The sequence below is a fragment of the Callospermophilus lateralis genome, chromosome 7, assembly GCF_048772815.1.
Source record: "Callospermophilus lateralis isolate mCalLat2 chromosome 7, mCalLat2.hap1, whole genome shotgun sequence".
NCBI classification, from domain to species: Eukaryota; Metazoa; Chordata; class Mammalia; order Rodentia; family Sciuridae; genus Callospermophilus; species Callospermophilus lateralis.
The window spans coordinates 56,325,062-56,386,009 of record NC_135311.1 but is presented as its reverse complement, the minus strand read 5'-3'; the positions used below and the strand labels follow the sequence as shown (position 1 = coordinate 56,386,009).

General features: G+C 39.9%; 2 pseudogenes; one reads left to right on the top strand and one right to left on the bottom strand.

Moving 5' to 3' along the window:
• Window positions 1–15,328: 15,328 nt before the first annotated feature.
• On the bottom strand, window positions 15,329–16,396 carry LOC143404299 (NADH-ubiquinone oxidoreductase chain 2 pseudogene; annotated as a pseudogene).
• Window positions 16,397–29,913: 13,517 nt separating this feature from the next.
• Window positions 29,914–35,390, top strand: LOC143404298 (protein arginine N-methyltransferase 6-like; annotated as a pseudogene).
• The last annotated feature ends 25,558 nt before the right edge of the window (window positions 35,391–60,948 follow it).

Below are 60,948 nucleotides of genomic sequence, written 5' to 3'. Positions count from 1 at the left end.
CCTGTGATAACTACTCCTACAATTTTTCCCTGCATTTAGCCTCTCCCTATCTCAAGGCAAAAAGATTGATTTCTGTCAAATCAATCCTTTAATGAACAACTATGATTTTTCATTCCCTTCTCAAATGTCTTACAAACTACAAAACAAAATCTAGATGCTCCTCTCTAGCATTTAAAACCAGAATATAACCATGATTTACCCTCAACCAGTGATCCACATCCCCAGCCCTATTTTGTATATTTTTTATTTAAAGACAGAAGTTTCATGGAGTTGATTAACATCTTTCTGTTGCTGAGGCTCACTTTGATCCTCCTGTCTCTTCCTCCCAAGCTGCTGGGATTACAGGTGTGTACCACCAAGCACAGCTGGTTTTTTTGTTTTGTTTTTAGTTGTAGATGGACATAATACATTAATTAATTTATTTATTTTTATGTGGAGCTGAGGATGAAACCCAAGGCCTCCCAAGTGTGAGGTGAGCACTCTACCACTGAATTACAAACCCAACACTGTGCCTGGCTTTTGTGCATAGTTTTTTTAAAAACATTTTTAGTTGTAGCTGTACAGAATACTTTCTCTATTTATTTAATTTTTTGTGGTGCTGAGGATTGAACCCAGTGCCTCACATGTGCAAGGCTAGCCCAGCCCATGTGCATAATTTTTAATGGACATTTCACAGAAAAGCAGGGAGCTAAAACTCCAATCCTCTGTTCCTGCATTCTGATGAAAGAAAATTTAAAGTCAGGCAACGAAAGCCATGCAAGAGAACTTGATTATAAGTAAATGTAAAGAGAAAGTGAGGTGAAAGTAAAGTAAAATCCAAATGAGGCTTAAGCAAAGAGCCCTGTCAAGAGAGACAATGAGCTGTCTCCCAGCAGAGAATGACAAAGGAGACAATGCTGTCTCCAGGTTCATTACTGTGTGCTGTTTACCAGGAGAACTGGGACTGCCTTCTGCATTCTTTGCCAATCAGGTGTTCAACTCCTTCTTCACCTCAGGAAGTGAAGTTTTGACCTTTACTGTCCTCTCTGGAGCTGTCATGGTGGCCATCCTTTTGGGCGGTGAGGGGCGTTCATCTAATAGTCAATCCCATGTTAATGTGGGTACTGGAGTCAATAGCCAGTTAGAAGTTACCTTAGTGCACCTGAGCTACTAAAAAAGCCTTCTTTCCCACACTGATGGAAACCCCTGTAGCCATAATTCCTAGACTCACACCAGTCTTAATGGACCCTGTCAAGAGTTAATCCTTTTCTCTTGATGTGTGTTCTCATTAGTGCCTTTGCTTCTATTTATTTTCTATAAATGAACTACCATACTTTGCTTTCTCATCTACTTTGGAAGTAGTTTAAAGAACACTTGTGACATTGCCATGCATTTCACTACTCATTGCTAGCTACTGCCTAACAGACAGATATGCAGAACTATTCTACTTTCTTTATTATTAGCATGAAGCAACACTCCTAATTTAGCCCTACCTTGTTGAAATAACACTTGAAACACCATCAATTCTAAATATGTCCCAAGTGAACATAGCACCTGGTAGTAACCATTTCCTGAAAAATAAAGTCTTTGTTTCACTATGAACTTTTTAGATCACCCTTAAGACATTATCAGATTTATTCTTATTTTGTTTTGTTTGTTTTTTCCTGTGTGTGCCTAGCAAAGTCTTGGTATTAAAACAAAACAAAACAATACTTCACTAAATATTGAAAGAATGAATGAATTAATTAATTAATTAGTCATCCACATAATCAATCAATGAAATGAGTGTGCACTTAGTACTTGTTTCCTACTATCTCCATATTAAGAAATAGAGCCAATAAAGAGCTTGGTTCCTACTATCTCTGTATTATAAAATAAAGCCAATAAAGAGCACCACAGATAATGGTAAATACTTGCTAAGTTTAATTCATGCAATTTTAGAGCCAAAGAGGACCTTAGAAATGAGTTATTTATAATTATAATTAATTATAATTCCAGTTATTTCTCTCCCTTCTATGAGTACATAGTGCTTTCGAATCTGTATTAGCAAAAACATTTAGTTTTTCTCCCTCCTTGAGGGCAAAGACATTATAATGACCAGTGTCCTTGCCTTCACCTCACCTGTTCACCTGTTGCTTGGGGGATTGTAGGCACTCATGAGCTTTCTGAGTGATGGTGTGAGAGTGCATGTAGCCCTCTGTTGTCCAATAAGCAGCCATTAGCTACATGAGGCTAATTAATTAATTAGAATTAAATAAAATTTAAAATATATCCTTTGACACACCAGCCTCATTTCAAGTGTTCTGTCATCATATGTGGCTAGCGACTACCACATAAGCAGAGAACAATCCCTTCATTGTAGAAAGTTCTATTGGCCAATGCTGGTCTAGACTATTTCCCTCAATTTGCAGAACTGAATGAGCTCAGGGAAGTTGTCACTTGCACAAAACCAAGCTATTAGGAGCAGAACTTGGAGTAAAACTAGAAACTCCTAAATCAAATCCATTGTTGTTAAGTTATAGATGATTCATTGCAGAATTCCAATTATGTGTAACCTTATCTTAGAGTTCCAGTGATATTATATGAAACATGGTCTTTGTCTTATGATTGCTATAGAAGTTATTTGTATTTTAATTATCAATTTGCATGTTTTATAAAAAATATACAGCAGGTACAAAATGTATCTAGGAGTTCTGTACTTCTGGTGTATGAGAAAAAAAATGATGCTAACTTTCAAAATGCTTTCAATGTGTTTAGCAAAACAAAATATTAAAATATTATGGGTTTGTGCCAATTTAGTTAGAAAAATTGATTCATAGAATAGGCTCTGGTTTTAAAGGGTGCTTTTATTTTGGTTTCTTTTAATGCAGTTCTAGATTTACTGATTTGTAAAAATTGACTGGATCTTAAACAACAAATGAATACAGTTTGTTATGACTTAAAATTCAAAGTTGGTTTTAATTTGAAAAGATTTTTTTTCTGCTTTTATAGGGAGCATTACTGTTTTTTTCATTTCTTTTAGAGAAAAGGTCTCATTTTCTACAACTTCCATGATGTGTTTTTTTAAGAAATTAGTGTTTAGTGTTCTCTAGAAAAAGAGAAATCCAGTTCAGCCTGATAGGACTGGAATAATTATAAAGAGGTGACAAAGCCACTGTTCCTGATCATTCCTCTGGCTTCCCTAACAGTACACTATCAAGAAGTCTAGGAAAGGAAGGATCAAGTAAGAATTTGGAGATCCCCTTCAGGCTATCCCCTAGAGAGGACTTAGAGCTCTCACTGTTGCTCAGCTGAAGATCACTCTTGATCCACTCAAGTTATGTCCTAACTAAAAAAAAGTTATTGAAAAAGCATTCTCATTTATTTTTCTCTTTTCATTTTTTCATTTGAGCTTTCTACTTATACACAGCCATTGAGTTCACCCCAACAAATTCATGGTATTTTGTTTTGGTTTTAATTCTAGGAATTGAACCCAGAGGCACTTGACCATGGAGCTACATCCCCAACCCTTTTTTATTTTTTATTTTGATCTCCTAAGTTGCTTAGGGCCTTACTAAGTTTTCCAGGCTGGCCTCTAACTTGTGATCCTCCTGCCTCAGTCTTCTAAGTTGCTGGGATTACAGGTGTGCACCCTCACATCTGGCTAAACATTATAGTTTCTGATAGAAAATTCTACAATCTAATATTTGTTATTAAAAACTACAAAGGAAATTTTTCATCTTTCCATAGAAATGTGAACATGGGTCAAACAAAAAGAACTAGTGATGAAAGATATCAAGTTTAGCATTAAAAGATAATTCAGAAATATTCTATATTTGAAAGCCTTTATTCTTCAATCAGGTCAACTAGTATTAAAGATGATTATGTATCAGTTCTTAGGGATCAATAATATCTATTCAACCACAATTCCAAAGAAAAATGTGTGTTTACCACCACATTTCTTTGGAAGTGAACTTTTTAAAAACTTTTTTTAGATGTTGATAGACCTTTATTTTATTCATTTATTTATATATGGTGCTAAGAATTGAACCCAGTGCCTCACACATGCTAGGCAAGCACTCTATCACTGAGCCACAACTCCAACCCAGGAAGTGAATTAAAAAAAACTTTTTCTTGGCTAGGAATGTAATTTTTTGAGGTCCTATGTGTTTTTTAAATCTCTCTCTCTCTCTCTCTCTCTCTCTCTCTCTCTCTCTCTCTCCTCTCCCACACACAAATTTTATAGACTTCCAATAGGGAACAAGGCTGATAGAGCCTTTTCCATCTACAACACCTGGCTTCAAAGGTCATTCTTGACACTAATATCCAGCCATCAGATGGAAAGAAGAATGACAGGATCACACCCAGGAGTTCTTCATGAACCAGGCTTGAAAGTTGCACATATTTTGTTGACTGACATTTTCTTGCAACTACATATAATTACTAGGAATAGTTTAAGTAAAAAATATCAGCTTTGGGAGTTGAAGGTGTTTGCTAAGAAGTTTATAACTTCGTTTTTTGTTTACAAGACCAAGGTAATATTTACACTATTAGGGCTCTTCATTTGAGGAGTTTGTTTTGAATTAAGCTGGCAGTTGGTAGAATAAGGAGGATGGTGGTGAAGTATAAGACTGATGCTAGTTGACCAATAATAATGAATGGGTTACTGTAAATAGGTCAGCTACCAGGATTCAGAATATACACTGTCTCAATGGTAGAAACATCATGCTACTTTGTTTAGATATATGGAGTATAGAAAAGAATATAAGAATTAGGATAGAAAAAACTAAAGCCAATATGCCTCCTAGTTTATTAGAAATAGATTGGAGGATGGCATAGGTAAATAGAAAGTATCATTCTGGTTTTATGTGAGGGGTTGTTTAAAGGGTTAGCAGATGTGTAATAATCTGGGTCTCCTGGAAGGTCTGGTGAGAATAAGACAAGGATTATTAGGTCTAGGATAAGGAGAAGGATCCCAAGGATGTCTTTGATAATACAGTATGGGTGAAAAGGGATTTTATCTGAGTCAGAGATAAGGCCAGAAGGATTGTTTGACCCTGTCTCATGGAGGAAAAGAAGGTGATTATTACTAGTGCTGTGATAATAAATGGTAGTACAAAGTGAAATGCAAAGAATCGTGTTAAAGTAGCTATGTCAACTGAGAACCCTCCTCAAATTCATTCGACGAGGGTGGTTACAATTTAGGGGATAGCAGATAGAAGATTTGTAATTATGGTTGCCTCTCAGAATGATATTTGGCCTCAGGGAAGAACATAGCCTATTAATGCTGTGGCTATTACAGCTAAGAGAAGAATAACTCATGTTTCATGTTTCAAAGTAGGTGTAGGAAACATAGTACAACCCTCAGTCTATGTAAAGAAAGAGACAGATAAGGAATATTGAGGCGCCATTAGCATGTATATAATAAATGAGCCAACCATAATTAATGTCTCCACAAATGTGAGTGACAGATGAGAAGGCTGTTACGGTGTCTGATGTGTAGTGTATTGCTAGAAATAGCCCCGTAAGTATTTGGATAGCTAGGCAGAGCCTAATAGGGAACCAAAGTTTCATCATGTGGAAATATTAGAGGGTGCAGGTAAGTCGATAAAGGAGTGGTTGACGATTTTAATTAAGGGATGAGTTTTGCGGAGGTTTATCATTAATGTTTTTATAGTTGAAAAACAATGATGATTTTTCATGTCATTGTTCATGGTTACATTCCATGTAAAAATAATGACATACATTACATATTTATTAAGTATACTTTTTGTTTTAGGTTTTGTAGGATTTTCCTCAAAGCCGTCTCCTATTTATGGTAGATTAGTGTTAATTGTTAGTGGAGGAATTGGGTGTGAGGTTGTATTATATTTTGGAGGGTCTTTTATAGTTTTGATAGTATTTTTAATTTATTTAGGAGATATATTAGTGGTATTTGGTTATACTACAGCTATAGGAATGGAAGAATATCCTGAGACATGGGGGTCAAGTGTAGTAATTTGGGGTGTACTGTTGTTATGATTTTTAATGGAGTTTTTGATTGTTATGTTAATGGTATTGTATAATGAGGTAGAGATTGTAATTGAATTTAAGAATTCTGAGAATTGAATGATGTTTTAGGGGGAATGAGTTAGGGTTGATTTCTGAGGATTTAATGGGGGTGGCAGTTATGTATAGTTATGGGAGTTGATTGATGGTTGTAGCAGGTTGATCATTATTTGTTAGTATTTTTATTGTAATTGAAATTATGCATGGAAATAGAGTACAGTGATAATCGCTAGTAGTGTTGAGATTAGGAAAGATAGGAAATGCAATTTGATGAGACCCTTTTGATTTGAGGTTTTAACAGAGGCCGTTGTGTGAAGGTTGGCAATGAGTTTGAGGATGGCTTTTTCTCATCAGACTAGGTCTAGCAAGGTTGATGAGAGTTTTTGACTCATAACAAGGTTAAGGTAGGGAACTGAGCGGTGAATAATAGTAGGGAAATAGCCTAATAGTTTGTAAAACTTTGATGTGCTTGAGTACATTTTAGTTTTAAGATAGAGGGTTATTAATTTAGTTCCATAGCAATTATAAATCCTAGAATGGTGATTAGTAGTGCTGAGATTTTTAGATACATAGGAATGGTTAGTACTGGAACATTTATAGGTGGGATGTTGTAGGAAAGGATAAATCCTGCAAAGATACTGCTGATTAGAAAGCATTTAATTGAATTAAGTAGCTGGGGGTTGTTTTTATTGATAGAGATTAGTGTTGAAAATCGAGGCTGTCCTTTAAGATCATAGAAGATAATTCATGTACTATAGACAATAGTTACAGAAGTGGCGTGTGATAGTAAGGGCTCAGGCATTGGTGGTATATGATGTGTTTGCAGACTCTATAATTAGGTCTTTGAAATAAAAGCCAGTTAGATAAGGGATCCCTGTTAGTGCTAGGCTTCCAATAATGAGTGAGGATGGGGTGAATGGAAGGGCTTTGAATAGGCCTCCTGTTTTTCAAATATCTTGTTCATCATTTAGGTTATGAATTGATTGACCCAGAACATATAAATAGTATGGCTTTGAAGAATGCATGGGTGCAGATGTGGAGAAATGCTAAGTGGGGTTGGTTAATTCTAATAGTGACTATTATTAATCCTAGTTGGCTTGAGGTAGAAAATGCAATAATTTTCTTAATATCATTTTGGGTGAGGGCACAGATGGCAGTGAATAAAGTGGTAATGTCTCCCAGGCAGAGAGTAAGTGTTTGGATAGTCTTACTATGTTCTATTAGGGGATAAAAACAAATAAGGAGAAATACTCCTGCTACTACTCTAGTGCTGGACTGGATTAGAGCTGATTAGGGAGTAGGGCCTTCCATAGCAGAGGGCAATCAGGGGGTGTAGGCCAAATTGGGTGGATTTTCCTGTTGCTGCTAAGAGTAAGCCTAGGAGGGGAAGTAGAGATACATCTATTATGAAGAGTTGTTTAGTTCTCATGAGTTTGAGTTGAGTAGAAATCATGCTATGGCTGAAACAAATCCAATGTCACCAATTCGGTTGTATAGAATAGCTTGGAGAGCTGCTGTATTAGCATCTGTACAATCATATCATCAACCAATATGTAAGAATGATATAATGCCTACTCCCTCTCAGCCAATGAAAAGTTGGAATAGGTTGTTAGATTGACTAAGATTATCATGGTAATGTGGAATATTAGTAGATATTTGAAGAAGCGGTTTTAAAGAAGTCTGAAAAAAAAAAATATATATATATATATATATATATATATATATATATATATATATATCATATTGAGAATTCTATGATTGATCATTTAACAAATAGTGCTATGGGCATGAATAGCATAGAGAAGTAATCTAATTTGAAGCTTATGGAGAGAGTAAAAGTTTGAATTGTCATTCAGTGTCAGTTTGAAATAACAAGTTCATCATTTGAATTGGTAAATATTGGTGTTGGAATTATACAAAATGAATATGCACAGATAATAGATGTTTTTACATAGGTTGGGTAGTTGCTGTGTTTATAGGAGTTGGTTATGGTAAGGAGAGTGGAGAAAGTTAGTGTAACAAGTGACATAAGATTGAGTGAAGAAAATATATTAATTACTTTTATTTGGAGCAATTTTTTGCTCCTAAGACCAACGGATTACTTCTATCCTATAAAAGTTAAGAATAAGTCATGGGTGAAATCACGGAGAGCATGAATTAGCAGTTCTTGCATACTTTCTTGGTAAATAAGGGATTATGATTCTCTATTGTTAGACTCACAAGCTAAAGTTTTATTTAAACTATATTTATAGTATAAATGTCCCAGGATGATAGTAGGATTTGCTGATAGAATGATAAGTGGGAAGAGGTGAAGTAACATGAGTGTGTTTTCTCACAAGAAAGAAGGATTAATGTTAGATGTGTGGTATGTAAATTTTCCCCATTGTGTTATGATTAATATATATAGTGAGTAAAAGGCAGTGAATAATATATTAAGGCCAGTTAAAGTAATCATAATATTTGAACAGGTGAATGATGATGTGATAATGAATAGTTTTCCAATCAAGTTAATTGTGTGGGGAAGAGCTAGATTAGTTAGACTAGCCAGAACTCATCATGTTGCCATAAGGGGAAAAATGGATTGTAAGCCTTGGGCTAGCGTTATAGTGCAGATATGAATTCACTCATAATTAGTGCTTGCGAGACAAAATAGTATGGAGGATGTTAATTCATGGTCAATTATTAGTGCTGTGGTTCCTATAAAGATTCAGGGTGTTTGAATTACAATTGCTACAATAACTAATGCTATATGACTTACTGATGAGTAGGCAATGAGGATTTTAGGTCTTTTTGTTGTAAGCAGATTGAGCTTGTTATACTTATATCCCATAGCGATAACTTAATAAAGGGATATGCCATATTACTTATAATAGGGTGGAGTAGAGCTAAAATTTCTATTATTCCTATCTACCAAGTTTGAGTAGAATAGCTGCCAGGATCATGGAGCCAGAAACAGAGGTTTCAATATGGGCTTTGAGGAGTCAAAGGTGTATTTTTACTATAAAGTCTATGACACATGCTAGTCACAAGATATCACTAGTTCAGGAAGAAGAGAGTACAGATGACTGGTTTATACAGATAATAAAGTTTATGGATCCAGTGGATTTTTGAACAGACTAATGCTACTAGAAGGGGAAGAAAGCCTACCAGAGCATAAAATAGGAAGTACAGTACTGCATTTAGACACTCACTTTGCTTTCCTCATCAAGTAATAATAATTAGTGTGGGGATTAGGGTGGCTTTGAATAGAATATACAATATGATTTGTTTGGTGGCTGAAAAAGTTATAATTAAAAATGATTGGGCTGGGTATGTGGCTCAAGCGGTAGCACGCTCACCTGGCATGCTCGCACCATGTACAAATATAGATGTTGTGTCTGCCAAACACTAAAAAATAAATATTTAAAAATCTCTCTCTCTTTCTCTCTCTCTCTCTCTCTCTCTCTCTCTAAAAAAAAATGATTGAAAGGAAATTAGTATAAGAATATAAAGGTTTTTTAGGATCAGTGGCTCTTGGGCTAAGTGGGGTTTTTTTTAATTATTATTTTTTTTAAGAGAGAGAGAATTTTAATATTTATGTATTTTTTATTTAGTTTTTGGCAGACACAACATCTTTGTTTGTATGTGGTTCTGAGGATAGAACCCGTACCGCAGGCATTCCAGGCCAGCTGGCTAAAACTTGAGCCACATCCCCAGCCCCAGGGCTAAGTGGTTTTTGCTTGCTATAATTATAAGGGGAAGGAGTCATGGTGTTAAATCAGTACAGGGGAGAATAGGGGATCTGAGAAGAAAGTTAGTAAGAAAATTAGGTCTGTGTTTGTGTTTGATTTAATGTAAGGAGCACAATTAAGCTGATTATCAGACTATGGATCGAGGGGTTGATTCAAATTATTGAGGGTTTTGAGAATCATATAAGTGGGGAGAGTAGAATTGTAGGTATGATATTTTTTTTAAAGAGAGAGAGAGAGGTAGAGAGAGAGAGAGAATTTTAATATTTATTTTTCAGGTATCTGCAGGCACAATATCTTTTTTTGTATGTGGTGCTGAGAATGGAACCCGGACCTAACGCATGCCAGGCAAGCCCGCTACCGCTTGAGCCACATCCCCAGCCCGGTATAATAATTTTTAACATTGAAGAATACTTAGGTTCTGAACATAGTCTAGTCCATATGTGTTAGACACTATTACAAGGAGAGCTATCCCTAAGGATGCTTCACACGCTGCAAATAGTAGTAAGACAATAGGGATTATAAATGATAAGGATAAGTGAAAGTTTAGAATTAGGAGGGAGCATAATACACATATAGATAATATTATGCCTTCTAGGCATAGGAATGATGATATTAAATGAGACAAGTAAAGATGTAGTATAAGCTAGGAGGATGTTAAGTATGATAATAGGCATTTTGATAATTATGGTAACCCATAGTCTAGTGAGTCGAAATCACTTGTTTTATCTTAATCTAATTATCATATTCAATTCATTCTAAGCCTTTTTGAACTCAGTCATAGGCTAACCAAAGGATGAGAATTAGAACTAGAAAAAAGTTATAGTTAGTATAAGATTTAGACTGTTTGAGAGGCTCAGGGAAGGGGGAGAAGTAGAGAAATTTCTAAGTCAAATAAAAGGAAAATGTAATTGCAACAAGGAAAAATTTTATTGAGAATGGTAGGTGGGTAGATCTTATGGGATCAAAACAAATTCATAGGGACTTGTTTTTTCAGTGTATACATTTAGCTGGGGTAATCAAAATGCCACTGAGATTAGTAATAGTGCAATAGAAGAATTGATAAGTAGGGAGATTATAAGGTTTATTACTCTCTCCTGGGTTTGACCAAAGCTTATTGATTGGAAGTCAACTATACTGATTAATACAAAGGGAGTATGAGCCTCATCAATAAATATATACACAAAGAAATAGTCATACATCATCTACAAAATGTCAGTATCATGAGACTGCTTCAAATCCAAAATGGTGATTAGATGTAAAGTGGAAATTTAGTTAATTTAGATAAGGCATACTAAGAGCAAGGTTGACCCAATAATAAGGTGGAGACCATGAAAGCCTATAGCCATGGAAAATGTTGAGCCATATACACCATCTGAGATTGTGAAAAATGTTTCTAAGTATTCTGAGGCTTGAAGTAAGGTTAAATATAATCCCAGTGCAATCATGATAAAAAATGCTTGAACTATGTGTTTTCGGTCACCTTCAGTTAGACTGTGGTGGGCCCAGGTAGTTGAGACCCCTGAAGCTAAAAGCATGGAGATGTTGAATAGTGGAACTTCTAGAGGATTAAGTGGGTTAATTCGCATTGGAGGTCGTCAGCTGCCTAATTCTGGAGTGGGAGCTAGGCTGGAGTGATAAAATGCTCAGAAAAATCCAGCGAAGAAAAATACTTCTGAAATGATGAATAGGACTATCCCATATCATAAACCTTTGTGAACAATTTTTGTATGGTGCCCTTGGAATGTACCTTCATGTACAATATCTCATCATCATTAGTATATTGTAAAGATGATGTCTCTTAGGCCTAACATGAGGAGAAAAGAGAAATTAAATTAAAATAGAATCATCTTACTAGGCCGGATGTTAAGAGTAGGGGAGAAAGGATTTCTGTTAAAGGTCAGGGGCTAGGATTAACTATATGATCAGCATGGGTTTGGTGGGTCATTAAGTATTATTATGTAAATATAAACTTACTAAGAGGGTAAAGACATTGGCTTGAATTACTGCTACAGCAATTTCGAGTATTGTTAATATACTAGAATAATAAAAGTTAGGATAGCTGTGGGAGGGCTAATGTATGTTAATACTAGGGTGGCTCCTCCGATTAAGTCTATAATAAAGTGGCCAGCTGTAATATTAGCTGTTAGTCATTTGGCTAGCGCTATGGGTTGAATAAAAAGGCTAATTGTTTTGATAATAATTAATATTGGGATAAGGGGGATAGGGGTTCCTTGTGAAAGAAGATGGGCAAGGGATGCTTTAGTCTTGTAGTGGAAACCAGTAATTACTGCACCTGCTCATAAGAGAAGAGCCATTCCTAAGTTCATTGACAGCTGGGTTGTTGGTATAAAGGAGTGAGGGAGTAGACCTAGTAGATTTGTAGAGACGATGAATATAATCAGTGAAATCAGTATTACGGATCAGGTTGATCATTTTGGGTTATGTATGACCATTATTTGTTTTAGTACAAGTTGAATTAATCACTGTTGGAATGATACTAGGTGGTTGTTGATAAGTTGATTGGGTGAGAGAAAGAAGATGTTGGGGAACATAATAATAAAGATAACAATAGGAAGTCCTATTATTGTAGGGATAATGAAAGAGGCAAGTAAATTTTCATTCATCTTTCTTCTCATACGGTTTTGTGTTCAATTAATCTAATGTCTTTGGGAAAGGGTTAGACAGGTACAGATGGTTTGAAATTTTAAGTTGAAATATGAAAAAAAGGGCTAGGATAATTGATAAAATTGTAACAAATCATGTTGATGTGTCTAATTGGGGCATCTCATTATGAGGAGATTTTGGCTCCTAATCTTCAACTTAAAAGGTTGATGCTGCTGTAGCTTCATAATGAATTTATAACATTGGTGAGGATCAATTTTCAAAGTGTTTTAATGGGACCAGATCAAGGACGATTGGCATAAAGCTACAGATTTCAGAACATTGCCCATAGTAAAGCCCCGGCCATATTGATGTTAAGGTAGCCTGAATAAGTTAACCTGGAATTGCACCCTTTTTTAAGCCAAGGGATGGGACCACTCAGGAGTGGAGCATGTCTTCAGGTGAAATTAGTATTCGCACAGGTAACTCCATTGGAAGTACTACTCAGTTATCTACTTCCAGAAATCGAGGATCTCCTGGGGCCAGATCTGAGGTTGGAATCATACAGGAGTCAAAACTAAGATCTTCGTAGTCTGTATAATCATTACCTCAATATCACTGAAGGCCTATAGTTTTTACCATTAGAGATGGGTCATTAATTTTGTCTATTATGTATAGAATATGTAGTGAGGGAAGGGAAATTAAGATGAGAATAATAGCAGGAAGAATAGTTCAGATAGTTTCTACTTCTAACTTGTATGGGTTAGTTTTGTAGTTAATATCAATGAGATAATATAGAGGACAAGAGAGCTAATTAAAAACACAATTATAAGAGTGTGGTCATGGAAGTGTAGGAGCTCTTCTATAATAGATGATGTGGCATCTTGAAATCCTAATTCAAGGGAGTATGCCATAGAGATATAAAGGAGTTTAACCTATAAGTTATCTTTTACAAAGTTATGTAATTATTTTACTAATATCTCATGAAGAAACTCATAATGGTTATGTTGCTGGCTTGAAACCAGTTTTAGGAAGTTCAATTCTTCCCTTTCTTGGTCTAGGCTTTAATAAAAGCCGGTTCTTCAAATGTGTGAAAAGGTGGAGGGCACCCGGGTAGTCATTCTAAGTTATTGGGTGTTAACTCTACGGTAAGAACTTCTCATTTCGATGCGAATGCCTCTCAAATTATAAAAATAATAATTATGATAGCCGTGAGGGAAATAAATGAGCCCATCAAAGATACAGTGTTTCATGCCGTGTATGTGTCTGTGTAGTGGGAGTATCAACATGGTATTCCTGATAATCCCAAGAAGTGTGAGGGAAGAAAGTTAAATTTACCCCTACAAACATTACAGTAAATTGGATTTTAGCACATACATTATTTAGTGTATAGCCAGAAAAAAGGGGAAATCAGTGAATGAACCCTCCTATGATGGCAAATACGGCTCATATAGATATGACTAGTGAAAGTGGGCTACAACATAATATGTATTATGTAAGACAATATCTAATGAAGAGTTAGCCAGAATGATTCCTGTTAGCAGGAATCTGCTAACCTCCATTGGTGAATAAGAAAATGAAGCTGAGGGCTCATTGTATTGCTGGTGACCATTTAATATTATCTCCGTGTAAGGTTGCTTAGTCAATTGATAACTTAACTCCTCTTGGAATAGCATTAATTATAGTTGCAGATTTGAAGTAAGCTTGGGTATCATCGACATCTATCCCAACAGTGAACATGTGGTGCACACATACAATGAATCTGAGAAAACCAATAGATATTATAGCTCATACTATTCCTCTATAACTGCATGGTTCCTTTTACCTGAGTATATGTTACAATATGGGAGATAATAGCAAACCCTGGTAGAATAAGAATATAGATCTCAGGGTGCCCAAAGAATCAGAATAATTGTTGATAGAGAATAGGATCTCCACCTCCCATGGGGTCAAAGAATATAGTATTTAGATTTCAATCTGTTAGAAGTATTGTAATCCCTGCTGCAAAGACTAAAAGAGATAAAAGAAGTAATTCTGCTGTGATTAGTATGGATCATATGATATTGATATTGGAATATAGCAGTGGGTTTTATGTTAATAATTGTAGTAATAAAATTAAGTAATAGTAATAAAATTAATCACTCCTAGAATTGATGATACTCCTGCTAAGTGAAGGGAGAAGATGGTTAATTTTACTGAGGCTCCTGCATGGGCAAGATTTCCAGCTAGTGGGGGGTATACTGTTCAACCTGTTCCTGCACCTGCTTCAACTATAGAAGAAGCAAGCAAGAGGAGGAAGGAGGTGGGAAGGAGGCAGAAGCTCATGTTATTTATATGGGGAAATGCTATATCAGGGGCTCCGATTATAAGGGGTACTAATCAGCTCCCAAATCCATTAATCATAATTGCTATGATTATAAATAAAATTGTGTGTAGTTACGATAACATTATAGATCTGATCATTGCCTAACAGGGCTCCGGGTTGGCCTAATTCAGCCCAAATCAGTAGACTAAGTACTGTACCTTCTATTCCAGCTCAAGCGCCAAATAGGAGGTAAAGTGTTCCAATATCTTTGTGATTAGTTGAGAAGAATCAACGGTTGATGAACATAGGTAGATGGTAAAATGGCGGAGTAAGTATTAGACTATAAATCTAAAGACAGAGGTTGAGCCCTCTTTTTGCCAAGCCCAGAGGTGAATAAGCAAATTGAATTGCAAATTCAAAGGAGCAGCTTCAACTCTTCCAGGGCTTCTCCGCCCTTTTTACTTACCACAGAAGTAGATTGAAGCCAGTTGAATTAGGCATTTAGCCTTTAACTGAAGTTTTATGGGTTTAAATCCCATTAGTCTAGATGGAAAGGGCTTATCTTAATTAATTGATTTGCATTCAGTTGATGTAGGGTAGAGTCTTGCAGTCCTTAACTCAGTAATTAAGTGTTGGACACTTATTTAGGGCTTCGAAGGCCCTTGGTCTGGGTTAACCTAAATTCCTAGCTCAGAGATGATAGGAGAGGTGTGAGTGGTAGGGAGAGGGTAGAGATAATAATAAAATTTGGTAGAAGGGGAGTTAGTTTTGTATTTTTAAATTGTCACTTTATTTTTGTGTTGTTTAATGATGGAAATAGGGTTAGGGATGTAGAATAAATAAGTCATGTGTAGAAATATAAATTTAGGAGGGCTAGTATTGCTATTAGTATAGACAAGATAATATTGTTGTTTGAAATTAGTTCCTTAATAATAATTCATTTGGGGGCAAATCTGGTTAGAGGAAGTAATCCTCCTAGTGGTAATAGTATGATTAGAATTGATGGAGTTAGTGGAGGAATATATTTCATAAATTTAATAAGAAGAGGGTAGAAGTTTTTTGTTTTATTGGAGAAGTATAAATATATTATTGGTAAGTGTAATATAAATGATTAAGTTAAATATTGTCAAAGTTGGATTATATGTAATAATTGCTATTATTTATCCTATATGTGTGATTGATAAATATGCAAAGATTTTTTGTAGTTGAGTTTGGTTGAGTCCTCCTCAGCCTCCTAACATAATAGACAGGATTCCCATAAGTAATATAAGGTTGTAGTTTATGGAAGATGCAATTTGATATGCATGGAGATTGGGGCAATTTTTTTTTCATGTTAGTAGGATTAGTCCTGATTTAAGTGCAATTCCTTGAGTGACCTCTGGTATTCAAAGGTGAAATGGGGCAAGTCTCATTTTTATTGAGAGTACTAGAGTGAATATAAATGATGAGATTTGATTGCATGAATTGGATAGGGTCCATTGGCCTAAGTTTGTAAAATTAATAATTGTGCCTATTATTAAGATTATTGATGCGGTGGCTTGAATTAGGAAATATTTGCATGCAGCTTCTGTGGATTGGGGATACCTTTTATCCATTAGGATGGGAATAATGCCAGCATACTTATTTCTAAGCCTACTCAAATAAGTAGTCAATGGGAGCTGAATATTGTAATTATTGTTCCAGAAAATAAGGTGAGGTAGATTGTGGAGGAGGTTAGGGAATTAATTAGTACAGGAAGGATATAAACCAACATTTTCAGGTTATGGGCCTGAAAGCTTATTTAGCTGACCTTACTTTTTAGGACACAGTGTAAAGGTAGCATGAAGAATTTTGAATTTTTAGGATTAGGTTCAAGTCCTATGGTTCTAAAAATAAGAGGATTTAAACCTCTATTATTTACTCAAAGTAACTATTTTATCAGACGTATTTATTAGATTAGGGGTGGTACACATGAAGTGATAATGGGAAGGGAGATATGTCATATGCATAGGACCAGAGTGAGGGGTAGGAAGCTTTTTCATAAAAGATGCATAAGTTGATCATAATGAAATCATAAATAGGATGCTCAAATTCATAGAAGTTAAAATGAGGGTTTTTAGGGTGAAACTGAATGTAAAAGTTTTGGAAAGGGAAGGGTTGAGTAATGCCCCTATAAAGAAGGTTCCTGTTAGGGCATTTATTATAATAATATTTGTGTATTCAGATATAAAAAATAGGGTGAAAGGGCATATTCAACGTTGAAGCCTGATACAAGTTCTGATTCTCCTTTTGTTATGTCAAATGGAGTTCAGTTGGTCTCTGCTAGTGTTGAGATGAATCACATTATTGCTAGGGGTTATGTTGGTAGTAGTAATCATGTGAACTGTTGAGTAGTAATAAGGGTAGATAGAGTAAAAGAGCCATTTATTAGTAATACAGAGAGGAGAATAATGGCTAGTGTTACTTCATATGAAATTGTTGGTGCTATGACTCATAATGCTCTGATTAGAGTGTATTTAGAGTTGGAGGCTCAGCCTGACCACAGGATTGCATATACAGCTAGGCTTGAGGTAGCGAGATTGAATAGTATGCCTATATTTATGTTGATCAGGGGTTGGGGTACGGGTAGGGGGATTCACATGGTAAATGCCAGGGTTAGGGCTAGGGTATGAGAAACAATAAATAGTATAATTGATTATGTCAAAGGTTTTATAGGCTCTTAAATGAATAGTTTTATTGCATCGGCAAATGGTTGGAGTAAGCTGGTGGGCCCGACGACATTGGGGCCTTTACAGAGTTGTATGTAGCCTAGTATTTTTTGTTCAATAAGGGTTAGGAAAGCTATGGCTACTAGGATTGAGATAATTAGGAGGAGGAGGTTTACTAGAAACATTAATGTTAAGAAGAGGAATTGAACCTCTGGTATAAAGTTTTAAGTCTTACGCAATGACCGGGCTCTGTCATCTTAACAAGCCCTATTCTGGGGCAGGGTATTTATAATAGTTTACTAGATTTAGATTATTTCATCTATTTATCTAAGGCATAAGTGTTTAATTGGCCTCATTTCTCTTGTCCTTTTATACTGGGAAAAATATAGTAATAGATTGAAACCAACCTGGATTTCTCGGGTCTGAACTCAGATCACATAGCATTTCAATCATTGAAAAAAGGAACCATTAATAGTGGTTACACCATTTGGATGTCCTGATCCAACATCAAGGTTGTAAACCCTAAACTGTCGATATGAACTCTTGAATAGGATTGTGCTGTTATCCCTAGGGTAACTTGTTCCATTGATCAATAGTTTGGATCAACTGATGAGCATAATTTGGACATGTTATGTCTAGATTATTATAATTTGGAGGCTTATTAGTACTCCGAGGTCACCCCAACCAAAATTTTTAGTCTGTTAACAATAATTTTGACCGCATAGGTGAAGATAAGGCTGTTAGACTATTAAATTTAAGCTCTATAGGGTCTTCTCATCTTATTAGAATATTCCTGCTTCTTCACGGGAAGGTCAATTTCACTGATTAAAAGTAAGACACAGTTAAACCCTCGTCAAGCCATTCATATTTGTCCCTATTTAAAGAAAAAGTGATTATGCTACCTTTGTATGGGTTAAACATGTGTCACTGGGCAGGCAGTGCCTCTAATACTGATTATGCTAGAGGTGATGTTTTTGGTAAACAGGTGGGGTTAATGTTTGCCGAGTTCCTTTTACTTTTTTAAATCTTTCCCTTAAGTGTATACCAGTGTTGGTTTAACAATGTTATTAATAATGGTTTTATGATTTATTTAATATTATGAATTTGTTAATTACATCAGTGAATTATTTGGTCCGATATAAACTTATGCAGGGAGAACTATCTTCTTGTTACTCATTTTAACATAATTTCTTCTATAATAAAAATAGATTAGTCCAGTGTTGATTTAGAAGGTTATTGAGAGTTAGGTATTAAGTTTTGATGCTTAGGTTAAGATTTAATGCTTTTTCAATTGAAGACTGCTTTTAGGCAAACTATGGAAATTAGCAGATTTACTCTCTAATTAAGGTTTTTTCTTGACTCTAAAGAGCTGTCCCTTTTTAGATTAACATTTAAAATTACATTTGGCTTGCTTGTGCTTCAGGTAAATTTAAAGTAGATCTAAAATTCTAATCTGGACAAACAACTATCTCCAGGCTGCCTAGGATTTCACCTCTACTTATTAGTCATTCCCCTGTTTTGCAACATAGACAGATGAGCTCTTATTAGCTGCTCATAAGTAGCTCATCTGGTTTTGGGGTGCTTGCCTGAAATTCTTCTTGTCAAGGGTTTTCTGGTTAAATCATTATGCAAAAGGTAGAAGTTTTAGTCTTTGCTTTTTTACACTATAAATTTTTTTTTCATCTTTCCCTTACAGTGCTTTCTCTATAGCTCCTGGTAATAATTTATATCTCCTCTACTTTTATTTAAGATAAATGTTTTACTTATTAAAATGAATCATATTTAATGGTAAGGGGTTGTGGGCTAGCGTTAGTTCAAAATGTTTATAGTGGGTGAAATCTCCCGGGTGTAGGCCGGGTGCTTTAGTGAATAAGCTACATTTTGTTTATTCCAAACACACTGTTATCCCTAGGGTAACTTGTTCCATTGATCAATAGTTTGGGTCAACTGATGAGTCATAATTTGGACATGTTATGTCTAGAAAACAGGTTTGGTGATAACCTTGAATTCTATGCTATAGTCCATCCATTTGGTCACCAAATCACCATTTCATCCTTTATTTTTTTGCAAACAAATAATATGCTCATTCCCTCACCAAGAAAGATAACCTAAAATCTCACCCAGCCACTGCATTAAATTCAAAATACAGGATTCACAGTTAATGCACAAGATTCTCCATCTGGTCGTGATATCTCTCCATATTATCCTGTGGCCCAATAATTCTCAACCAGAGGTGGTTTTTGTGGAATGTCTGGAAACGTTTTGACTGACACAATTGGGCAAGTGAGGTGGATACTATTGGCAACTAGTGTGCAGAGGCCAGGAAGGCTGCTGAATATTATAAAATACACAGGACAGCCCCTCAAAAAAAAACTTTTCAGTCCAACATATCAGTAGTGCTGAGGGTGAGAAACTCTACTGCAACCCATGAACTGATATCTTTTCCACCCTGCACCCAGTATGTAACAATGCAGCAAATTTACTGCAGTCAACATGTCCAGTTGAAAAGCAGGGAAAAGAAGACACTGGCCTATGCAAAGATGAGATTCTGCTAGGAGGCACTGTGATGGACCTGAAAGGAAAGTTCCTCCACTAGATCCTGGTACCACTCTCAGTGGGGAAGCCCCTTGTCCTTGGTCCTCTGTGGTCACTGGCTCTGTGTTCTGGAAGTTCTTTCTCTAAGCCTGCATTTGAAATGGATATTGAGAAGCATGACTTCTGTAGAGAGAGAATAGGTTTTCAAATAAGCTCTTAAGTGATTTTCTTAGCAGTACAATTTCTGAAACACTGAGAAGACTTCTGATCCATTTGCTTCCCTGTCAGTTCCATAAGCCAGTAAACATGAAAGTTTCCTAGAGATAATTCTTGATCCTATTTCTTTGCTTCTTCATTCCTATGCCTCTTTTCCTCTGAATTTGAGGGAACTACTTGGAGACCTCCAATGTGAGGCCACGCCCTAAATCTAATTTTGGCTGCATGACTGAAATTTTATCGACTTTTGTTGTTCAAACACCTTTTCAGTTTTATTTCCTATTTTTTGAAGTATACAACAGTCAGTTTTTCAACCCCTCAAGGCTCCCTTTTACATCATGTTTGGGAAACCTTTTAATTATTCTAGGACCTCATCTTATTTTTCCAATATCTTGTTAAATACAGCCAGTGAATATAGCCTACCAGCATTTCATTTTCCAACCTCTTCTAGAGCTATGGGATTTAGAGGCATCTTATTGTCCTTTCAATTTACTGCAGGCAATTCTTACCAAATGTCTTCTACATTCAAAATTTGTACTGAAACTGAATCCATATGGGACAGTAAGAGAAAGAACCTTTAGGAGGTGTTTAGAGCTCTTCCCCCATGAATGGATTACCTCATTTATGTGATTGATAGATTAACACATTAATAGGATAATGGATTGAGAGTGGGTTTGCTAAAAAAGGCATTTCTCATGGTCCCTGTCTCCTGCCTTGTGATACCTTGCACCACTTTGGGACTCTGCCAGCAAGAAGGCCATCACCAGATGTAGCCCTTTGACCTGGAAGCAGAACTATAAGCCAAAGTAAACCACTCTTCTTTGTAACCTATGCAAATTGTGGTGTTATGTTTTTAATAGGAGAAAAGATACCAAGACATTTTGCCATGGATTTCCATTTTCCAGTCTCTGGTGAGTTTTCTTGCTGTCTACTGCCTGACGAGTTTGAGATTTCTAAAATAGCATCCTGCTTCTGTAACAATTTTTGTATAAAGACAATGCTAGTTGTTGTGGCAAATATACCTCAAAGGGTAACAATAAATTTTTGTTTCTTGCTCACTTCACAGTTCAGCATCAGCATTTCCTGGCCAAAGGTGTTTGGGTAGGAGAGTAACTCTTTGATTCATAATCACCTAGGGATCCAGGCTAGTAGAGGCTCTGTCATCCAATATGTGATTCCAATGTTTCCCTTGATGGAAAAATCTGACCAGAAGATGCCAGAAATGAAGAGGATCACGTAAGGGCAGTCTCTATGGACCAGGCCTCAATTGGTATCATCACTTCTGTTCACAATGCACATTCATTTAAATGAGATTTAAATAGAAGAGGAGTGTGCATCTTCTAGGAAGTGTTCTTGAAAGGAGGGAGCATACTTTTCTTCCTACCATCTTCTTGCTGACTGAAACTGAGAAATGGTGGCTGGTGCAAAAGCAGCTATCATCAACTATCTGGTCAAACCACACAATAAAGATGATGGTGTAACAGTGCATGAGTTCCTGAGGGTCAAGGAGCTCCCATGGCAGAGCTTCAGGCTGTTTACCCCCTGTCTTTAGGAAACAATGAGCTCCTGTCATATTTGAGCCAATGCAGTTTTAAGTTTTATTTGCAGTTGAATCTAACTTAACTTACAAGGTATTAGCTAGTTGTTTGGTATGGCTATTTTCTCTTCTGCCCACCTCCACTCCTTTGTATTGATGACTTCTGCTATTTCCTTCTCATAGTATAGAGTACTTTCAGAACTCTCAAATTTTTAGCAGGGTTTAGTTTTAGGACTTATTTTACATCTCTATTATTTCACCTGAGAGATATAAACTTAGAATTGGTCCATAAACTCAGATTATTTCAAGAAATATTTTTTGGCAACCACTAATGTCATGTCCCAGACTGGATGCAAAACATACAAAGATAATTAGCAAAACCACCCCTGCCTTTGAAGAACTTGCATTATGGGTACATTACTGGTACCCTTTCCAACTTCCACTCCACCCTCCTGTTTCAAGAAGTTGAAAAGCTAAAAATGACATTTCTCAGAATCCATTTTCACTTGAGTTCTAGGTACAAATGAGGTCTGCCAAAGAGATATACTTAGAAAAAAATGTACAAGTAAATGAAGTTTACCTTCCTGCATTTGCAGGTCACTTGTGAGGTGTGATGACATGTATGTAACATTCGCACTCCCCTTGTGGTCTTCATGGAGTGAGAGTCAGTGCTGATAGCAGCAATAGCAGTGTCTAATCCTTGGTACATTCTAGTCAGAATAAGCCAGGGTTATTAGTAACAAATGATTGGGGAGGGGGTTGTTGTGGCTAAGTGGTAGAGCACTCCTCTAGCACTTGCAAGGCCCTGGGTTCAATTCTCAGCACAACATAAAAATAAATAAATAAAGGTACTCTGTTTAATTACAATTAAAAAATCAAATTGAAAAATAAAAAAAAAAAAAAATGATTCCCAAATCTCAGTGGCCTAAAGCAGTAAAAGTTTCTTTCTCACACCAAAATGTTTACTGTAGATGTGGACAGTTGCTCTCTATGTTCTTAGAATCTAGGATGCTTCAACTTTGTACCTACTATGTTACCCAAGGGTCTCTTCCATGACTTTTGTGGCAGGGAAGAGACAGTCTAGAGAATGCTCACAAGCTTGTGATGGTGTCATTCTGGAAGTGACACATTGCTTCCTCTCAGATATAATTAGCTAGAATTACTCACATTGTCCTATCTACATGTGGACCTAGAAATAAGCTTCCATATTTGGAAGTAAAGGAGTCACACAAAAGGAAGCAAGAATGTGAAGAGAGAGCCTACAGAATGGGGGGGAAATCTTTATTACCTGCACCTCAGATAGAGTAGTAGTCTCCAGGATATGTAAAGAACTCAAAAAACTTAATACCAGCTGGGTGTGGTGCTGCATGCCTATAATCCCAGCAGTTTGGGGGGCTGAGACAGGAGAATTGTGAGTTCAAAGCCAGCCTCAACAACTGTGAGGCACTTAGCAACTAAGTGAGACCCTGTCTCTAAATAAAAAACAAAATAGGGGTGGGGATGTGGCTCAGTGGTCTAGTTCCCTTAGTTGAATCCCAGTACCCCCCCAAAAAAAATTAACACCAAAAACCAAATAAATAACCCAATCAATAAATGGGCAAAGAAATTGAATGTACACATCACAGAAGAAATACAATTGGTTAATAAATATATGAAAAAAGGTTCAACATCTCTATCAATTAGAGAAATGCAAATTAAAACTACATTGAGATTTCATCTCACTCCAGTCAGAATGCCAATTATCAAGAATACAAATAACAGTAAATCTGGTGAAAATGTGGAGAAAAAGGTACACTCATACATTGCTGATGGGACTGCAAATTGGTGCAAGTAGTAAGGAAAGCAATAAGGAATTCCTCAGAAAACTTGGAATGAAACCACCATGTTACCCAGTTATCCCACTCCTCGGCACATTCCCAAGAGACTTAAAATCAGTGTACTATAGTGACAACAGCCACATCAATGTTTATAACAGCTCAATTCACAATTGCTAAACTATGGAACCAAACTACATGCCTTTCAAAAGATAAATAGATAAAGAAAATGTGGTATACATAATAATAGACTATTACTCAGTCATAAAGAAGAATGAAGTTATGGCATTTGCCAGTAAATGCATGGAAGTGTAGACAATCATGCTAAGTGAAACAAGCCAATCCCCCAAAATCAAAGGCCAAGTGTTCTGATATGCAGATACTAACACACAATAAGGATGGGGATGAAGCGGAAAAAAAGAGAAGTTCATTGGATTAGACAAAGGGGAATGAAGGGAAGGGAGGGACAATGAGAATAGGAAAGACAGTAGAATGAATCGGATATCACTTTCCTATGTTCATATATGAATATACAACCAGTGTAACACCACATCATATACAACCACAAGAATGAGAAGTTATACTCCATGCATGTACAACACGTCAAATTAGACTCTATTGTCATGTATAACTAAAAAGAACAAATAAAAATTTTTAAAAAGGAAGTGAAATAGGACCAGACTAGTAATGTTCATCTTAACTGATGTAACTTCGGACTCACTGGTCTGGGAATTTCTACTCCTCCATCCCTTCCAAGGACCTCAGAAGCACTAAAATGCCAGATGAAATTTCTTTGTGTTTTGAAATATCTAGAGTGGTTGTGGATTCCTACAGTAAATGCTGGATGAATTGGGTTTGTGCTGGTAGCTTTATATCATTTTACTACTACCTGTCCTTATCATCTCTGCCTCTTAAGGCTGTCCTGTATGAACTGCATATTCCAGGCTCCTTTACCTTCTGGCTTTGGTTGAGGCAGACCATGGGAGACTCCAACAGGAGATTAGAAAACAGGAGTTGAGACAGATCAGATATTCATCTCTGCCTCCTTTCAACTCCTCAAAAAACTGTGAGTTCTTGATCCTGGCCCCAACTCTGTAGGGTCCTTTCATTAAACTTCCCCCATCTAAATGTTTTGAGCATGATGTCTGTTTTGACCCTGACCCATAGTATGTATTTAATAAGCAAAGTTTTTTGACGATAAGTCTAAAAAAGTGTAACAGACCATCTCTCATCTTCCAGTTTTACTACAGCTGGAGGTCTTTCTAAGATGACCTTCTTCTGCCTTAAAACATCAGTGGCTCCCATCTCTACCCATCACCACAGCCCCACTGTAAACTGCAGCCAGACAGAAGTAATTTCAGTTCCCTCTGAAATGTGTTCTCTTCCTCTGAGCCTCTGCACCTGCACAGTAGGCTGGAAACTGCTCCCCACCCTGACTCTCATCAAAAAGTCACTTACCCTCAGAAGCTTCCCTGAGATGGTAGAATACTCTCCCTCTGCAGTCTTTATGTACCATTATACAGAGAGAGTATTCACTGTTACTTTGTACCAGGACTGCCGACCTACCTGTGTCCTCCAAGATTGCAAGCTCTAGAACAAGGAATGAGTCCTAGGATAGGAAATGGGTCTTTCCTTCTCTCTGTGTGTCTCTGTCTCTTTCTGTCTCTCATTGATCTGTTGCTTTTCTGTTTTCTTCCATTCATTTGTAAGCCTCTGTGTGTCTTATTCATTTGTATCTAGATCCCAGCATAATAGCCTGGAACACAGTAGGTCTTAGTAACTACAAATGTTGAATGGTTAAAACTCTCTCTTGGCTTCCAGATCATCTCTCTTTCTTGATTTTCCTCTTTCTCTGGCTCTTTGTTCTTGAAAGCCTTCACAATCGACTCCTCCTCTCTCTACCCATTAATTATTCTTCAGAGCAATTCATTCTTACCTGCCTTTTGGACTTCAGCCATCAGTAAATACCACAATCCCCCAAAGCATATTTTCAATCTTAACCTTTCACATGAGCTGGCCCTCTCTCCCTGCAAGCAGTTCAGAAAAAGTCTCATTATTTCTCCATTCCCAACCTGTCCTCCTCCTGCTTCCAATACTCAGTCCACCAGTTGTCCAAGTGACAAACTTCAAAGTCCCCCAACTCTTCCCACTTTCCCCCTCTGTCCTGCTGGGCAACACGTTTTACCCATTCTCACATTTTACACTCTGTTTCTGGGTCTTTATTTTTCCTATTTCTTTTACCAAGAACACTTTCCTCCCACTTTATCTCAAATCTTTTGCATTATTTGAAATTCAGAAAACTCGTCAATTTCAATTTATTGCTTCTTCCTCCAACTTCTACCTAAATTAATTCTATGTTTGTCTGCTTGTGGGATTTGTTTGTTTGTTTGTTTGTTTTTGCAGTTCAGAGGTTTGAACCCAGGACCTTGCACACATGTTAGTTAAGCACTCTACCACTGACCTATAGATCCCCCACACTTGTTAAAATTTTGAGGCAGGGTTTTTTTTTTTTCCCATGTTGGGCTGCCACTTGTGATCCTCCTGCCTCAGCCTCAGAGCCGCTGGGCTTGATGGGTAGCTGAGCCAAGTAGACTCCCAGGCACCTGGCTTGATGCCATGTCTTTTAATGTTGGATCTAAACAGGTCTGCATCAGGAGAGGGTAAAATTCTTAGTTTTTTTTTTTTTTCTTTTTTTTTTTAATCATTGGAACTAGCCCGTGATTGACATTTTATGCAATTAAAATATTTTTTATGAATGAATGAATAAATGAATTAACTGGGAAAGAGAATCTTTTCAATTACACCCTTTCAGAGGTTACTGCAAGAGAGTCCTTGAGACTAAAGGATGAAAATCTCAGTTGAAAAACCTGAACTTTATGTAACCAAGTAAACATAAACTTTAACAAGATATTGCATGTGCTTATACGCCACAGATAATTGCTATGCAAGTAGCAAGATTTTTTTTTTTAAGTTTACCCTGCAGAATTTGATTTTAAGCATTTTCAGTTCCGAGTATGGGCAAATTTTAAAAGGGAAGGTGTGATTTTAACTCCTTCTGTGCTCTTTTTTACCCTGGGTGACAGGAATTAGATGAGAAAAAAAAAAAAAAAAAGCCTGTATCAGTACAGGGCTGGGCACTTGGTAGGCCCTCAACACATTTTAATCCCTTTCCTTTTTCCTCTTCTTTATTTCATATTTGAAGGTTCACGAATATTGAGTATTTAAAAGAAGTTTTAGTTTTGGGATTTCAATTTGACTAAAACAACGTCATATTCTGACAGTGCCTATTAACTCTGAAACCCAGGGAAAGAAATCGCTGGAAGGGGAGGGGGAGAAAAGAAGCGATGCAAAAACTGAAACCAAAGGCGCCCAGGAAGCCATAGAAGGCAGCTTTTTTGGCTGCATTTGTCTTTTTTTAAGCCCAGAGAGGCGTGAAGCACTAACTGCCATCGCGGTTTAGTTTCCCCGCGAGCCGCCTGCCCTCCATGAATCTCCCCGCCCACCCCGTGCCTCCCGCTTCCTCTGGGTAGTGCGCTGCAGATGGCGGCCGCTGGGGGCGCCCCGGCCGCAGTCGCTGAGGCTGAGACAGCCACCATACTCGGAGCTTTTCCTCTCATAGCTCTCAGAAGGGTGGCGACAGCGGCGAGGTGCGCACCTAAGAGCGCCCTCCCCTGGGCCAGCTGCAGCACTACCGCTTGTGGAGGTTGGTGCTGCAGCCGCAATCCGGCCTGGGCTTCCGCAAGAGAGGGCGGAGGCATTCCCGCCAAGGCCTGCCAGCGGGGCCCCTGGCCTCGCCCCTGGGCGCAGCTCCCGTCTCCAGCCCTGGATCTGGGCGGAGCTAAGGGGGCGGCGCCCGCCTGTGCAGTCCGCTCGCTGGCGCCTGGCTCTCACAATGTTAAAGAAGTTTAAGTTTAAAGGGGACTGCGAGCTGAGGAGCTCTCTCCTGTACCCTACGTCAATGGGGTAATCTTCTGCAAGATGGGGCTGCTGGAAGGCAGCAGCTTCACCCCGGAGTCCTCCAGGTAAGGCGCCCTCCGGGTCTCCTGCTCCTCCTGAGCTGCCACGACCCCTGCGCAGCCTTGGCTGTTTCACGGACAGCATCCCTTCCCTTGGCCCCTTCGTTCCAGCCCTGCAGCCAGCCTCCTGAGCTCGAAGTCCTCCAGGGACCGGTCTAAAACCAATCAGGAATGTATGGATCAGCGCAAAGTGCTTCGCAAATGGGTTTATCTAGACTGGCCTTGGCTTCTGCGTTCCTGGCTCCGAATGGTTCCTGGTGACAGCTCTTTCCTCTCAATTCTCTAGGAATAGGGGAGATGGCCAAAGGGAGAGAGAGGATGCCTCTTGTTTTCCTTAAGAATCATCAAGTGCTTCTTACAAAGTGGAATTGGAGCTGTTGTTTAAAAAAAAAAAAAAATGACCCCAGCTGAGTTCCAAGAATCTGCTCTGAACAGCCTGTTCTTGGTGTCACTCTTCTTTCTTGTGGGCTAGAAGGGATTTTGCATGCCCAGATTGAGGCTGAGGTAGGCCAGGTCAGCCTTAATTTAAGGCAAGTGTTCCTAGCAGATGAGGCAACAGTCCATGAGACTATAGATTGCACCTCCAGCTCCAAGCTAATGCTCATCAAATTACCTGTCTTGAAGTGACCACTGTGAGTCTCAATGTGGGGGACTTAGAACCAGGAGGGAAGGCCAAATTCTGTGCTCATTTTGAAATGAGCCTCTCCCTGTGTGCCCTGTACACTCTCTAGGAGAGACATTAGTAGAATGCAGCTAGGTGTGGCAATGTTCCTTGAGTAATTTCAGGGTTATTCACAGATTGATAGATTTGCCTTAGGTTGTTTTTTTCTTTTCAAGAAAATAGAAAACAAAAAAAAAGTTTATAACTGAATTTTTGAGTTCTTGAGGTCAAGGAGAAGGGTTAATAATCTTTGTTTAACTCACATTTAGTGGTCACAAACTTTATTTTTACACTAAAACTATTGTACTTTCTTTTTTATTTGTCATCCCATTAAAATTGTAAAGGAAATAATGTCAATGGATTGTGGAATTGAAGCCAGAAAATTGTCCCTTGTGGCAATATTGAAGTCTATGGGAACCCAATAATGTCTGGTTGGATAAACCAAAGGATGTGTAAAGCACTATTGATTCTCAAAATTAACAAATAGTCCACTGAGGATAATTTTAAAAAGTAAATTTTGGTAAAAAATCTGAGGATACTCAGCTAATTAATTATAGTACATATTTTTTAGCACACCTTGTAAGAGAATACTGAAATATTATAATATTTCAAATAATATATATGTATGTGTGTGAGAGTGAGTGTGTGTGTGTGTGTGTGTGTGTGTGTGTAATACTAGCTCCCAAGGTAGGGAAAAGCCTATATCAATTCTGAATGTACTGTAGGTGAAAGTGACAGTCTTGTTTTGCTGCTAGGTTCTACCCCCTGCCTGGAACAGTTAGGTGAATACTCCGGGCCCAATGGTGACACCTGGTGGTCAGGACACTTGTTGGCTACCTTCTTAATTCAGTTATTTAGTCATTGCAGGCAAACATGTCCACTAGGCTTTTTGAATATATATATATATATATATATATTTGTACCAGGGCTTGTACTCCGGAGTACTGGACCACTGAGCTACATCCCCAGCCCTATTTTGTATTTTATATTTATAGACAGGGTCTGGCTGAATTGCTTAGCGCCTCACCATTGCTGAGGCTGGCTTTGAACTCACAATCCTCCTGAAATATACTATCCTATTTAATTCTCAAAGCAAGCCTAGGGATCCACATTTTGTGAATAAATGATTCAAAGTCCCCACAGATGATATATGTAATGCTGAGATTCTGATACAGGTGTAACATCAAACAGGGTGATGCCAGATAAAGGGAAAAGTTTGTTCTGTGCTGAAGAGTTTCTAAATAGGCAGCTTCCTAATGGTTTTAAGGTGCAGCGGGTATCATTTGATTTGTCCTCTGCAAGACTTGGAAATGAAAAACTCTCCTGTGATAAGCTTCACCCTTTCTCTTCCAACTGAAATCTGGCTTTAATCAAGGTAAACACAGGTAAGCATATTGCTTGATTTTTTTGTTCCTTTTTTTATCTTTTAGGCTGAACAGAGAATGAGAAAAGTCTGATTATTAATTTATCCCCCCCTTCTTCCTCAATTCTTTTAAAAATTTTAATTTTTTTTTCAGAATATTATGTAGTTGGAATTGAACAGTTTGGAGCCCTTTCAGACTGGTGTCTTTTGCTTACTAATGTGCATCTAAGCTTCCTCCATGACTTTTCATGGCTTCCTAACTTTTTTTGTTTTTTAGTGCTTAATAATATTCTGTTATCTAGAATTCAATTCATTTGTTTTCATCAGAACATCTTGATTGCTTCCAAGTTTGGGCAGTTATGAATAAAGAAGCTATAAACATGCATAGTTAGGGTTTTATATGGATATGTTTTCAATTCACTTGATTAAATACCAGAGAACATGACTTCTGGACCACATGGTAAAAATGTTGTCCACGCTTTATAAAGGTGAATGGTTCACTGGAGGCCAATAATTAATATTCTGTTTTGTAAATGTGTAACTTAAGCTCAAAAAAATTAAATGACTTACCCAAGTATTACACTAGTAATAAGTGATAGAGCAAGTCTAAACTTTGGGTTTTCTCCCTACTGGTCCAAGACTTTTTACTGTCTTATGTGGCTTCCTCATTACATGACAGAGAAAAAAGTTTAGATTTCTTACCCAGAGGTCTAAGTCTAAAATTATCACACAGCTCAAAAAAGACTGCAGTAATGTCATACCTAGAACTGGGTGGGGAAAATGTACAAGCTAGAAAAGTATAATATTTTAAGACCTTCAAGAGTGATGAGGATATTAAAGTTTCAAATAAATCCAAGAGTTTTATTTATATTTAAAACTTGTTAAGTCAATAGTGAAATAGAAACTTATAAGAGGGATTAAAATACATACAAATCTCATATCCTATAGCGTTTAATATCCAGAGTTGGGCTGGGTTTGTGGATCAGTGGTAGGGCACTTGCCTCGCATGTGTGAGGCACTGGGTTAGATTTTCAGCACCACATAGAAAAATAAATGAAATAAAGCTTTATGTCCAATTATAACTAAAATATTTTTTAAAAAATACCCAAAGTAATGGGCTGGGGTTGTAGCTCAGCGGTAGAGTGCTTGCCTATCATGTGTGAGGCCCTGCAACACATAAAAATAAATAAGTAAAATTAAGGTATGTGTCGAACTACAACTAAAAAATAAATATTTTTTTTAAAAAAATCCAAAGTAAATAAAGAACTCCTTCAACTCAAAAATAATAAAATTTGATTAAAAAATGGGCAAAGGATTTCTCCAAAGAAGTTGCACAAATGACCAATAAGTACAAGATGTACAGCATCACTTATTATTAGGGAAATGAAAATCAAAACTACAATTAGGAACCACCTCACACCCATTAGGATTGGCTACTATTCAAAAATAATAATAATAACAAGTGTTGACAAGGGAATGGAAAAATAGGAACCTTCTTGTGTTGTTGGTTGGGTAATTTAAAATAGTGCAGCCACTATGGAAAACAGTATGGCAGTTGATGAAGAAACTTAATAAGCAATTCCACTTTGGGGTATAAGTACCCAAAAGAATTGATAACAAAAACCAAACAGGTATTTGGACACCCATGTTCATAGCATTATTTGCAGTAGCCAAAGGTGTAAGTATTTAAGTGTTTATCAAAGTTTGAATGAATAAACAAAATTTCGCATACACACATACAGTAGAATAGTATTCATCGTTAAAAAGGAAGGGAATTCTGATACATCATTAATGACATTTAAGGATATGATGCTATATGAACTAAGGACAAATACTGTGTAATTCTACTTAATATTAGTTAATCTGACCCAGAGTAATAAGATTCGTAGAGAAAGAAAGTTAGATTGGTGATTGCCAGGGAATGAATAGTGGAATAGATTCGTAGAGAAAGAAAGTTAGACTGGTGATTGCCAGGGAATGAATAGTGGAATAGGGAGTTGCTTAATGGAAATGGAGTTTTGGTTTTGTAAGATAAAGAGTTCTGAAGATTGGGCACACAACCGCGTGACTTTAATTAAGCCACTGATCTGAACTGTACACTTAAAAATGGTTGTGATGGAGAGTGTTATGTGTATTTTACCATTAATTTAAAAAAAATGAGTAAGTATTTTGACCAAGCCCCATATTTTTATAAGGCTAAGCTAATTACTTACGTGTTATTATATTCAAGTAAACTACATGAGTGTTAAAAATAATTTTCTTTAATACTCTATTTTTGATGAGTCCAGTCACTCTACTAACTAATATGATTTAGTAAACATATAGCTTAGGATTTTACAGTGATTATTTTTTATTTGACACGTTTGGAAAGTTCCTCCATCATAGTATAACTGTTTAACTCTGAGGCATTGCCAAGTTGTTTTTCAAGAGGCTGCACTAGGAAATTGTTTCTTGACAGAAAGCATCAGTGCAAGCAAATGTGCTTCAGGTTGGCTGGGTTCTGGGGCCTCAGGGTTCTACAAAATTTAGATTTCAATCCAAGATCATGGTAAAACCTGTGAAGTTCAATGCCAGGACTGTGATGGTACAAGAGGGGAACATGGAAGGTGCCTACAGGACCCTCAGCAGAATCCTCACCATGGATTGGCACTGAGGACATGAAGCTATAGTGGTGCTGTGATGTGCCCGGCCTCCTGTGAAGACAGGAAAACTGTGAAACTGCTGGTGGATCTGCAAAGTGAAAATGGCTCCAAAAATCAATTTCTTTTTTATCACTCCCCAGTACGGACACTGGAACCCAGGAGCATTCTACCTCTGAACTGCATCCCTAGCCCTTTTTACAAACTTTATTTGGAGACAGGGTCTTGCTAAGCTGCCCAGATTGCCCTCAAATTTGCAATCTTCATGCCTCAGCTTCCTGAGTAGTTGGGATTATAGGAAGATCAAGGTCAATTTCTGGGTTTTTGTTTTGTTTTGTTTTGTTTTGTACTCGGGATTGAACTCAGGTGCGCTCAACCACCAAGTCTCATCCCCAGCCTTTTTTTTGGTTGTTGTTTGTTTTTGTTTTTTTTTTTTTGTATTTTATTTAGAGACAGGGTCTCACTGAGTTGCTTAGCCCCTTGCTTTTGCTGAGGCTGGATTTGAATTTGCAATCCTCCTGCCTCAGCCTCCCAGGCTGGTGGGATTACAGGCATGTGCCACAGCACCAGGTGGAAGGTCAATTTCTTGATGTGAAATAATCAGGCAGATCTGTGGCAGAGCTGCTTAAGCCTGTGGATAGAGATCCATATGTTTATTTTTTGTCTCCACATCTTTTTTTTCCTATTTTCTGTTACCTGTCCTTACAATACACTCAATCAGGTATGTGCAGCAAGGCCTGCAAATATAGACACCACCCATTAGTCAGTGGTGGACCTTTCTTACTAAGTAAAAAAGAAACAGTCCAAAAGTACTCTAGGAGTAGAGTGGAGGTTGCCAGGGACTGGGAGTTATCTTTATTAAGGGTGAAAATTTGCGATTTGCCAAGATGAAAATGTTCTGAAGATGGTTGGTGGTGATGGTTGTACAAATGTGAATGTACTCAATGCCATGAAACTGTAGAATTCTAGTTAAATATTAACTTTTGTGAGTATTTTACTAATATATATATATATATATATGTGTGTGTGTGTGTGTGTGTGTGTGTGTATGTGTGTGTTAAATAAATCTGATTCAGAAAGTCAAGGTTGAATGTTTTCTCTCATAGAAGGAAGCTTGACCAAAGAAAGGGGGAAAAGTGGGGGAGGAATCCTGTGAAAATAGAAGGGAGATCAGTGGAGCAAGGGATGGGGAGGGAGGAGGAATGGGAAAGGAGAGGAACTATGGAATGAAATTGACCAAATTATGCTATGTACATGTGAATGCACCACAGTGAATTTGACTTTTATGTTTATAAATAAAGAACTAAATTTTAAAATTATAAATAAATAAAAGGAAGACCATTAGAGTAGAAGGGAAATAGGAGGAGGGAGAAGGAGAGGAAAAGGGGAAGTACTGGGGACTGAAGTAGAGCAAATTTTATTCCATGATATATAATTATGTCAAAATAAGCCCCACTATTATGTGTAACTATAATATACTAACAAAACATTCAGAAGTAAAAACATATGCTGTGTTGCTAAAGATTTACTACTGATATACCACTCTTTAAAATGCCTTTTTAATTGATTTTTTAATATGACAGCATAATACATTACAATTACACTTACAGAGCACAGTTTTCATATCTCTTGTTGGATATAAAATATATTTACACCAATTTGTGTTTTCATACACGTACTTTGGATAATGATATGCAAACATAAGTCAAATGTTATTCAAGTCAAAATGTCTGACTTTCTGTCATCTCATTTTTCCCTTTTTTGGTTGAATCCTATCACTCCTATTTCAAAACTTAGCTCACAGACCACTTTTTCTAAGTAGTGTTTTCTAATTTCTCAGCTAGAATTAACAGTTCCATTTTTTTCTTTGAACTTATATTTAACCAGTAAGGAGAAAGAGCATATGACTCAGTAAATCCCAAAGGTATATAGCTAGAGAAATAAAAATAAAATGTTCATATAGAAACTTGCACATGAATTTTATGTGGCATTATTCATAAGAGCCAAAACTATGTAAATGACCCCAGGATCTGTCAACTGAATAAAATGTGGTATATCCATAAAAGGGAATATTATTTGGCAATAAAAAGAAATGAAGTACTGATGCATGCTGAACTGTAGGTGAAACCTGAAAACATCATGTTAAGAAGCCAATCACAAAATACCACATATTGTATGATTTCATTTATATGAAATATCTGGAGAGTCAGGGGGTGGCGGCAAAGGAGGGGAGAGAACTGAAGAAGAAGATGGCGGGGAGCAGGAGGTAGCCTTGCCATTATCCCGACCCCAGAGGACTAAAAGCAAGCAAGCAGGACCACCTGTACTAGGAGTGCTACAGGGACATATGGGGAGGAGAGGATCTCCAACTGTGTCCTCACCAATGCCTACCATCTCAGCATCCTGCAGAACTGGGCAGGTCTGCGAGGCAAGACCTTGTTGGAGGTGGGCGCAGGCACCGACATTTTGAGCATATTTTGTGCCTAGGCTGGTAGCACCATTTGGCAAGAGGCCCGAAAGGTAGGGGCTCAACTGGCTGGAGGACCAAGTGCATGTCCTGCAGGGTCCGGTTGAGAAGGTGGAGTTGCCAGAGCAGGTGGATGCCATCGTGAGCGAGTGAATGGGCTATGGACTTCTGCATGAGTCCATGCTGAGATCTGTGCTGCACGTACAGACCCAGTGGCTGAGGGAGGGCGGTATTCTCCTACTGGCTTCCACTGAACTCTTTGTAGCCCCCATCAGAGACCAGAAGTTGGAGTGGCGCCTAGGCTTTTGGAGCCAGTTGAATCAGCACTAAGGCATGGACATGAGTTGCCTAGAGAGTTTCGCCACAAGCTGCCTCATGAGCCACTTGGAGATCTTGGTGCAGGCTCTGTTCAGCCAGGATGTGTGGGCCTGGCTGCAGCACTTTGCTCAGCTCCAGCTGGCCTGTGCCATCCTGGGGCTGGAGCTGGAGGCAAGGTGTGTGGGCGCTTCCGCTACAGCTGTTATGACTGGGCGCCCATGCCTGGTTTGACCTTTTGGTTCCAGGTGACCTTCCCTGGAGGAGATACGGAGAAACCCCTGGTGCTGTCCATCTCGCCTTTCCACCTGGCCACATACTAAAAGCAGGCACTCTTCTACCTAAAGGAGACTGTACAAGTGGAGCAAGGCAGGGTCATTTCAACAGAGATCACGCTGCTGCCCTCCCAGGACAACCCTCTTAACCTGAGCTTTCTGCTGTGCTGCAAAATGGGCGACAAGGAGGAAAAGACCAAAGACTTTCCCATGGGGGACTGAGCGTTGGTTTTTCTCCCAGCCACCTCCCAAGGCAGCCTGGCCTGTTTGGGAGAGGCCTAGGGAGGTCAGAGGAGAAAGGGAGATCCCATGTGCAAGTAGGGGACTATCTCTCTTTTCCCTCATGGCTCTTCGGGAGGGAGAGTGACTTCAGTCTTCATTAGAGGAGATTCTTCTGGCAATTTATAAAGCGATCTCCTCAACCACGGATACAGCATGCTTATTGATAGGCTTTTAAGCCTTAAAAGCACGTGGTAACAAGCACTTGTATTTTCATTTCTTTTCTTTCATGCAGAAAAAAAAAGATGGATAAAATGTCAGTTTATGGTAGCTCCATGCACAAACTAAACACCTCACACCTTATCTAAGTCTGCAACTGGGAAAAGGGTATAAGAGTTCAGTTCCACTTCAGAAGTTTCCACTATGACTTAACCTCTCCAGAGCCTTAATTTCTGTGTCTGAATTCCCTCCATTGCTAGATGCCTGTAGGCTATGGTATTTGTTCCTCATTGTTTTCTAAATACAACTCATTACTGGTAATTAAGGGGTGGAGATGTGGAAGTAGTTGATATAGCCCAGTTCCTACTACTTTTATTGGTTGCTAAAGTTTATGAACACATGGAAATGGTATATAATTATATAGCATACCTAAGAATTTCAAAATACCATATATAGGAGAAAAAAGTCTGAAAAATTGTGAAGTAGCATGGATTTTAAAAATTCTTATTACTATTAACACTGAACCAAGAAAACATCTTATTGTGTTCCATAATATTGGAGTAATTATGAAACAGGCTGATAGAGAAGGTTTCTGGACCTAAACCCAGGCCTTATTCATTACCATGGGTACATTATTTAAGCTTACTAAAATAAGGAAAATACATTCCCAGCTAGAAAAGTGTAGTCAATTTAAACATGTGGAGGGATTAAATGACTTGGCCTATTTACATCTAGTGAAAGTTCCTTTCATTTCTTTTTTAACCTTTTTTTTTTTTTTTTTTTTTTTTAGATCACCCAAAATGTGAAAGTTGTGAATTTGGAAAAAATGGGTTGTAATGAAGTGGGAGTCATGTTGTCCAATTCATTCCACTGATGTTTCCCTCCTTATCTCTATGGCAAATAAAACATTTGCATTCCTATTATTTTTAGAGATTAAGTAAGATTTGTGTGCTGTTTATGAGTTGTAATGCTTTTTGCCTTTTTAATGTCAGTTCTTAAGTGTTACAAACCCTTCAGAACATAGCTTCAGGGCAATTCAAAGGACTAAAGGTATGGTTTTTGCATATTAGTAGCTTTTATATGCTAATAGAAAAAGTGTGGAAATTGTGTTCTTAAGTGTTCTTAAGTTCTCTAGCATTTTATTTATTGTAACTTGCATTTTCTTCTCTTTTATTCATTGCATATTAAAGTATTTAAGTCTAAAAAATAAAAATAAAAGAAATATCTGGAAAAAAGCAAAATCTTAGAAACAAATGGTAGATAAATTGTTGTCACTTGAGTCTGAGGGGTGGGAGGGAGGGAGGTACACAATGACTACTAATGAGTGCAAGCTTTCTTTTGGAGGTAACAAAAATGTTCTAAAATTGATTATGGTTATTTCACATACTGAATATACTAAAAACCATTAAAAACATCTTTTAAATAGGTAAATTGAATATTATGTGAATTATATCAAAAAAGTTGTTTTAAAAAACAAGTGTTTTCGAACTAATTCCCATCAGGCACAATCTAATTCCTTGGACAAGTGCATTCTTTTATTTAACAAATACCTGTTGAATATCTACTAGATACTGTTTCAGGAATTAAACTACTTGTTATTTTTTGCTTTTTTTAATACTATGAAATTATTTTTCTTGGTGTTTATTCTCCTATCTGTACAATGTATAAAGATTTTATTATTCTGATTTATCTTGATTTCCATAATCTATATAGTGGCTATTATTTTTATTAAGTTTAGTTTTTTAGGATCAGATTATGTATCTAAATTCTATTAGAAATTTTTAACTTGTATGGCAGTTTATACTCAAGAGCAAATGTTATCATGTGTCATGTTAGCCGGTGAGTTTTATGTTTATTATTGCTACCAATATATCCATTATGGATTGAATAAAAGAATTTCTTTTTTTCTGTGGTGATTCTCAGCATTGTCCTCCAGCCTCTGTCTTAGGGTTTAGGGAATAAAGTTCTTCAGGGTTGACATTTCCCACTTTTGACAGATTTGCTAAGACATGAACAGAACCATGAAGGAATATTGAAAACATAGTGTCCAGCAAGAGAGCACAGAATGTTTTGGGATATAGTGAGGGACAAGACTTGAAAGTGTATTGAGAGTTAGATTTTGTGTGAATGAACATAAAAATTGGGCTTACTTCTGTTAGGTGCAGAACAGGCTGAGTAAGCTGTCTGCAGGGCATGCCAAACAAAGTTAGCTGCAGGATGACCTGGCCTCTCAAACCCTCTGTCTGGTTCTTTATCACCTGTTTGCTTCAAGCCCAAATGCCCAAGGCCCAGTTCAAGGCTGAGCGCTTTGCCCCCCCTGCTCAAGGCTGAACACTCAGCCTGCCACTCAAGGCCAAACACTTAACCCACTTGTGCCAACAAGGCAGCTTGCAGACCCAGAGACCCCATTAGATTTGGGCTATAAAAATTCCCTCCTGTTGGGCCCCTCTCTCTCTCTCTTGCTCTCTCTCTTGCTTTCTTTGTCTCTCTCTCTCTCTCTCTCTCTCTCTCTCTCTCTCTCTCTCTCTTCTCTTCTCTTTCTTTCTTTTCTCCTCTGTTGCACTGCTGTAATAAAGATCTCTTGGTTGCTCTGAGTGTTGTGGTCACTTTCCTTTCATTGGTGTCGAATCCCAGGAGAGGGTTAAAACCCACTTTTGGGTCCCTCTTCTTTCAGAAGTGCCACTCACAGGACAGCCTGAACCCATTTTCTCAAACATCAGAACTCCATCCACCGGTGCCTTTGATTGGTGAGTTTCCCCTTCCAGGAGTTCTAAACCCAATTGTGGTGTCAGGAGAATTTGACCGTTGATTGTCCAGCAAACCTCTTTACTGACCTGCAGGGAGGAAAACACCCCACCACAGACTTTAAGGCCATGGTGACCCTCAGGGACTCCTTTCTTAGGAAGATTAGACTCTTGGGTTCAAAATTATTCCCCTTCCCAGCTGGAAGTTTACCAGCATAGGCTTTGTAGGTCTCCCTCAAAGGTCTGTGTAACCTCCAGAGACACATAACAGAGAACCAAACATCACACCCCACCCAGACAATCACGGTTTCGGTGGCTCTCATAAAGTCCTAGTCCTCACCTTCAAGACTGGGCTGCTAGAGAGATCCTTACCCTCCCCTTCCTCTCTCTTCCCCTGTCTCTCTCTTTCCCCTCTTTCAGGTCCTGGGATTATCTGGCCTCTCCAGGAGGGGTTCTGAAAAGCCTTGGCCAAGGTCTCCCACGGCTCCGGCTCTATCCAGGATGAGAGCTTCCACTGTCAGGATTCGGTGATAACCAATCTCTGCAGCTCAAACCTGCCACTAAGGCACTCCTGATTTTTGGCTGTAGCGGGGATGCCCCTTTTGCCAATAAATCAGTTTCCTCCTCCTCTCTTATACTATCTTTGCATCTCCTTCCCTCTCCCTTATACTACGTTTGTGTCTCCTTCCTTCTCCCCTATACTACTTTGCATACTCTTCCCTTCTCCTTATACTACGTTTGCGACGTGGGTAATGTGTCCTCTCTGCCGGTCGACTCTCCCCTACAATGCCTCTTGGATAACCTCAAAACCCTCTCCTTGACACCAGACATCAAACCCCAAAAAACTGATCAAATATAGCATCCAGGCCTGGCCAACTTATCCCTTAAACAACCAAAGCAGATGGCTCCCTTTTGGATTTTTGGATCCCTCCATTCTAAGGGATTTCTACAATTACTGTGAGCATTCGAAAAAATGAGTAAAGATCACTTTCTTCTTGCTCCGTTCCAATCCTGCTCTCTGCACCTCTACAAATTCTTCCAGCTTGCAAATCAACTCCCCCAACCATCGATACCCAACTTTCTCCTCCTCCGCACTCATCCACTACTTTTGACCCTGCTAATGAACCTCCATCCTATCGCCTGGCTAGAATAAGTCCTCACCCTCAGCCATCTGCCCCAGACTCTCCTTCATCACGCCCACCTCAGTAACATGCTTTCTCCCCTCCAATTACTAGATCCGAAATGTATATCACCACCCTTCCTCAGACTATTGCCCCCTTGATGAGGTAGCAGTTACTGAAGGAATCCCTCCACCCATTCACCCCTCTCTTCTCCTGTCAGTGCCCACACCTAGTCCCACCAGGTCCTCTTACCAGCTAACCCAAAGCTCAAACCAGCTGAGGAGAGCCCTCAGACCTCTATCCAAGATCTGGTGAAAATGGCCTTTAAAGTTGCTTTGTCATCATTAAAAACAGGTTACTAAGAATTAAAGTCCCTTACAGGCTTTTTGAGATATTCACTCCCATCTTCCCCTCTGTTCTACCTGTTCTACTGCTCAAGTTTTCCTTGATAGGGAAAATCCCAAACCCGTTTCCCATTATTCTTTTACATCTTCTTCTTCATTCTTAGATCCACTGGAGCTGCTCTCAGCCCCACTTTCCCATATTCCCCCTCCCTATCCAGGTCCACAGAAAAGTCTTAACTGACCTTCTCCAGCAATATTCACCATGGGTGATTTTAGGACTTTCAGCAAAAGAATTTCTACAAAAGATTTCAGTGTAGATAAACTTCCTATTTTTATGTTGCCCTGTTTTACTTGGCTACTGTCTGGAAAAATCAGCACTCCAGGTGCTGGACACCCCCTTACTAGTTTTTCACAAGATATGTGAACAAGGCCTCTGGCCTGGTTCACAGTGCTGACTACATTTCTAAGATAAGGGAGTTACTAACTGGGCTCCATGGTAACAGCTGGCAGAAGGAGGAAAGAAAGGAAAGAAAAAGCTCTCCCCTTCCCAGGTGTCCTTGAAGGGTTAACTTGCCCAGAAAAGAAAAAAAAAAAGACTGTGAACTTATGAGCCCCTTCCCTTATGTGCTGGGTGCAAAATTCTGAAACTACCTAAACTTGGAGTTCAGGGGATTAATTGATTACAGCAGAAGCTGTGCCCTCTGAATCTGGCTGCAACCAAATAAAACTCTTTCCCTATCTTCACTGCTATTTTAGGTGCCTTGCCTTGTCCATCTCTACAACAATATATTTCTATACATTTAAACATTGTTTGTTTTCATGAAATGGTAAACAGATGAGATTAATTGTGGACTGCAAGTAACAAAATATCTCTTATTAAATTGGAATAATTTGCATAAATTCAGAAATTTACAAGGATTACTTCAAAGTGTGAATAAAGAAAGAGTTAACAGATGGTAAAGAGAAATTAAAAGGTTCTAAGTATGGATTTAATAGAAGGAAAATGTGTTTCTGGATAAGAGAGTCTATTAAGTAAATAAGAGGGTTTAAGCAAGTGATAAAGAAGGTCTATGTACATTGGTTACATATGTAAGTTTTTTGAGCAAGTAATCTTGAAGGAATTAAGGATTATACAACTATGGTTAAACAACAACTGTTATTTTGCAATATTGTAATATGTTATTTCTTTAACGGCTAAACTTTATTAATATAAAAACATCAATGTAATTGTGGTACTATTACTCTTCTTTGTATATTAAATGTGTTCATATTTTCCAGGTATATAACTCTTTAAGATAGAAGCTTTAAAGAAATTATATCAAGCTGATGTTCTCCAAAAGGTTGAGTGGTAATTTTAGGCTTATAAAAATAACATATTGGAGATTTATTTATATCATTTAATGTTCTATAACTGGACCTGTTATCAATAAGATAAACATAAAGTTCTAAACACTGGGTACAATTTAAATGTAATATCATATTGTGTTAGCTAGTATTCATGTGACATCAAGCAATAATATATGTAAACTTTATAGAATAATATTTTAAAAAAAGATCAACTTCAATATTAGAACACTTTATCTAAGATTTACAAAGAGCCCTGGCTTACTTGAGATAAGGCTACGCCTTCCATCTTACTACATGTCAGAATGACTCCAGAGTAGGCCAAACTTCAGCTAAAGCCCAATACTCTTAATTTAAGGTGAAACTAACTTTGCTGAATGTTTATGATCAAGACTTAAAATTAAATTAAAATGGCCAAGAAAACCAATATTTGGCTCTTGCCCTCTGAGTCAGTCTGAAATCCAGGAAACAGGGAATATCTCTAAAGCACTTTGCAACTCTAGGTCGCATAACCTCCTGATCAGGGAGACTATTGAGACCACTGGAGAATGAAAAGCCAATCAGTGCATTTTCTATGAAGAGGAGGTTCATTAGAGACAAGAGACATCCCTGATGCTTCCAAGGGAAGCCACATGGTCAACTAAAACCTGGACCCATCCTAGCGCAAATGGCAGTAGCAGAACTAAGAAGCTGTTTTCAAGTTTCCCCATGAGTGACCCCTGTGGGAACTCAACTGACTCTTCACAATAGATAGAAACAAAGTCAATTTTGACCAGCTTGATCTTAAACACCTACCAAACAGTTAAGCCAAAACACAGTTATTCCTAGGAGTAATGAAGGACAAGAACAGCTAGAAAAGGGGAGACAGCAATCAGGCCAACAGTCTCCATGGGGAATGTTCAGTCAAATATGGCCTTGGCTCCTCCCCCTCGCAGGACCCCTATTAGTTTTCTTTATGTTTCTCCTAATAGGACCATGACTATTGAATTGCCTACAGAAGTTCCTGCAATTTCAGATACATAAATTCACCAACCAGTCAGTCAATCAACTACAAGCCCCTGATGCCCAAGACAGAGACTGGGACTCATGACCAACTCCTCTAACTCCAGAGACTCTGTGCCTATCTAAAACCCTCTCTAATCCCTTTTTCCAGTTTTCACAACCCCTCTTTCATGTCCTAGGAATGAGAACTACTGTCCAGCTGGTCCACTCTGCTTGTTCAGTCTGCTCTACTGTATCCCCACAAGGAAGCAACAAACCTAAACTCCCCACACGTCAGATGAGGAGCCACTAGCCAGGCAAAGACTGGTAGATCAACTTCACTCACATGCCTAGACACAAAAAACTTCGCTACCTACTTACTTTGGTTGATACTTTTTCAGGTTGGATAGATGCCTTCCCTACATTCAGGGAAATTGCTGACACTTGCCTCCATCGTCATTGAGGGGATCATTCCCAGGTTAGGACTTCCCACCTCCATCCAGTCAGAAAACATTCCTGCCTTCACTTCTCAGGTTTTTCAACTAGTCTCCAACGGCCTCAACATCACTTGGAGGCTCCACATCCCCCACCAACCCCAGTCCTTGTGTGGGTCTGTAAACAAGTCAGGATGGTGCCTGGCATTTTGCCAGAGGGAGTGGTTTGTGAAGTAATGCCAGGGAGCCATTAAGTGTGGAGATTCCCTTTGGTTGACTGCTGTATCTAATTTATGTTAATTAGGATAAACTGTGTGGAATGGATATATACTTCTCCTGTCCTACAATAAATGGCTCCCACTCCTGCTGTATCAATCTACACAAGTTGCTCATTACTCCCTAGTTAGTTTGCTCAGCCAGCCGGGCTGCAGCAAGGCCTAACAGCATTCTCAAGGATCATCTCACTAAACTTGCTTGAACTCAGGCTCTTCTGGCCCAATTTCCTACTGTTGGCCCTCACCTGAATTCAGATAGCCCCAAGAGGGCCCTCAGGCCTTAGCCCCTTTGAGCAACTATATGGGTGCCCTTTATTAACCACCCAAAGCTTTCCAATCACTCCTCCTCCCCTTGTGACCTACCTGTCCTATCTCATACTTTTATGCAAACTCCTAAGGGAACATGTAGACCAGTGCCTTCATGTGACATTTATTGCCTCAATTCCAGCACAGCCACAAACTGAATTGGACCCTCTTCAACTGGGTGACCCAGTCTTACTTCAGGAACTGCATTCTCAATCATTGGAATCTTGATGGACAGGACCCCATATGGTCATACTTACTACCCCAATGGTGACCAAGCTTTTGGGCCACTACCCCTGGTACCATGTCTTCCACATTAAAAGGCACCTGTTCCAAATGTCCAGTCTTGGACTTCCACCATACCCACCAAACTCAAAATTTCTCACCAACCCTCTTCTTTTACTAACCATTATTCTCTCTCAAGTTATCTCAAACCACAGATGCCGCTTCTACAACCAAGCCACCAGGATGACACCACCCACTCTCAGTTTATGGGTCAAGGCAATTGCTCCTCCACTGGCTGCAATTAGGCTGTCACACTAAACATTACTGGATTCAACCAAGCAACTTCAATACTTCCTAGAGTCCCTACAACAAAACCAATGACTGATACCAAAGATCTCCTCCGATCAGAAAGGGTTTGATGCCATTGACAACCTATGGCTTCAAGGAACTTTTATGGACTTTAACCCTACCAAAGTAGTTATCTATAGCCACTGAGTGTTATTTTTTGTTGAGAGACACAGCCTAGTCGGAATGGCCCCTGGCATTTTGCCAGAAGTAGTGGTTGAGAGGCAAGCCATTAGGATGATGCTGGATTGAAACAGGTTGTGTATTCAATTATATATAGACCCCTATGTCCACCTTGGATGCCTGCTACTTTAAAATTCTCGTGGGGACTCCTGGGGAGTTTCCATTGGTTGGTGAAGTTCTGGTGGTGGGAGTTCCGGTTGGTGTGTGGTGTGCCTAGAAGGGCCACGTGGGTGGCGTTCACGGGAGTTTGGAAAATAAATAAAGTTTGTTCCTGCTTGAGTGGTGCCTGATTTGTGCCCAGCCAGATTGCAGCAATTTTTGGCTGCCCTGGTGTTCTCAGACTTGTCCTCTGCCCCCAATATTCCTCCACTTCCCCTTCTAGGCCCAACTTCGCCCACCATTAAGCAGGAAGTAGCCAGAGGACTTTACACCATCCCCCATGTCACTTAGAAAAACAAAAAAGAAGGAATGTTAGGTGCAGGAAAGGCTGAGTAAGCTGTCTGCAGGGCATGCCACATAAAGTTAGCTGCAAGATTACCTGGTCTCTCAAACCCTCTGTCTCGTTCTTTATCACCTGTTTGCTTCTAGCCCAAATGCCCAAGCCCCCGCTCAAGGATGAGCACTTTGCCCCCCTGCTCAAGGCTGAACACTCAGCCCACCACTCAAGGCCGAACACTTAACCCCCTTTTGCCAATAAGGCAGCTTGCAGACCCAGAGACCCCATTAGATTCTGACTATAAAAACTCCCTCCTGCTGTGGTAGTAGGAGCAAATGTGACTCCATTTTGTTTTATGACTTCGTCCTGTAAAACAACTATGCCAAGTAGAGGAGTCATGACTGGAGACAGATGTTCTTTTCCTTTTGCTATAGAAACCTATAAGAACACAGAACTACCTAATGGGGCATTGTTTCTGTAACTAGGGTAACGGGGCTCTGTTTCTGTAACTGGAGTGACTGGGCTAACTGTGATTGTTTAGGCTTCCTTCCGCTTGACTGCACTGTCCCGCTTCTGTAACCTGGCTTGCTTGCATTGGCTAAACCCCCTGAACATTCCTTTTGCGGTTTTCAGGCTTATAAGGAGTGCCCTTACAATTTTTGGGGGCTGATCAGGGGAACAGCTTTATGTTCTGGTCAGCCACCACTGGTGTGCTTTAATAAAGGCTTGATTTGATTATACATGAGTGGTCTGGAAGTCAATTTATGAAACCCTGGGACAAAGCTTTAACTATAACACTGCTGGGCCCCTCTCTCTCTCTTGCTCTCTCTTGCTTTCTCTGTCTCTCTTGTGTTCTCTCTCTCTCTCTCTCTCTCTCTCTCTCTCTCTCTCTCTCTCTATCTCTCTCTCTCTCTCTCTCTTCTCTTTCTCTCTTTTCTCCTCTGGTGCACTGTTGTAATAAAGATCTCTTGGTTGCTCTGAGTGTTGTGGTCACTTTCCTTTCAACTTCTGTAGCCAATATGAACTTTTAATTTTTTTTTTAGATGTAGATGGACACAGTATCTCAATTTAATTTATTTATTTATCTGTTGTGCTGAGGATCCAAACTCAGTGCCTTACACATGCTAGGCAGGCACTCTCTACCATTGAGCCATAATCCCATTCCAGCAATATGATGTTGAAATCACTTTTTTACTGAGTCTAAAATTGTAACAAGATCAGTATAGAAAATTTGAAAAATGCATAAAATTACCAAGAAGAAAAAATGTTACCCATCAGTGGTTATCACTATTAACATTTTAGAGTATAGCTTTCTAGTTTCCTCTGATTCATTTCTTTACATAGTTGAAACTAAATTGCATACATGTATTTTAACTTGTTTTGTTTAAAACTGATATTATAAAATATGCATTTTCCGTGTTGTTAAGAACTTTAGCATATGTAATTTTAATAGTGCCATACATAATATTCTTTCAGGATTGGAGTGTAATTAAGGATTGTTCATTTTAGATATCCCTATTGTTTACAAATTACTGCCTTTATTTTTTATATATATTTCTTTTGGATCTCTGAAGGTAAGGTGCAAGTAAGGTGTATTAAGGTATGTAGATGGTTGAGGGATAGCAAATAAAAAAATACCCAAGGGCCAGAGGATGAAATTTTGGTAGAAAGAGACCTGTTTCAGGAAAATGAGGGGCATGATACACGAATAAAAATATGAAAAATAAAATGGCTCTGACACTGTGTGGATACATGCGGAGCAAGTGGTGAAGCTCAGAAGCATGGAGTGTAACTGTATTTTGGGGAGGTTTGTTGATGAAGAGAAGGAGAAAAATGGAATGAGGTAAAAGGGGGAAACAAGAACACGTAGCATTTTTATTTTATGTGTTTATTTTTAAAGATAGAGACTGGAACATTGTTAGGGCCAAGGTATACCTTAAGAGAAAATAGGGGGTTGGGATTGTGGCTCAGTGGTAGTGCACTTGCCTGGAATGGGTGAGGCACTGGGTTTGATTCTCAGTATCGCATATAAATAAAGATAGAAAGAACTATTAATAACAAAAAAAGAGAGAGAAAATAGGGATATGAGTATTAAAAACAAACTAAAGATTGGAAGTCCATCTGCTGTTTTACATTTTTTTTCTTTTTTGTCTTAACCCTGGTAATTAGTTTCAGAAAAAAATTTCAGACTCCTCATAATCATTTGATATTTCCATGCATTGTGGCTTAGAATCTGACTTACACTCAAGACCTATTTTAGCCTAATGAAATGAGGAACTACACATAATGTTGATTCTAGAATTTGCATGTTTGTTTTTGTTTCATATGTGTCATAGTAGCATAGCATTAGAATAAGCTCATTTAGTAACAACCTCTCTGAAATTTTATACATTTAAATATATAAAATTATATAAAATTTTATATATTTCCTTGTCCACAGACTGCAACCACATTTCAATAGCAGTTTCTGGGAATTCTCTAGTGCTGATGTCTAAACAAATTATTAACATTTTAACTCCTATTGTCAATCTTTCTTGACCTGTTATGTTCCCAGTATATTTTATATTTTTAAAATATCACCTTTATGTCTCATCTGTGCATTTTGGTCATTCCTTGTTATTTATAAATGACTTCTAACAAGCTCACCTGACTATCTTGCTTATACTGTTCTCGTCAAATAAAGACAGCAACTCTAACACCACCCCATGTATCCACAAAGTGCCAGATCCATTTTATTTTCCATACAAAAGATTGTTCATAGAGCTTGCAAAAGAAGTTAATTGGTCCTAAAATTTGGCTTTAGATTAAATTAATAAAGAATCTTTTATAAGCAACTGTAAATGAGCCACTATAAATGACACAATTTCTACTAATGGAAAAATAATCATCAGGCTAATAATAGAGATAATATGTATTTGCAATTAAATAAGTTAAGAATTGTAAATTAATTATACTAATAAAGTGCCAGGCTTCCTTCAGCAACCAGGAACTCAGTAATAACTGCAACATTAGCACTTAGCATTTTCTCATTTGAGAAAACTTAATATATCAGCTGGTAACAAGTCAAAATGAATTTGAAAACTGTTTTTGCTACTCTAACTTGTATAAAACCTAGCTGCTATATAACTCTCTGCTGTATTATGTTGCCTTCAAAGAAACATCTGTTTAGCATTAAAAATAATTAAGAATTTTTTTTATTTATTTTTTATTTTTTTTTTTTAGTTTCTCTAACTCAGCTACCTTGTTCATTCTAGGTTTCCTAGATGTGAGAGGCGGTGTCAGACAGGTCAAGTAATGCAATGTGATGCATAAATATGAAGCTTATTTGTACTAATTGTGATCATTATCAGCAGGAGATTCCACAGTAAAACTCTGCCATCATTGCATCAGAAACAATGCAACTCCTAGAAGAAAATATAGGATCAACATTCCAGCATAGAGGCATAGAAAATGACTTTCTCAATAGGACCCCAAAAGCTCAGAAAATAATGCCAAGAGTTAATAAATGAGATGGCACCAAATTAAAAGGCTTCTGCACAGCAAAGGCAATAATTAAGAATAGAAAGAGAGAATCTAAAGGATGGGAGAAAATCTTTTCCTAGCTACTGTTTTGAGAGAGGATTAATATCTAGAATATATAAATAACTAAAAAAAATCAAATAACCCAATTAATAAATATAAACATACTAATGTATTAAACAGACACTTCTTAAAAGAAGAAATACAAATGGCCAACAAATATATGAAAAAATGTTCAACATTATTAGCAATTAGGGAAATGCAAATCTCACAACAGTCAAAATGGCAGTCATTAAGAATACAAATAATAATATATGCTGGAGAGGATGTGGAGAGTAAGGGGCACTTTTACACTGTTGGTGGGATTGTAAATTAGTACAAGCACTATGGAAATCAGTATGAAGGTTCCTTAGATGGAACCACCATATGACTCAGCTATACCAATCCTCAGTGTTTATCCTAAAGAATTAAAGTCATCATATTATAAGGATACATGTATTTCCATGTTTATAGCAAAACAATTCACAATAACCAATCTATGGAACTAGCTTTGGTGTCCATTGACAGATGAATGGATTAAAAAAATGTGGTGTACATACACGATGAAACTTTATTGAGCCATAAATAAAAATAAAATTATGTCATTTGCAAGAAAATGAATGGAACCAGAGACTATTATGTTAAGCAAAATAAGCCAAAGTCAGAAGATCAAGGGTTGTTATGTTTTTCTCTGATATGTAGAGGCTAGAGAGAAAAAGTAAAACAAAAGTTGGGGTGGATCTCCTAAAAATCAGTGGAAGGTCAAAAAGAGGAAAGGGACCAGGGAGTGGGAGAAAGGGAGTGAGGGAAAAGTGCTAAGGAATGATATTGGTCAAATTATATTCTTATAATGTGTGCATGTATGAATATGTAACAAAAAAATCCCACCAATGTGTATAACTATGATACTCCAATAAAAATATTAAAGATAAAATTCATGACACAAAAAGGAAAAAAAAACTGTGCCACTAAAGAAATACCCCGGCATGTATGCTCAGTACAGGCCTTTTATATATAGCTTCCTTGGAATCTCATCCTTTCACAGATGTGTAGATACAGTCCTTCCAGGCTCCTCTCCAGACCTTCCTTCAAAGTAGAGCTAGCTAGTAGTGTTTCTGTTTCTTTGATGGTAATTTACTTCAGCTGCAGGAGTTTGTATGCTTGTGATATCTTTATTGTAAGGATAACCCAGACAGCCAGAATGGAGCTTCACACTAAAGTTTGCAGCACTCTTTGTGCTGTTTTGTCATGCTCCAACTGTGTCATATTTGCTTTTTCATTCTTAATCTCAATGATGTAAACATTTTGCATTCTTCTTAACTGTCTCTCCAAGAATGTCTTGGTGGCCTATACAGGCTTTTCTGACTCCACTACTTAATATTCCTGTTACAGAAAATCCCCATCATTTTACTCCTCTAGAATTATGTGTTTCCCTTGATAAGAAGTTTTGTGGTAATACTAGCAAAATACTTTCATAATACATATCAAAATTACATTAAACTCTTATCCCTTGCTCTTGTATTTTTTCTTTACAATGAAACTACTACAGACCTACATGTAGAAGACTCCAGGAGTTTAGAGAACAAGAGAAATATAACATATTAACATATTAACAAGCAGGGACATAAGAAAAGCTTTGGAGTGAAGTCTTAAATCATAACATTTTGTGGTTTATGTAATGCTTTATCTGTATCTAAAAAACCAGTAAATATTCCTTCTTACAGTTTTATTTTTAATTAATAAACTACTCACATATGTTTATGGGGTACCATGTGATGTTTCAGATAAATTAGCATATGCATCACCTTAGTATTTGTCATGTCTTTGAGATGAGAGCATTTAAAAATTTGTCTTAGCTATTTTGAAATACACATTATTGCTAATTATAGCCCTCCTCCTATCTAACTTAACCTCATGCCTGTTTACCAAAGTCTCCCTTTTTCCCCATCTACCCTCCTGGCTGCCTCCTGCGTCCCTGCCACACACATGAGACTTGGTAAATACCATTGTACTCTCCACTTCTATGATTTTGACTCTTAAATTCCACATGTTAAGTGAGAGCATAGGTTTTTTTCTCCCACAACTTGGCTTATTTCACTTAACATAATCTCCTCACTTAACATACTGTCATCCATATTGTTATAAATGCAGAATTTCCTGTTTCTGCAGGGTGAATACTATTTCATTGTGGATGTACACCACCATATCGCCTTTTTAAAGAATCCCTTCATGTGTGGGGGGACACTCAGGTTATTTCTGTATCTTGGCTATTGCAAGCAATGCCTCAGTTAACACAGTGGTATATATACTAAGAGCCACAAATTTCTTGAGGAAACTGCCCATAAAATTATAAAATATGTGACTATAGAAACTGTTCACAGCTATTATTTTCACCTGTGTTTTTAGAATATTCACAAAGGGCAAAAAGACTTTTTCTTCAAATATACAGCACTTTTTCAATAACAGATAACCTCAGTTTTTCATAATTTTTAAGAGCTAACTTTTTATTTATTTTTTTTTATGTTATTGAATATTTCTTTGTCTTATTCAGAAAGGTGTTAGTTTTATGCATCTCTGAGAAACATTTTTACCTTCTTCTGAAAGGCATAGTTTGGACTAGGTATAGCCGCCACAGTTCACATCAACTTCTGAGTTCTATATTCCCTTGTTGCTTTCTCCATTTTTTTTATAATTGCAGGACTGGGATTGAATCTCATGCTTAGTTGTCCTTCATTCACAAAGCTACATTCCCAACCCTTTTAACAAGTGTGATGAGATGTATCCATCATACAGTACCATGCAGAATGTATCCACCAGCCGGTACTGCTATGTAGTGCCAGGTAAAATAGTTCCATTGCCCTAAAAATCTACTATGTACCATCTTGTCTTCCTTCCTCTACTCCAACCCCAGATCCTTTCACTTTCTTTTTAGTTTTACCTTTTTCAGTAGGTCACAGTTCATAAACTGATTTTAATTTCCTATGTCCTCGCAGGTGCCGAAGTCTCGCTGGGCACAAAATAACCGAGCTGCCACACAGCCTTGTAGGTTCAAACAGCAACTCTTTATTCCCAAACTCTCACCAGCACTCTACACACACTTCCCAGGAACAGACTCCCTCCACCAGGGTCCTTGCGCCAATTCTCTCAGAACCCTAGAGAACTCCACAGGAACTCCAAAGTAGTGGGTGCCAGAGGCAGCAGAACCCACCCTAATCCCAGAGCAGCCCTATTCCCGGGGCAGGATCACCTTTCAACCATTCCCTCTGGCAAAATGGCAGGAGTCATTCAGACTAAACTGTGGCTCTCAACATGCAGTATTTTTAATCTTATTGAAATTGGGTTTTTTTTTGTTTTATTTTCTAGACTGGGTGTGTGTTCTCAAAATTTCATTATGAGGTCTTTCCTTGGATTAACATAGCAATTTTGTTTAATTTTTTATTGTGTCTTCTACATCTGTATTGTTCTTTCTAGAAAGTGTGGAATTGATGAATTTGCATAGCTGTAGCCAAATGAATTTTCTTTCTTCAATGAGTTTGACTTTTAGACTCTATATAAGTGAGATCAACCAGTATTTGTCTGTGTCTGGGTTATTTCACTTGGCATAATATCCTCCAGGTTTATCTACATTGTTGGAAATGGAAAAATTTCTCCCTCTCAACCCAGTTCATGGGGCCTCTGCTTCCTGCAGAGTCCTGGTGCCGGAGCTTCAGTAGCTTCTGGTGAAGTGGAGGTATGGGTGGGGGTGAGGGTGGGGTGTGGGACTCTGCTGGCCAGGTCCTCGCTGGCCACTCTGCCACCATTCTGTCTGCCTCCAGGCACCACATGACCCTGGGAATGTCCAGCATGTGTGAAGCCGCCACACCCAGCCACTTAGCCTTGGCCCACCGTGCCCAGGCCCCGAAGCCCCAGACAGGCCCCTCTCAGCACCTTGCCTTGGAGCGTTCTCCCAGCCCAAGGTGCTGGCATCCAAGGCACCCTGCCAGTCCCGGACCTGATGCTCCTCCAGCCACGGGTTGAGCCGGACTGCGGGAAAGGGGTGAGTCCCTCTACCCTGGCTACAGTGGTTTACTAGCTTTCCCTGACACCCAGGTTGGATGGGTCTCTGCTGCAGTCCGGCTGCAGGAAAATAACCAGGGGGTGACGAGCAACTTGTGTAGATTGATACAGCAGGAGTAGGAGCCCTTTATTGTAGGACAACAGAGGTATTTATACATTCCACACAGTTTATCTTAATTTACATAAACTATATACAACAGTCAACCAATAAGGAATCTCCACACTTAATGGCTCCCTGGCATTACTTCACAAACCACTCCCTCTGGCATTTTGCCAGGCACCATCCAGACTTGTTTACAGACCTTAACATTAGCCACTCCCTCTGGCAAAATGCCAGGCACCATCCTGACTTGTTATAGATTCTAACAGGTCTCTCTCTTGGAGGTATGATTCCCCTCTACCCTGGCTGTGGCTGTAAAGGACCTCCCCCTGACAGCCAGCTGGTAGGGTCTCTGGATTGAAGAGGTGAATCCTCTCTATAGTGGCTGCAGTGGTATAAGAATTTTCCTACACCCAGGTGGGAGAGGTCGTCCACCTTGAGTGGAGAGTCTCCTCTACCCTGTCTGTGGCAGTATATAAACTCCCTTGACAACCATGTGGAAGGGATCTTCCACCTGGAGAGTCGAGTCCCCTCTCCCCTGGGTCTAGCGGTATAGGAGCCCCCCCCCCCCCCCCCCCGCACAACCAGGTTATGGGGTCTTCCGCCTGGATGGGCGAGTCCCCTATACCTTGGCTAAGACGGTATATAAGTTACTACCATTCCCAGGTGGGAGGTGTTTCTGGACTGGAGGTGCCAGTTACCTCTACCTGCCTGCTGAGGTATATGAGCACCTCCCCCCAAACCTAGATGGGAGGTGTCTCTCCTCTGAAGGGGCGAGTTCCTTCTACCATTGCTGCGGTAAACAATCTCCCCCTGACACCTAGGTGGGAGGACTCCTGCCTGGAGAGGCGAGGCCACTAAACCCTGGCTGCAGTAGTATGGGAGGTCCCCCTACACCTAGATGGAAGGGGTCTCCTGCCTTTTGTGTGAGACCCCACTACACTGCTTGTGGGAGTATATGAACTCCCCAGAACAAGCAGGTGGAATGGATATTCCGCCTGGAGGGTTGAGTCCTCTCTCCCCTGGCTCTGGCAGTATAGGAGCTCCCCCATCACCCAGGTTATGGGGTCACAAGACTGAAAGTGCGAGTCCCCTCTACCCGGGCTTAGGAGGTATAGGAGTTACCCCCATCCCCAAGTGGTAGGTATCTCTCTCTTGGAGGTGCGAATTGCCTCTACCCTGCCTGCTGGGGTATATGAGCTCACCAGACACCCAGGTGGGAGGGGTGTTCTGCCTGCAGGGGCTAGTCCCCTCAACCCTGGCTAAGGCGGTATAGGATTTACCACCATTCCCAGGTGGGAGGTGTCTCTTGCCTGTAAGTGCTAGTCGCCTCTACCCTGGCTGCTAGGGTATATGAGCTCCACCTGACACCCAGGTGAGAGGGGTTTTACACCTGGAGCAGGGAGTCCCCTCTACCCTACCCGGGCTAAGGGGGTATAGGAGTTACTCCCATTCCCAGTTGGGAGGTGTTTCTTGCCTCAAGTGCGAGTTGCCTCTACCCTGGCTGCTGGGGTATATGAACTCCCTCTGATACCAAGGAGGGAGGGGTCTTCCGCCTGGAGGGGCGAGTCCACTCTATGCTGGCTGCAGCAGTTAAGGAACTTTCCCTGTTACCCAGGTTTGAGAGGTCTCCCGCCTAGAGGGGTGAGTCCCTCTACCCTGGCTGAGAGGGTGTACTAGCTCTCTCAGACACCCAGAGGGGAAGGGTCTCCTGCTTGGAGGGGAGAGTCCCCTGTGTTCTGGCTGCTGTGGTATAGAAGCCCCCCCCATAACCAGATGTGAGGGGTCTTCCGCCTGAAAGGGCGTGTCCCCTCTACCCTGGCTGCAGTGGTATAGGGGGACCCCCTATACCCAGGTGGGAGGAGTCTACCGCCTTGTATGGCAAGTCCTCTCTACCCTGCTATGGCAGTATATGAACTCAAATGGCAACCAGGTGTGAGGGATCTTCCACCTGGAGAGACCAGTCCCCACTCCCATAGCTCTGGCTGTATAGGAGCTTCCAGGACTTGCAGGATATGGGTTCTCCAGAATGGAGGGGTGAGTCTCCTCTAAGCTGGCTGCAGGGGTATATGAGCTCCCCCAGATACCCAGATGCTAACAGTCTCCTGCCTGGAGTAATGAGTCCCCTCTACCCTCGCTGTGGCAATATTCAGGCTCTCCCAGACACCCAGATGAGAGTGGTATCCCACTTGGAAGGGTGAGTCCCCTCTACTTTAGCTCTTACCAGACAAGAGCTCCCAGTACACCCTGGTGGGAGGAATGCCCCTACAGGGGCGTGTTTCCTCTACCCTGGTTGTGGCAGGATAGGAGCCCCCACCCCCACCCAGGTGTCCGGGGTCTCTAGCCTGTAGAAGCGGTCCCTTCTAACCTGGTTACTGCAGTAATCAAGCTCTCCTGGACACCCAGGAGGGAGGGGTCTCCCGATTGAAGGGGCAAGTCCCCACTATCCTGGATACGGATGTATAGGAGCTCACCCAGATATCCAGGTGGGAGGGTCTCCCGACTGGAAGGACAAGTCCCCTCTATTCTGACTGCAGTGGTTTAATATCTCCCCCTGACATCCAGGTGAGAGGGGTCTCCTGCCTCGACTTGGGAGTCCCCTCTACCCTGGCTGCTGCAGTATAGGAGCTCCCCTGACACCCAATTGGGAGGATTCTCCGGCCAGGAGGCTAGAGTCCCCTCTACCCTGCTGCAGCGGTTTAGGAGCTCCCCAGGTGGAAGTGGTTTCCCTTCTGGAGGATAGAGTTCCCTCTACCCCAACTGCAGTGGTATAGGAACTCCTCTGACACCCAGGTGGGCGGGGTCTCCAGCCTGGAGGGGTGAGTCCTCTCTTCCTTGGCTGTGATGGTGTAGGAGCTCCCCCCTACACGCAGGGGGTAGGGGTCTCCCTATTGGAGGACGAGTCCTCTCTACCCTGGCTGTGGAGATATAGGAGCTCACCTAGACACCCATGTGGGTGGGGTCTCCCAACTGGAAGTGCAATTCCTCTCTACCCTGGCTACAAAGGTAATTGGAACTCCCCCTGACACCAAGGTGGGTAGGATCTCCCACCTAGAGGTGCGAATCACTTCTACCCTGGCTTCAGTGGTATTGGAGCTCCCCAGGATACCCAGATGGAGGGGTCTCTCTCCTGGAGAAACGAGTCCACTCTTTTTTGGCTGCAGTGGTATGCAAGCTCCCCCAGACACCCAGGAGGGAGGAGTATCCCGGCTGGAGGGGTGATTTGCTGCTACCCCATCTGCAGGTGTATAAGATCCACACTTCACCAGACACCCATGTGGGAGGTGTCTTCCCCCTGGAGGGGTGATTACCCTCTACCTTGGCTCAGGCTGTATAGGAGTTACCCCCATTCCCTCAGGTGGGAGGTGTCTTTCGCCTGGAGGTGCTAGTCGCCTCTACCATGGCTGCTGGGGTATATGAGCTCCACCTGACACCCAGGTGGCTTGGGTCTTCCACCTGGAAGGGCAAGTCCTCTTTACCTTGGCTGTAGCAGTTAAGGAGATTCCCCTGACACCCAGGCTGGAAGGGACTCCCACATAGAGGAGTGACTTCTCTCTACCCTAGTTGAGGGGGTGTACCAGCTCTCCTAGACACCCAGATGGAAGGGGTCTCCTGCTTAGAGGGGTGAATTTCATCTATTCTGGCTGCTTTGATCTACTAGCACCACCCATATCTAGATGTGAGGGGTCTCCTGACTGAAAGGGTGAGTCCCCACTTCCCTGGCTGCAGGGGTATACTAGCTTTCCCTGACACCCAGGTGGGAATGGTTTCCCACCTAGAAGGGTGACTTCCCACTACCCATTGGGGGTTTACCAGCTCTCCCAGACACCCAGGTGGGAGTGGTCTCCTGCTTAAAACTCTCTATTCTGGCTGCTGTGGTATAAGAGATCCCTCCTACCAACCAAGATGGCAGGGATCTCCTGCCTGAAGGGGCATGTCCCCTCTACCTTGGCTAAGGTGATATAGGTGGAAGGTGTTTCTTGCCTGGAGGTGCATGTTACCTCTACCCTGGCTGCTGGGAAATATGAGCTCCACCTGACACCCAGGTGGGAGGGGTCTCCGGCCTAAAAGGGTGATTTTCCCCTTCCCTGGCTGCAGGGGTTTACTAGCTTTCCCAAGACCAAGGTGAGAGGGGTCTCCTGCTTGGAGGGGCGAATCCCCTCTATTCTGGCTGCTGTGGTTTAGGAGATCTCCCCCATACCAAGATGGGAGGTGTCTCCCACTGGAAAGGGCGAGTCCCCTCCACCCTGGCTGTGGAGATATATGAGCTCCTCCCCACACCCAGGGGAAAGTCGTCCCTTGCCTTGAGTTGTGAGTCCCCTCTACAATGGCTGCAACAGTATAAGATCTCCCCCTGACAACCAGGTGAAAGGAGGTCTCTCACCTGGAGGGGAAATCACCTCTGCCCTAGCTAAGGCAGAATACAAGCTCGCCCTGGCACCAAGATGTGAGGGGTCACTCGCCTAGAGGTGAGTGTCCACTTTACCCTGGCTGCAGCAGTATGAGTTTCCCCAGACACCCAAGTGGAATCGGTCTTTGAACTGGAGGTTCGTGTCCACTCTACTCTGACTCTGGTAGTATAGGAACTCCCCCTGACACCCAGGTTATGGTGACTCCCGATTAGAGAGTTCAGTCCCCTCTACACTGGCTTAGGGGGTATAGGAGGCCCCCCCATAGCCAGGTGAGAGGGGTCTCCCTCCTGGAGCAATGAGTCCCTTCTACCCTGGCTGTGGACATATACAAGCTCTTGCAGACACACAGGTGGGAGTAGTCTTCTGCATGGACAGGAGAGTCTCCTCTACCCTGGCTTTCACGGTATACAAGCTTCCCTGACACCCAGGTGGGAGAGGTATCCCGCCTAGAAGGGTGAGTCCCCTCTACTTTACCTTTTGCCATATAAGAGCTCCTATACACCCAAGTGGAAGGGATCTTCTGCCTGCAGGGGCATGTTCCCTCTACCCTTGCTGTCACAGTATTGGAGCTTCCTCTGACAGCCAGCTGGGTGGGGATCCTACCTGTAGGAGTGAGTCCCCTCTACCCTGGATGCTGAAGTAATCAAGCTCCCCTGGACATCCAAGTGGGAGGGGTCTCCCAATTGGAGAGGCAAGTCCTCTCTACCCTGGCAGCAGAGGTATAGGAGCTCACCCAGACACCCAGGTGGGAGGGGTCTCCCGACTGGAAGGGCATGTCCACTCTACCCTGCCTGCAGTAGTATAAGAACTCCCCCTGACACCCAGGTGGAAGGGGTCTCTCTTCTGGAGCTGTGAGTCCCCTCTATCCAGGACACCCAGATAGAAGGGATCTCCCATCTGGAGGGGAGAGTTTTCTCTACCCGGCCTGCAGTGGTATAGAAACTCCCCAGCCACCCAGATGGGAGGGGTCACCCACCTGAAGGAGAAAGTACCCTCTACCATGGCTAGAGTGGTATAAGATCTCCCTCTGATACCCATGTGGGAGGGGTCTCCTGCCTGGAGGAACAATTGCCCACTACTCTGTATTTACTGAATAAAAAAAAAAATCCTAGAACTGTGGCTCAGTGGTTTAGTGTCCTTGGGTTCTACTCCTGGTACCAAAAGGGGAAAAAAAGAGGAGAAAAAGAAAAAGTGATTTGGGTACCTTGTTCTTTTGCTGAATAAAATTTTGGGGTGTGGAGTTTTAAAAGCTGTCATTCTGCCTATCAGAGGAATAGGTTGTTATATGTTTACTTAATTTTTTTAAAAAAAAAATGACAGCAGAATGCATTATAATTCTTATTACATGTATACAGCACAATATTTTATATCTCTGGTTGTATATAAAGTATGTTGGCACAAATTCTTGTCTTCATACATGTATTTGTATAATGATGTCCATCCTATTCCACCATCCTTGCTAATCCCTTGCACCCTTATTTTCCCTCCCACTTCTCTGTAATATCTAGTATTTATCTATTCTTCCCATGGTTCCCCTCCCTACCCCACTATGAGTCAGCCTCCTTAAAGCTGAGAAATATTTGGCATTTGTTTTGAGGGGGATATTTTAACTTCACTTAGCATTATCTTCTCCACAGCCATTCATTTACCTGTAAATGCCATGATTTTATTCTCTTTTAATGCTGAGTAAAATTCCATTGTGTATATATGCCACATTTTTTTATCCATTCATCCAATGAAAGACATCTAAGTTGGCTCCACAGTTTAGCTATTGTGAATTGTACTGCTATAAACATTGATGTGGCTGTATCCCTGTAGGATTCTGTTTTTAAGTCTTTTGGGTATAGTCTGAAGAGAGTAATACCTTTGTCAAATGGTAATTCCACTCCCAGATTTTCAAGGAATCTCCATACTGCTTTCTGTATTGGCTGTACCAATTTGCAGTCCTACCAGAAATATATGAGTGTGCCTTTTTCCCCACATCCTCGCCAACACTTATTGTTGTTTGTCTTCATAATAGCTGCCATTCTGACTGGAGTGTGATGATATCTTAGAGTAGTTTTCATTTGCATTTCTCTGATTGCTAGAGATGATGAAAATATCTTTATATGTTTGTTGATTGATTGTATATCCTCTTCTGAGAAGTGCATGTTCAGGTCCTTGTTGATTGGGTTACTTTTTTTTTTTTTTTTTTTTTTTTTTTTTTTTTTACAAAACAGATGTTAAAGGAATGGAAAAGAAGAAGTTGACCACAACACAGTAAGAAAACTGGGGCTTCAACTCCCCCCCACTTTTTTTTGGAGAGAGACAGAGAGAGAGAGAGAGAGAGAGAGAGAGAGAGAGAGAGAGAGAGAGAATTTTAATATTTATTATTTAGTTTTTTTGCAGACACAATCTGTTTGTATGTGGTGCAGAGGATGGTATCCGGGCAGCATGCATGCCAGGCAAGCACACTACTGCTTGAGCCCCATGCCCAACCCAGTCAACTCCCATTTACAGACATGGACAGATCATCTCTGCACACAGTAGATATTTACAGACCATCCCACCCAACCACTGCAGAGCAAACTTTCTTCTCAACAGCACAGACACATTCTCCATTTATTCTAAAAATAAATCTCCATAAATTTAATAAGAATGGAATCCATAGCAGGGGGAACACCTAGACAGTTACAAAGCATGGGAATTCTTCAGCATGTTCCCCAACAACCAATGGGTCATTGAAGAAATCAAAACATTGTCATGTATGTAAGAAATAAGAAAAATAAATAAAAATAAAAAGAAAGTGTAAAATGCCTGCAGAACAATGAAAAGGGCCACACAAGATATTCAAACTTGGGGATACAGCAAAAGCATTTCTAACTGGGAAGTCCTCAGCAAGAAACAGCTTCATTAGGAAAATAGATCTCGAATAAATTGCCCAATATTGCATCTCAAGGAACTGGAAAAAATAAGGATGGGTCATGCCCCAGTTAGTAAATTTGGGAGAAGTAATAAAATCATAAAGCTTCTCAAGTAGCTGGGATCCCAGGCATGTGCCACTGCAACCTGCTTTTCATACTTGTTTGTTATTGTTTTGGCGACCTGGCAGTGAACCCAAGGGCACCACATCAGTGAGTCCCAACTCTGGGTAGGATTTTGAAACAGGGTCTCACAAACGTACTTACAACCTCACTAAAATACTGAGGCTGGCATTGAATTCACCATCCTCCTGCCTCACATCCTGACCTGCTAGAACTACAGCTGAGCACCACCAAGCCAGCTTTTCCAGTTGTTTTTGGAAGAGAATCTTTCAGGACATCAATTTGGCCCACCTGTCCAGACCAATTAAAGAATGCATCCCATTGTTTTCATGTGGGTTATAGTTCTTTCTTTTCGAATATTTCTAACAGATAACCAGCTCTATTCCAATTAAACCTTCCCAATGTGGTCACATCATTTTTGGATTTATTTATTTGTTTACTTATTTCTGTGATGCCTTGGATGGAACCCAGGCCCTTTCACATGCTAGCAAGTGATCCACCACTGAGAAATGTCCCCAGCTCCCTGAGTTAACTTTGATGAAGTTCACTCATTTCTCTAGAATAGCATGGTTTCTGGGCTTTCTAAATTGTGGAGATAAAATTGGCCAGTGTTCCAGAAAAGGCTGTAGAGTCTTTGGATAGAGGTGCACAAAGGACTCTGCATCTTTCAGAGGCCAAAGAGTGAAACCCAGGCCCCACTTCCTGACCCGGCCACCCTTACAAACCAGGTTCTGTTTGTTATGACATCCTACAGTTGTGTGCTCACTCACAGCACAAATAGACCTAGATTCAAATGATGAGAAACTCAAATAGAGGTGCATACTTTATCCCCAGGCATCTGAGAAAAGAAAGTGCCCTCAAGATCCTTCCAGTGTTCAAGGGGTCTGGAGGTACCAGAGTATCTTCAAGTACCTTTTTAGTCATGATAACTCTTAAAGAACACATGATGACAGATCTCATTATGCAGACCTTCCTTAACTTTATTTGATCCTTGAATCCAACAAAATAAATGCCATTCAGAACCTTCTGCCTGCCTCACATGTGCAAGCTAGACTTAGAGCCCGAGAAAAGGAAATATCATAAAGAGGTAGCAAGGCACAAAGATCACTCTGTGGGTGACAGAGAGGCAAGCTGTGCTTGGCCCAGACTCTGCGGCCAGTTCCAAGAGTGAGCTGCAGTCTGCTGAAACATCAAAGTGGATTCCAGTTCACTATGTGTAAAGAATTATTCAAGCCATAATTTAAACACATCCACAGGCAGCTTTAGAATACCTCAAATGAAGACTGGGTGGAGCTTGTTCTCATCCTTGGATGAGAAACTAAGGCTAAGGTCGCTGCACAACCCCATCAGCCCAGTCCTCAGTGGAGGAAAGTGTTAGAGGAAGACCTCTCAGTTATGTGCTACCCGCTACCCACCACCTGTGCTTGTAATTGATTCAGTTTCATTTTGAAATATTTA